The sequence below is a fragment of the Salvia miltiorrhiza genome, chromosome 2 (assembly GCF_028751815.1).
Source record: "Salvia miltiorrhiza cultivar Shanhuang (shh) chromosome 2, IMPLAD_Smil_shh, whole genome shotgun sequence".
NCBI classification, from domain to species: Eukaryota; Viridiplantae; Streptophyta; class Magnoliopsida; order Lamiales; family Lamiaceae; genus Salvia; species Salvia miltiorrhiza.
The window spans coordinates 45,666,436-45,738,524 of record NC_080388.1 but is presented as its reverse complement, the minus strand read 5'-3'; the positions used below and the strand labels follow the sequence as shown (position 1 = coordinate 45,738,524).

At 34.4% G+C, this 72,089-nt stretch overlaps 4 protein-coding genes and 2 non-coding genes across 15 annotated transcripts; 5 read left to right on the top strand and 1 right to left on the bottom strand.

Annotated features, from left to right (window-relative positions):
• The first annotated feature begins 15,516 nt into the window (after positions 1-15,516).
• LOC131011678 (probable mediator of RNA polymerase II transcription subunit 26c) lies at positions 15,517-17,296 on the top strand. Of its 7 annotated transcripts, none has more exons than XM_057939465.1 (8): positions 15,517-15,973; positions 16,050-16,118; positions 16,208-16,290; positions 16,388-16,461; positions 16,558-16,616; positions 16,713-16,773; positions 16,859-16,958; positions 17,075-17,296. In XM_057939465.1, coding segments are annotated over exons 1-8 (735 nt in total). In that variant the 5' UTR covers positions 15,517-15,685; the 3' UTR covers positions 17,076-17,296. The 7 variants fall into 7 exon arrangements, 4 of the variants coding, with proteins under 4 accessions (XP_057795448.1, XP_057795447.1, XP_057795446.1 ...); XM_057939464.1 differs by having other exon boundaries at positions 16,859-16,978; XM_057939463.1 differs by having other exon boundaries at positions 16,531-16,616.
• Positions 17,297-28,364: 11,068 nt separating this feature from the next.
• LOC131011677 (G-box-binding factor 4-like) lies at positions 28,365-32,667 on the top strand. Of its 4 annotated transcripts, XM_057939458.1 has the most exons (4): positions 28,378-29,625; positions 29,710-29,781; positions 32,151-32,180; positions 32,352-32,667. In XM_057939458.1, exons 1-4 carry the CDS (start codon positions 28,909-28,911, stop codon positions 32,421-32,423), a joined length of 891 nt encoding a protein of 296 aa, XP_057795441.1. In that variant the 5' UTR covers positions 28,378-28,908; the 3' UTR covers positions 32,424-32,667. The 4 variants fall into 4 exon arrangements, with proteins under 4 accessions (XP_057795443.1, XP_057795442.1, XP_057795444.1 ...); XM_057939460.1 differs by lacking the exons at positions 32,151-32,180; positions 32,352-32,667 and adding an exon at positions 31,375-32,023 and having other exon boundaries at positions 28,365-29,625; XM_057939459.1 differs by lacking the exon at positions 32,352-32,667 and having other exon boundaries at positions 28,368-29,625; positions 32,067-32,155.
• A 3,555-nt stretch (positions 32,668-36,222) lies between these two features.
• On the top strand, positions 36,223-36,294 carry TRNAH-GUG (transfer RNA histidin (anticodon GUG)). The gene has a single exon. It is a non-coding gene; the product is annotated as a tRNA-His (tRNA).
• A 4,762-nt stretch (positions 36,295-41,056) lies between these two features.
• On the top strand, positions 41,057-41,128 carry TRNAH-GUG (transfer RNA histidin (anticodon GUG)). Its single transcript has one exon. It is a non-coding gene; the product is annotated as a tRNA-His (tRNA).
• Positions 41,129-49,501: 8,373 nt separating this feature from the next.
• On the top strand, positions 49,502-51,567 carry LOC131009603 (protein FAR1-RELATED SEQUENCE 5-like). Its single transcript, XM_057937018.1, has 2 exons — positions 49,502-50,250; positions 50,346-51,567. Exons 1-2 carry the CDS (start codon positions 49,502-49,504, stop codon positions 51,565-51,567), a joined length of 1,971 nt encoding a protein of 656 aa, XP_057793001.1.
• Positions 51,568-52,803: 1,236 nt separating this feature from the next.
• LOC131009602 (uncharacterized) lies at positions 52,804-54,364 on the bottom strand. The gene is made up of 6 exons (XM_057937017.1): positions 54,259-54,364; positions 54,113-54,168; positions 53,948-54,007; positions 53,801-53,860; positions 53,320-53,379; positions 52,804-53,091 (listed from the first exon to the last, which is right to left on the bottom strand). The coding sequence occupies exons 1-6, from the start codon at positions 54,362-54,364 to the stop codon at positions 52,945-52,947; spliced, it is 489 nt and encodes a 162-aa protein (XP_057793000.1). The 3' UTR covers positions 52,804-52,944.
• Positions 54,365-72,089: the final 17,725 nt, after the last annotated feature.

Below are 72,089 nucleotides of genomic sequence, written 5' to 3'. Positions count from 1 at the left end.
AACTTCAGCAACTGGAGTTCCCCCTTGACTATTGCCATCTGTATTGGCTCCAGTTTGAACTTCAGACCGTTGGTTGATCTTCTGATACTGAATCATCTCAGTATCTTCATCCTTGCCAGGTCCCCATACCAAGACAGTAGAGGGCTCGTCAGTATGGATTTCAGCTTTGGAACCTTCAGTGATCTGAACATTCTTTTCAGCATCTTGTTCCCTGAAACCATCTGTAGACTCATCAAAGATCACATGAGGTGTTTCTTCTACACATAGAGTTTGAGTATTGAACACTCGATAGGCTTTGCTTGAACGTTCTGTTCTGGGGTATCCAAGGAAGACTCCTGGATCAGCCTTGTAATCGAAGGTGTTCAACCTCTTCTTATCGTTGTTGTGTATGAAACACTTAGAACCGAAAGCATGAAAATGGGCAATCGATGGCTTTCTGTTCTTCCATAACTCGTATGGAGTTCTTCCATGTCTCTGAGTGAGGAAGGAGCGATTCTGCGTGTAGCATGCGTTGTTGACTGCTTCGGCCCAAAACTTCAAGGGGAGTTTTGACTCGGCTAGCATCGTCCTTGCTGCTTCCTTTAGAGACCGGTTTCTTCTCTCTGCTGTGGAGTTCTTGCTGCAGAAGTTTGATGACTGATTCCTTGTTCATCACAATACTCACGAATGACAGTATTGAGGAACTCAGTCCCACGATCTGATCTAATGCTGATGATGTTGACTTCCTTTTCAACGCTCAGTCTCTTCAACAGCTTTGGCAGTTCCTCCAGTGTCTCCTTCTTTTTGAAAAGAAAGATAACCCAGGTATATCGTGAATAATCATCCACAACTACCAAGGTGTACTTCCTACCGTTGTAGCTTCTTGGAGTGATCGGGCCAAACAGATCCATGTGAAGTAGATGCGGAATCCTTTCAGAGGAGTGTCCTGTCTTTGACTTGAATGATGTCCGCGTCTGCTTTCCTCTGAGGCATGCTTCACATTCTTGCTTCTTCTGGAATACAATAGAAGGGAGTCCTTCTACCAGTTGATGTTTAGCAAGTTTGTTGATCGTCTTGAAGTTGAGATGGTTGAGTCTCTTGTGCCATAGCCAATTGAGCTCTGAGCTGCTTTTACTGATGAGGCACGTTTCTGGTGGGCTGTCTTCCCAAGAAACGACGTAGAGACTTCCTTGTCTGAATCCCTTCAGAACCACCTTTTTCTGATTGTTTCTAACAGTGAATTCATCCTTTTTGATTTTCACTGTGAAACCACTGTCACAAAATTGACTCACAGACAACAGATTATGTTTAAGACCAGAAACAAAGCTAACATTACTGATACTGGCGTTACCCATGTTGAGCACACCATAACCTTTTGTTTCTCCAATCGAGTTGTCTCCGAATGCAACTTTGGATCCAGCTTTCTCAACATACTGGGTTAGATATTCTTTGTAGCCCGTCATATGCTTCGAGCAGCCACTGTCCAGATACCACGTTCTGATTGAAGCTTTGGCCTCTTCCTTCTTTTTATGTTTCCTGACATTGACCTGCAAGAAAGAGTTGCTTCAGGCACCCAATCAAGCTTTGGGTCCTTCAATGTTAGTTCGAGTTCCCTTTGGAACCCAAATCTGCTTCAGAATTGGTCTGGCTGATTTCTTGCGCATTGTTGGATGTCTGATCGATGTCGTTGGCGCTTCAGGTGGCATAAGAGCATTTTTCCGTTGAGAAATCTTTTTGAAGACCTCACTCTTGTAGCAGTTCTGTCTGGTGAGTGGTTGAGGTCTTCTTTGCTCGCCGAAGTATCTTCCGTGAGATACTTTAGTCTTTGCAGACTTATGGAGATTTGTCTGACGTCCAGTGGCTTGTCGTCGAGGAAGTGGCATGGCTCGACTGGACTCAGCATTGCTTGATCTCCATGGATGTTGTTCTTTCTGAAACTGAACTGAGGATGTCAGTTTCTGACTGATGTGGCCTATCTTCCTCCTGGGTTGATGAGAAAGATTCTTCTTGGCTCCTGATGTTCCTTCCCGGATCTTTGACTGAAATCTGCTTTCCAGCCTTTTCAATATGATGATCTGGTTGGGAGCCTCCTTAGCTCGTCTGTAGCTTCGTGGAGGTGGAACATTTGATCTGGCCATCAGTCTGCGCTTGTGAACTTCATCCATATCATGATCTCTTGATTCTTCTGAGGTTGTGATTTCAGAAGGATCATTCTTAGAGATGATCATGATATCCTTTCCTTTGGCAGCTGCAACCTTTCCTCCGATGCTGTTGACCAGTCCTTTCGATGGAAAGTTGCTCATCATGGGAGACTGCATCATGCAGTTCTTGACTGTTTCTTCCAGCTTGTGATTAAGCCTTTTGATTTCATGAGAAGCTCTTTCACATTCTGAGTTGGAGATTCTGAGCTCTTCTTCCAGTCGGTTGTTCTCCATGATTAGCTGATCAAGACATGTTTCATCCGGAAAGTAGATGATTGTCTGATGTTTAGCTCGTTCATCATCAATCTCCTTGTCCTTTTTCTGATTCTGCTTGAGGAGATCTTCGAACATTTTCCTCAGCTGACAGTGATCAGTCAGGAGCTGATTAAACTCGTCAGTTTCAACGAATGAGCTATCTCCAGATTCTGAGTAGTCTCCTGAAAGCATCAGGATGTTATCAGTATATGGAGTTTTCGTGAGAGATTTTACCTCTGGGCCATTCATTCCATTGTCGTAGCTGTTGTCAGCTACACTTTCTGATTCGTTGGCCATCAGGGCTCGGCTCTCATCATCTGAGCTGGAACTGTCGAAGTCGGATGATTCTGATGTGTCGTTGGAAGAGTCAGCATCATCAGCAACCATCGCTTTCTTCTTCAAAGATCTGCGATCTTTCTTTGCTTTCAGTTCCCTGCGCTCAGCTGGAGTCAGATCAGGACATTCATGCTTAAAGTGTCCTTTCTTTCTACATTCATAACATTCCAATTCTTTGATGTCGTAAGCGGCTGACTTCCTTTCTCCGCTTCGATCTGTGGAATGTCTGGAGTCCCTTTCTCTTTCTTTTCCCTTGTAGTGCTGCTTGTGGAACCTTTTGTACTTCCGGAACTTGGACTCCATCTTGTTGAATCTGTCAGTCAACAAGGCATATTGACTGAAGAAGTCCTCAGGGTTGAGTTCCGTTGGCTCCTTGATCTGCTTCTTGCCTTCTCTGGTTGAGGCCTTCAGTGCAACTCCTCTTGAGGTTGATGGACTATCTTCGTCTGATCCTCCAGCCTTCTTGTTACCAAGATTTCTCAGAAGATCGAACTCATTTGCCATGAGATCGGAGAAAAGCTTGTTTGTCGGGAGCTGACTGAATCCTGGCTTATGCTGATGAGCGACTGAGTAGATCTGCCATTCTCCTCGTGGCAGTGCTCGAAGAATCTTCAAGTTGATTTCTCGTTGAGTGTATTTGTCTTTGGAAATGGATTGAACTTCATTCAATATGAGATTGAATCTTTGTTCCATTTCCTCGACAGATTCATTCTTGAGCATGAGGAAGGAGTCGAATTTCTGACAAGCTATGGAAAGCTTATTCTCCTTGATCTCATCAGAACCTACGCACATTCTTTCCAGAATATCCCACATCTCCTTTGCTGTCCTGCACTTGATGATCTTCATGACATACTTGTCAGGAACGGTGCCGGAGATGATGCTTTTGGCGAGGTTGTCTAGCTCATCTTGCTTCCTTTCTTCTGTGGTGAAGTCTGCCTTTGACTTGGGCTGGTCCTCATCGTAAGGTTCCTGACGGATGTCAGTAGGAACCCTTTTTACAGTTTCGGTGATAATGATTGGACCGCTGGTGATGACTTCCCACATTCTACAATGTTGGGCAATGAGGAAGCTTTCAAGCCGAAACTTCCATATGTCGTATTTTTCAATACAAAACATAGGTAGAGAAGATAATCTGCTGTGGTTAGTCTCCATCAAAAAAGAGAGAACAGGTAACAGCAGATAAAGCAAGTAGCAAGCACAAAACAATAAGAAAGAGTAAAACTTTTTCGAGACCTTTAATAAGGATCTAGTTCAAGTAGAACTAGTCAGAGACAGATAGTTCTTGCGAACAACCTGCTCTGATACCAATTGTTAGGTCCGGGGGGTCTCGAATAGGTGTATGGGGGGGGGAATACACCTATAGGCTATTTTTGTGACTATCTACAAACCTCAATCAGAGGGATCTCAGTCAGAGATAGAAGCGAAACTTTACAAGCAAACAAGACACCTGTTTAACCGAAATAAGTATTGACCAACAGGGTTGACGACTGATACTGAAAGCTCTTCAGTAAAGAGTTATCAGTTAAGTCACTGGAACTTAACTGATCCACGTAAGGGCTTCAGTCGTGTTTGCAAAGATGAAGATGATATCTCTCTTCCTTACTATCAGAGGATAGTGAGTCAGATTGATATCATACGCAGCGGAAATTAAACTTAGTTTCGAATAGCCTCGGTGGAGCAGATAGTTGGATTAAGGTTTCTCTTTTCAGTTAGTCAGCATTCAGTTTTATCAATTGAAATAACACAGTTATAAATGTAAAACTGAAAGCTGTAAATAACACAGAGACTTTTACGTGGTTCGGAAAAACTCTTTCCTACATCCACGGCTGGTTGATCAGACCAACAATCCACTCCGCAAGTGCTTCCCTGGTGCACTGCAAACCGTGAACTGAAGATAAACTCTCTCTTCAGCACCTACACACCTCGCGTAGGGTTTCCCTACCTACACACCTCGCGCAGGATTTCAGCACCTACACAGCTCGCGCAGGATTTCCTTGCTAAGCACACCTCGTGCTCAGACTTCCCTATCAGAGTTCAGAACACCTTCTGAAACTCCGAGTCACTCAAACACTCTTATGGGGGAGAGGTTTAAACGAGTGCCAACTATACTTACAAAGAACGAGTTCTTTGAAGCAAGTTTGACCTTTGGCTTCTGGGTACACAGAATATATGCCTAGGGTCTAAGAGAATGTATGTAATCAGCAGTGACTGATTTTAGCTTTGGAATTCTCTTCTTCGATTCAAGCTTTGGGCGGTTTAAGCTTTAGGCTGAGTAGCTATTTCGGCAGAGCTTCAGCTTATGTCGTTGAATCGGTGAAGGTTGAAGTGATCCTCGAGCGCTATTTGTAGGAGAACTCTTGAATAGATCCGTTGGCGTAAATCGTCCTCAAGATTTCTTCCGTTGGAGAGCAATTCGAATTTGGGCTGAGGCTTCAATCTTCGAGGTTCCTTGTCTGTGTGGAAACGGCTCTCTTTGATGGACAGGAGATGTGACATCTCTGAAAAGTAACCACCAGATAGGAATGACCTCTGCAGAGATAAGATATTGAGATATCTCTGCATTTAATGCGGCTGTACTTGAGCGTACGTGGCTTCCTCTGAACGTTGGAAGATCAGTCCTAGGAGGAATGTTCAACTGATACTTGACTTTAGTATCAGTCCATGGCGCGCATTAAATAATCAGTCTTCAACTGATACTTCAGTTGGTAACTGCAGTCTTCAGTCTTCAGTCTTCGTTCTTCAGTCTTCAGTCTTCAGTCTTTGACACCGCAACTAAACTAGAAACGAACTCTAACACTTGAGTTCAAAAACGATTCTAGTCTATTACATTTAAGTCCTATGAATTTTGGTATCATCAAAATAAGGGTTAGGATATTCCACAAGGTTCCCAACATCTAAGGGCTGAAAATCATTTATATTTTATACACTTAAGAGTGTTTTTATTCTAGCCCTCCCCTATATATATATATATATATATATATATATATATATATAATAGTGCCAAAAGTACCAATTTACTTGGATTTTTTTTCGGTTGATACTTTTGGCACTAATAGTGCCATATGTGCCTAATTTGCACGCAAACCCGAATCCGATCCACCCTAATTAAGGGCAAAACAGTCCTAACTAGGGGTGTAAATTTGGGTTGCGGGTATCGGGTATACCCTCACCCGCCCCGATACCCGTAAAATCAAGCAAGAGGGTCAGGTGCGGGTATTGTTTTCTCAAAAACTGCGGGTATCGGGTACCCTCGGGGTACCCGCATGTAATTTTTAATTAAATAAATAATTTTTATAATTATTAATTAATTTTTAGGAAATATGAAAATAACTCCCTAAACCCTAGTCAATTCACTACTTACTACAGAGAGACAGTCGGGATTCGAAAATTAAACGAGAGTTTTGTTGAAAATACCCACGGGTAAAGAGGGTACCCGCACATTGCGGGACAAGAATACCCTCCGGCAGGACAAAATGCCCTCCAACGGGACAAAAAAACCCGCAAAATTAAAAACAATTAAGAACTTGCGGGAAATGAGGGTACCCTTATACCCGCAGCGGATACCTGCTGTGGGTATTTGAGTACCCGCAGCATGTAGGCGGGACGGGTGAGGGTGGGGATTTCGGACAATTTTGTTGATGAATAAATTCCTTATCTTTTAAAATTTTCATTACAATGAGATTACAAATTGAAGGAGATGGGAATTACAAGTAGGGGTGTGCATTCGGATTTCGGATCGGATTTTTACCTGATCCGATCCGATCCGATCCGATCCGAAAATCCGAAATTTCACTAAAATGTAATCCGATCCGAACCGTATTATCCGAAAATCCGAAATATTTCGGATTAAATCCGATCCGAACCTAAATATCTGAAATTCAAAAAAAATATGAAAATCCACACATGACACACCTGTTAATCCGAAAAAGGTAAAACAAAACCTGAAATATTTAGTAATCTAACAAATTAAACAAATCATTAGAATAAGCCAACATGCATCCATTCCAAACAAAAAAAAGCATCAAGAAGTCCATCAAATCATCACCAAATAACAAATTGTTCCAGAATGGGTGTTAGTGTTACTTACCGGCGGAGGGGCGTGGGGCGTCGGGCAGAAGGATACTGATCGGCGGCAGACTGAAAGGCAACGGCGAAGGGGCGTGGGGCTGCGCTGTGGAGTTGAGTGTGGACCGTGGAGAATGGATTGAATCAGGAGAATAGATGAAAATTGAGAGGCGGCCGATGAGTAGGGGACCGCGCCGGCAGGCTACTGACGACGGAGAGGCATGGGGCGGTCGGCGACGCTGTGGAGTTGAGGGTGGAGTAGAGTTGAAAAATTGAAAATGAGATTGAGAAATGGAGCAGACGGCGCGGGTGTAGGATTGTAGGGTTTTTGGAACTACAAAAACTAAGTTAATATAATATATATATATATATATATATATATATATATATATATATATATATATATATATGGAGAGGTTCAGGAAATAACCATAAATAAAAGAAGACCGGAGAACCATTTTCAGCCATTCGATCATCAAGATCTACGGTGGATGCATCATCTTGTTGGATGAATGCAGATCCTGGGTTCGAATCCTGAAGGGAGCATTTTTTTTTTATTTTTTTGAGTGCATTAATTTTAACAGCGGATGCATTAATTTTTACAGTGAATGCATTAGATTTGATGGTTCTCCCGTTCTCACAAATAATGTAGTTCTCTCTAGAACCACACCCTATATATATATATGTTATTTTTATTTATATTATATATATATTTCGGATTTCGGATTTTTTCGGATATTTAATATACTGATCCGATCCGATCCGATGCGAAAAACCGAAAAATACTTAAAAATCAATCCGAACCGATCCGAAAATCCGAACCAAATTTAAAATTTCGATTTGATTCGAATCGGATATTCGGATTTCGGTTATTTTGCTCACCCCTAATTACAAGTGGGGATTCTTATATTTGAAATTTTAGATGGAAAAGAGTATTTATGCAATTAAATTGGAAGAATTTGCAGAGTTGGAATCTTTTCTTTGCAATTACAAAATGAACACATTGGAGTCTTATTGCGTTATTTGGAAAAAAACTCTATTGACCGGAGCTTCTCAACAAGATCAATGTACAATGCTATTTTCAAGGAGGGTATCTATGATAGATGAGGCTGATATGTTGTTGAATAAATTGTTGTTATCTTCTTTCCTTTGGAAGACACTATGTAATAGAGCTCCTACAAGAGGTAATTTGGTGAAAATGAGGATTGTTTTTTATGAACATGAAAAAACCTGCATTTTGTGTTCCCATCCTTTGGAAAATATTGATTATCTTATGTGTTCTTGTAACTTCTCTTATGAAATATGGAGAAAGTGTAATGGATGGCTTGGGATTTAGATGTTCGGTGTTAATAATTTTAGGAGCCATTTTCTGCAATTTTTGTATCTTTCAAGAGGTTTTGAATATTATTTGGCAATTTGTTTGTTAAAGCATATGAAAAACCAAAAATGTTGTTATTTTTTAAGAGCTCACACCTGTTGTGAATAATATTGTGGATGACTTCAAAGTTCATTCTTGAAAGTGGATTATGCCTTCTTTCTTTTCTTCGTTCACTTACTCAATTCATGATTAATGCTCTTTTTTGATGGCATGTATCCCGTTTATCTTCAAATGAGATGACTTTATTGGTTGAATCGTTGTGTAAGGGTTCGGGTACCCTTTATACTTGTTTTATCAATAATTTTTTTGACTATGAAAAAAAAAAAAACTCAAATCAATCTAATAGTGATAGATATACACAAAATAGTTTTTTTTTTTGTCGCAAAAATTTGTATACAAATCCAGAAGCAAAATATTCTCCTTTCAAAAAAGATAGAAGAAGAAATTTTTTGTATCCGGTTGATTTACAATTGGAGCTAATCTCATCTATCTTGATTGAACGTATAAGTTAATTTTATAGTGATTCATTATTCCAACGTAAGATTCATACTTTGCTAACTCGATTATTATGTTTTGACCCATAAACCTTCAATTGAACCTCTACACATTTTTTTATTTTTCATTGCCCTTTTAATTTCCATGGCATGTCAATAATGGCAAAACGGATAAGTAAAAACTTTAGAATAGAATAATCATCTTTGTTCCGGAAAAAATGAGCATGAATTCCCGATGTTTAGAGTCAACAATCACTTTATTGGAACTACAATAAGTAATTAAGACTAAACTTTGAAATTTCAAATCAAAGTGTTGAATCTATTTCCAAAATATGATTACAACGGTATTGTCTAACTAAATCCAAGTAAATCCGAATTAATTAAGTAAACAAAACATCTATCTTATGGATTAGTAGTGTTTTATGTCCCGAACTTTCAACATTTTTTATAAGAGTAAAATTTTGGCGTTGCCAAAATGAAGCATTAAACACAATTTATGGCCACACATTGAAAAAACATAAAATTTGGCCATCTATATATTATATAAAAGAGCAGTTCAACGGCTATTTTTTACCGCCAAAATTTGAAAACCAAATTCAGTTTTTTTTTTTTTTGAATTCATGTTCCTATATTTTCGGCCAACTCAATGCTACAAAGAAAGAAGCCCCCAAGCATATCTTAATGTATCCGTTTTTCATGCTAATTTTTTTTTTATATATACCTTTTTTCTATTTCTTTTTTGTTATTTTCATTTCTTCTTCTTTTTCTAAAATTTATATATTTTAATTAATAATAAAATCTTCAATATACATATCAAATTAAAAGAGAATGACAAAATTTAATATATATCTATAGTAATATATAAAAGAGGAATGTTTTTCCTCCAATTTCTCCCTCTCTTTTTTCTCTCTCTTCTCCCACTAATCTTTTCACTATTTTTTTTATGTATTTTAATTCTTTTCTAAACATTGTTACATTTGATTCATGAAAAAAATATTCAATATGCATTTTAAATTTAATATAGTATCAAAATCATGAAAAATGAATTTAAAAAAAAGATATGAAAAAGATTAAAATGTAAAATATTTTATTTTCTCTCTTTATTAAAGTTTTACAACTTTTTATTTATGTTTGTGTATGAAAATATTTATTTATTTATTATAACGTGTAATACTCTATAATGATAATAATGCGTAATGCTAATTTTTATCATCGATTTTGTTAAAAGTTTATTTAATAACTTTAATTATCATTACGCTTTATACAAAGTTAAAATTTATATATTCAAATTCAGGATTTCATTGAGTAATTGACATGGATTATTTTATTTTATTTTTAAAATATATTTTATATTTATTTATATTATAATTTTACTTAATATTTATATTTATTTATTTAAATTATTGTTTAATTTCGATGTTCGTCGTGCATCGCACGAATGGCCGTACTAGTTTTTATTGATTTGGACGTTTTTACCCTCAAAGAGGCGGACCGGGTAGGATCAGACACGCGGGTCGCGTGCCGGGTCGGGTTATGCACTTATGGCACTAGTAGTGCCATAAGTGCCAAGATTTTACTTTGGTTTCATTTTGGCACTTATGACACTAATATTGCCATAAGTGTCATACGTGCAACAGAAACAACAATAATAGAATCAAGAAATTATAAATGGATAATCTAAACCCTAAATGGAACATCTAAACACTAAATGGATAATCTAAACTCTAAATGGAACATCTAAACCCTACGAGGAAGTGTTTAAAATGGTCCTTTTGGCACTATTAGGCATACCATCTTAATTAATGACCATATTTTGATGTTTTAAGATTAGGGGCGAAAAATTGATTTTCAATCTTCATTATGGCCATTTGACTACATTGTTTCTTTTTATAAAATGTCTCGAACTTTCATATTCTCCTAAAAAATTCCGAACATTCAGTTTTTTTCATAAAATATCCCGCTATATAAAATTTGATGACGAAAAGATGACTTATCTCGCCGAATAAAATATTTTGGGGACCATCATTGTTGGAAAATCATATTAGAAACCACAATTGTTGGAAAACGTTGAAAGTTCGGAATTTTTTGTCATCTTTTCGTCATTGAATTTTGTATATCGGGACATTTTATGGAAAAAATTGAAAGTTCGGAATTTTTTAGGAGAAAATGAAAGCTCGGGACATTTTATGAAAAACGCTGAAAATTCGGGAAATAAAACACTATTAACCCATCTATTAATTATATAAAATAAAATGTGTTGAATGCCCCACATTCATTTCTCGGGCGGACATGGGGTAGCGTTTGAGGCTGAGCTTTTAGCAATTATTATTGCTATTGAAACTGCACACCGTGCCAAATGGGAGAGAGTTTGGTTTGAGTCGGACTCCTCTTACGTAGTACAGCTTCTTCAGTCGTTTTCTGGGACGATTCCTTGGAGATTCAAGGCTCGGTGGCAGCTTGCTCTCTCCAAACTTCACACTTTCACGTGGCGTATTTCTCACATCTTTCGCGAATTTGCATCGCATGTAAAATAACATTACATGTGAATCACTATTTTGTAATTACGTTTTTATTATATAAATATTAAATTAATGTACTATTTTTTAAATATGTTCAAGTAATTCAACTTATTTTTCACATATTTTATGTTTTTGGATACATTAATAATTAAAGTTAATGGTTATGTCACAAATATACAATTTTATCTCGATTAGTGAATACAAATAAAATCAATATTAACAAGAAAAATGGGCAAAATATTGATTTGACTTTTATTTAAGTGAGTTAAAATTGTACATATATTTATCACGAAACTATAACTTTAATTATTAATATACCTAAAATAGAAAATACGAGAAAATAAGTTGAATTACTACGTACAACACATAAATTTCATAATTAAAAATAATATATTTAAATTTATATAATAAAAAAGAAATTATAAAAATATCAATGGTTCAATTAAATCATAAATGAATTTTATGAATTTTCCATTTTTATTCATTAAAACCCTTGGGTTCCACATTAAACTTTTAGTACACTTAATCGTTTAGATAAGATACACAAAGGGACAATAAGATCCAACTTTGATTTTACAAGAGAGTATATTTGTTTGACATACTTTACAGTATAAATTGTAATTTTTATAAAATCTAGAGAGAAAAAAAAAATCAAAGAATGGGGAAAAAATTTACAAGAAGTAGAATTTTCTATCTAAAATTATTAATATTTGCATTTGAGATTTTGTAGCACTAATGTTAGTTGATATTTCTTTATAGTTTTTTTTAAATCTTTTATCATTTATACATTTATTATTAATTATTATTTTGTATTATTCTAATTTTGGTTGAGATGGATAATCAACAAGGTAACAAATAATATTTGATTATTTAGATATTTTATAAATTTAAATAAGTTCAAGTTATAGTGGGTATTACTATAAATTGGTATGACATTAAAAAAATTAGATATGATCTTTCAAGCTCCAGATAATAATTTGATCTTAAATTAAAGGTTCAGAAGAGATCATGCTCAGATGACACATATGGTCTTCAATTATTTTTATCTATCCACTTAAAAAATTTGTCAAAAATAATAATAAATCATGTAATAATAAATGTGACGTATCAATCATCCATCATATTATACATCAAATTTATATACTCAATCCGTCTCAATTCAACCTTTTATAAAATTTCATCACATAAAAATTTATGTAAATGATACTAATTTCTATTATCTCAACAAAAAATTATGTTTAATTAATGAAAGTGGTTGAATTGAATTAATATAATTTGAAATGTAAAGTTAATTTAATTAATCAAAATAAAATAAATCAAAAATATAATTTATGTAAAAAATATTTAACATTTTTAATCATAAAAAAATAACATAAAATAATTATAAATCACAATGCTAAGTTATTCTCCGCTAAAATTTGACGGGTAACAAACTATTACTCCTCCATCCCAATTTAACAAACTATTACTCCTCCATCCCAATTTAATAGGCCACAAGGCTTAGGAACATATGTTTAAAAATAAATAATTTATAATAAAATATGAAAAAGGAAAATATTTTTTTTAAGAATATATTTGTCCAAAAAGTAGAAGAGATAAATGAAGATATTATATTTTAAATAAAAGAAAAATAATTATGTGTGGACTATAATAATATTTAATATAAATAATGAGTTATATGAAAATATTTATTATATATTAATTTTTTATTTTAAAATAATTTATTGAAATATGATATTTAAATAAAAAAACATGACTTATGGAATTGGTATATGACTTATTGCTAAAATTGAAAGTTTATTGAAAAAAGAAAAGCTGAAAACCCTTGAAAGCACAGGCGCAGACAAAGGAGTGAGCCTCAGGAAAGAGAACTCAAAAAGAAACAAAAAACCCTAAGTCTTCATCCAAAGAGTCTTCATCGTCCAACATGTCTCCCCATTTTTTCTTAGGCCGAACAGTGTCAGGAGGAGAATGAGACATTACACCTCCAGCCACAGCCGACATAGCTCGAGTTGCATTAGACTGAGAGTGAACCACAAAATTCTGCATAATTCTGCCTTCAGATTGAGCATGTTGCACTTTGTTCAAGAACTCAGTCGGCACGGTTCCCTGCAACACGGCACCCGCAGCAAGGCCAGCTGCTTCTTGAAAATCCGAAGACATACCATTCTTGATTATACGCCGGAGCCGGTGCTTGATAGAGGAATCTGAAACTTTCCCCTTCTTGGTAGCCCCCTTTGGACGCCCTCGGCCTCGATTCTCCACCAACGTCTCTGGCGTCACAATCTTAGCCATATCTGGGCAGACAGTATCAATCTGTGTAACTGAAACAGTATTCGTAACCATCGGTTGTGGGGAAGGAGAAACAACCTCTGTTATAGAACCCATGGCAACCGTGGATGTTGCTGGAACCGCCGTGGGAGTTGCCCGTTCAGGCGAAGGATCACCGCCTGACATAGCAGCAGTAGGCTGGTCATCCTCCCCATAATTAAATAGGCGATCATAAACCGAGTTGTGCACCGGCTGCATGAGGGATGCTAGAATATCCGGACCAGACGTGTTTTGAGCAGCATCGCAAGTAACGTGTTGAGGCTGCGTCTGCGGAAAGGCGGTCGAAGAAGCAGGCTCCGAATGAGCAGTAGCAACAGCGTGCCCGCCAGGTATTTGAGGAAAAGTGCCAAAACCGAGAGGAACTCCTTCCTTGCTCCCAGAAACTCGCCCCATTTCATGAATAGCCTGCGAAGTGTCCTTTTCATCATCTCTATCCATTGCAATAGGGTTGCTGCTCTTTCCAGAATTTCGCCACTGTGGCTGCTTGTGATTTTTCTTGTGAGTTACCATAGTGAAACCATCATTTTTCCGTCCACCGCTATCTCCTCCTTTATCCGAGTCAGGAGGAGCATCCTCTGTTGGAGCAGATTTTGGCCGCCGCCGGCAGTGCGTGACCGAATGACCAATCATATGACAAAAACCACAGAAGTGAGGAAGATTCTCATAACTAAATTCGATATCAAAACAATCTGAGCCTCGGCTGACCGGTATGGTGTAAATGAGCTCCTTCGAGATATCAATCTCAATCAAGATTCGAGCAAAATGACCCACATCGCCGTTGTAGGTAGGACCGTCAATTTTGATAGGTGTGCCGATCGCACGAGCAATTCCAGTGAGAAACTCAGGGTGCCAATTATCATGAGGCAGATAGTAAATTCGAGTCCATACTTGTAAAAGAGAAGAATTCTGCTTATAAGGATCGAATTTTGGTGACCAATCTTTGATAATAAGTAAACCATTACGAAGTTTCAACGAAGGATGTAACTTAGCTTTAGCGTAGTCATCCATGGACGAGAGAATGAGAGAGAAAAACCCGCGACCTAAAGGGATGACACGGATCGGTAGAGAGGGCTGCCAAATGCTAACGAGCTCGTCATGAATGTCTGCTGCAAATCGAGGTAAATCTCCCTTGCGAAGAATCAGTCTGGCATGAAGAGCAAAAGTATAAGTTTGCATACGTTCCTGATAAAGACATTCCGGCATCTCAACAGAGCGATGGCCGTTGATCATCGTGGGATGAACCGCGTTGAGCCCGTGGACGAAAACCTCCGGAGGTTTAGGGCTGCGGTTGCCCAGCATCGCTGCCTTGAAGCTTCGGGATTTAGGGTTAGCTTGAGAACTCTTCTCCTTAGTGTAAGGATTAGGGTTAGGGTGTGAAACCCTATTTGGCGGCGGCTCAAAAACAGGAGGAGCCTCTTTAACCCCCGAAGGTGATTCAGCGGCTGGAATTATCGAGCCGCCAACAGAAGGAGGGTGGGAGTCTTTCTTGGATTGACGAACTGCCAAGGCGGAAGCCCCACCGCCGGCGCAAGAGTGGGGATTATCAAAGTTAGAAGATACTTTCGGGAAATCTTTAGAACTCGAAATAAGAGATGAGCCGCCATGAGAGGAAGAGGTCATGGCGCCGGAGAAGACACCGGCGAAGTCAGCGAGGTATCGGACCTAGGGTTTTCGTGACAGAGAGCATTTTCTATTTCACGAACTGAATGATTTTCTGGTATATGACTTATTGAATCGGTACGTGAGAAGTATTTATCGAAATAACTAAAGACTCCAAAAACACCCGTAGTTGTCGAGCGTGGAAAGTCGAATAAAACAAGAAATTTGAAGGCATGGGCTTTTATGTCATTTCTCACTAAATAACATGGCACCACACACTAATTAAGAAGCAGTGGGGCCCCACAAAAAATGAGAATGAAACTGCCACTGCTATTTCTTTCTACTAAGAACTTAATATAATAAATAAATAAAAATTGAAATAAAACACTGTTAATTCCAACTTCATTCATTCCGAAATGAACAGGATTCTACCAACACATTTTTGGGATTTGTTCCTTTATCTCTTCTCCTCCAGCTAAAATTAACTTGAGATAAAATTTTGAAAAATCAGTTGCAGGAATTTGGTTTATGGATTTGAACGAGTTTCGCTCCGTCATGTCGGATTCCGGCATTGATGTCTGGACTTGGATCGATATGGCGATATCCGTGGCGTCTGCTGATCATGAAATCGAGCTCCGGAATCGCAGAGATGGAATTGTTCAGAAGCTCTTTGCATCGCCATGTGAGAATTGTGTGAAGAGGAATGAGAGTGATCAGCAAAATCATCAAGGAATCCAACCAGATAAAAATGTGGAACACGATGATGAGCACAGGAAGATTCTACAAATCAAGAACCTTCTAGACGATCATAGCCAGGTTTCTTGCTTCTGTTTCTTTGATTCCGACAGTGCTTTATGTTTTGTTATGTTTTCACCGAATTGGAATTTTGTAGAATGAGAAATCTATGATTGAGCTTCTTCAGAGGCTTTTGGACATGAATACTACTTTTACAACTCTCAAGGTGACATTTTCTTCCCCATTCAAATTTACACTTTTTTTTTCCTTTTTAATTTTTGCTGTTACAATTTTGTTGGTTTTATGTGTTTTAAGGAAACTGAAATAGGAAAACATGTAACTAAACTGCGAAAGCATTCATCAAATGAAGTGCGGAGACTGGTGAAAGTTCTTGTAAGGTTAGTGCAAAATCAAAAAAAAAATCATCAAGATTTTCAGAAATAATATATTTTTTTAATTCGGATCATATTCTTGAAATTGCATTTCTGGTTGCAGAAAATGGAGGGATACTGTTGATGAATGGGTGAGGCAGAATACGCCTATAGAAGAAGAAGCCACTGAATTCAATGGTATTTTATTTTATTTGCAAAGTTGTATGTATGAAGATCTTATAGTTTATTTGTGGAATTCTTAATTAGATCAAGCATCCTATTTATTTGCTAAAGATGATGCAAGAATTCACAACAGTGTGAAAGATGTTTCCTGTCATTCAACTCCACCAAAGGTCAGCATTTTCAGACTCTGAAAACAATTTTGTTTTTCATTTTATTTGCCTTAATTTTCTATCGATAATTTTGATTGGCTGATGGATTAAAAGCAGAGGAAAGCAAAGGATAATGGGATTATATTGAATGATGAAGATTATCAAGAATCTCAATATGGTTTGGCTTAAATCACAATCAAACAGTGGTGTCTTTGTACTGCTAAAAACAAAGTCAGATTTATGATGTGATGTTTGTTATGTAGCCAAGAAACAAAGAAGGCCACAACCACAAGTAATGGATATCCCAAAATTCAAGAATTCGATTGTTCCCAACAATGGAGGCAGTGTCCCTATAAAATACTGGTGAACAATTGCATATTAGCGTAACAACTCCTCTCTTCAATGGTTATTCACTTTCTTAGTTCTTGATTTCATTCCATTTCATTTTATTTTGTTTTTGTTTTTGTATGTTTGTGCAGATGATGTAGAAAAATGCAGTGATTCTTGAAAGGCGACTGAAAAAGGGTTGGAGAGAGATAGTCAGCCCCATGTGATTTTGTTTGGTGATTGAATGTGGTTGAGTAGATGCATTGATTTTGGATTGTGAAGAACTACTTGCATAGCATAGCTCTACATAATTGCAACTGTACATTAAATAATTATACTTTTGTTCTATTTATATTATCATGAATATCGTATTATATGCTCTATTTCATTAAAACATTAGAAATTTGCGTTTAAATTTATGTCTAATTTTAATTTTGTACATGAACTAAAAATATCACCTTCGAATTCATATGTGTAGAGACAATATTTTGAAGTCTATATATGCAAAACGAAAATTGAATTAAAATTCGTATTTATAAGGGTAATTATTGATGCATTTTTTTTATATAATTTATACAAGTAAATAAAGAAATTTAAACCAGGACCCCAGGCCTTGGATGTTAACCATATATTGTTAGGCTAATACATGCACACTCTTTTTTCTTTGTCTTTTTTATATACAGAGGATCAACTTTTTTTTTATCAAGAAAAGATTCATTAAAATTGAGCTGGTATCAGAGATACCACAAAATAGTTCATAATTTAGATCATATCATTCGAACACCATATACAGGATCAATTATGTGTAAATAAGATTAAACAAATTTAATGTGGCAGAAAATGTTGATGGAAAGTGGTCCTAACATGTTGCATAAAAGAATTTGGTAAGAGGAAGATTGGTTCAATTTGGTTACAGATGGAGACAGGAGAAGGAAAGAATGTTTTGAGTTAATATTCTTTTTAGTTTGTTTTGTTTATAATTTCAGTGAGAAAATCAAATACAGATAATTTTAGAGATCAAATATATAATAAATCAAAACATCGTTAATTCTTCCAACAAATTTTATACGACAAATTTGGTTGAAATAATAACCACATCTATAGTAAACATATATCAAGTATTATTATTGGAGAGTGATTTTTGAACACCAGGCGTCTTAGACATCTTTATAAAAAATCGGTTTTTGCTTAATATTTAATTTGACCGATTTTTTGTTATTTAGTGATTTGTCTAAAATATCATTTTCAAAAATATATTCAACCGATTTTGTTATTATTTTCGGTTTTTATATATCTTTATTATAAAAAAAAATAGTGAACTTGGAAAAAAAATATAAAAAAAATATAAAAATAAAAATAATAACAAAATCGGTTGAATATATTTTTGAAAATGATATTTTAGACAAATCACTAAATAGCAAAAAATAGGTCAAATTAAATATGAAGCAAAAATCGATTTTTTATGAAGGTGTGTGAGACACTTGGTATCCAAAAATCTTTTCCCATTATTATTAGCGACTTTGTTAAAATCTACATTTAGAGAAAATGAAATAAGCGGGCAGTCAAAAACAAATACTCTCACCAAATAACTTGTTCTATATATGGATCAATTTTTCCTATTTTTCCCCGTTCAAACATTAGCATTTTTTTTTAGAGGAACATTAGCATATTACTTTTGAAATTTTCATATTTTGCAAAATAATGTCATTTTAAGCCTTTTCCTGTCCTAATTCCATTATTACTTTTTGCCAAAAATAAATTTCTTTAATTTTTGTGCATGACTGGCTAGGCACATATTTTAAATAGAGAGGACTAAAAAGATACTTCTAATTCACTCAATTTTGGCATTAACGGTAAGAAGAAGAAAAAAATATATAAGATTCACATCCTGCAGTCGATCAATGGTGAGGTGCAGCTTTTTTTGATAAGTGGTCACAATCTATTTTTTAAAAAATAAAATCATGTGTGAGATGTCTAACGAATCAAGGTCCGTCAAAATTTGAATTAACATAACAAACGATATTAAATACAAAAATGATAGTTAAACAAATTTTCAACTGAAGCAAAAAAGTCACAAGTTATTAAAATAAAGATATGTCACACAATCTCATACATTTTCTTTTTGTGATTTAGAAATGAACAAGAATATATGATAAGCATTGGGTAGTGTTATGGTCAAAGAATAGTATTAGAAGCTATGAAGTAAAGGACAACGTAGGCATCATAATAATTTTACAAGAAGACAATAATAATTGATTGAGTTAATGACTTAGAATTGCAAGTTTAGTGGATGGGGTGTGGAGATCCCTTTCTTTGTGGACCTTTTCCCATAAACATCGCCACATGCCAATTGCATTGTGTTTCCTTCTCATTGGATATATATATCACGTCTCTCCTAAACTTTAAATCAAACATATATTTTGTATAAATATCCCAACTTGTATAGGATATGATGGGTGTGCACATACCACTTAATCGAATGTGTATAGATAATAGATTTTGCTTTTAATCTAACACAAAAATTTGTATGATACATTTTCTTATCTACTCCCCTTTGCGTCACACCTTGACCTCCCCTTCCCCATTGTGGAGACTTGGCGATGGCCCTTCCCTTTCTCCTTCGCCGTTGCACAGTGCCCCACCACCATGTAGCCCCGAGGCGCGATGTGCCCCGTTGTCGTGTAATCGTTGCACAAGATGCACGGCGTGAATTGCATGATGATGTCATCGTGCAGTTGCACAGTGCCATTTGGTGCCCGTAATTTTTATGGATTTTTTTATAAACGAAGAAATTAGAAAGAAGAACGATGCCTCCTCTTTTTCCCATTTCAGTTGATTTAATTTTTTTTCGATACGATTATTTAGAAAAGTGAGATTGTAGTGTAAAAATGTGTATGCTTAATATAGTGTAAAATAATTGCTCAAAAAGAAAATAGGCCAAGCAAATGGGACAACTCAAAATGAAATACAGATCAAGTCAAATGGGATGAATGAAGTATTTTTTTTCAACAATCTAGATAGTTTTTGCATGGTTTAAGAGAAGTGGGATGTTTAATTTTGGCAAAACACATCGCTAGATTTCTATGTTATAAATTTTGTTTCAATACTATACTATATGTATTTCTTTGTTTTCATAAGTCTTTATACTTTCATATATATTTTCATCTCAATAGGTCTTTTGCTAAACGGATTTGTCTAAGGGTGCGTTCTCTTTGGTTGTAAATTTATCATGGGAAAATGAAGGATAAATAAAATTTCACCCTTTAAATCATTGCTTTCTTTTCCCACATTTTCTATTTGACCATTACTCATTCCTCATTTACACTACAAAGGAGGGATAATAGTATCATACAATTTTTGGAGGGATAATATTATCCCTCCTTTGTAGTGTAAATGAGGAATGAGTAAGGGTCAATAGGGCTGGGAATTTCGGGTTCGGGTAATCGGGTACCCGATACCCGACCCGAAAAAATCGGGTATCGGGTACCCTATACCCGATTTTTTCGGGATCGGGTACGGGTTCGGGTAGTTCGGGGACAAAATAATCGGGTATCGGGTATACCCGATCGGGTATCGGGTATACCCGAATTACCCGATTATTTTTAATTAATAAATTTAAAATTATTTAATTAAATTAATTATTAAATAAAAATATGAAACTAAAAGTGAGTTGTGCTGTACTGTTAGTCACTTTAAATTGAATTCGACTCCCAGGCTCCCAGCCCTAGGTCTCCGCCGCGCCGCCCCTCTCAATCCAGAAATCCGGCGACCCTCGCCCGTCGTCGCCGTTCTGCTCGCCTCGCCCGCCCGCCATCGCCGTTCTCCTCGCCTCGTCCGCCCGCCCGCAGTCGCTCACTTGCTCCCAGCCCCCGCAGTTCCACCGCGACCCTCGCCCTCGCCCAATCGCCCTGTCGTTCCCGTCGTTCCGCCGCCGCCGAGCTTGTCGCCCTGCAGCAGCCGTGGCGCCTCCGAGCTCCAACAACGTCACACCAGTTCTTCTTCTTCTTCTTCGTCTTCTTCTTCTTCTTCTTTAATACAAATTTCCTATGTCAATGTTGAATAATTGAATTTGTTGCTTTGAATAATTGAATTTGGTCCTTGAATTTCACTATAACAGTGTTGAATTTCGGCTGAATTTGTTGATTTGAATTTGCTGCGTTTGAATTTGTTGCCATGGCCGCTGCTTCATTTCCTCTTTGTTATTCGGGTAATTTAGGGTACCCGATTACCCGACTTGGGTACCCGAGTCGGGTATTAGGGTACCCGATTTTAGAATCGGGTTCGGGGTCGGGTAGGGATTTTGGATGAATTTCGGGTTCGGGTACCCGATTTTTTCGGTAGGGTACCCGAACCCGACCCGATTCCCACCCCTAAGGGTCAAGTAGGAAATGTGGGAAAAGAAATGAAGGATTTAAAGGGTGAAATTTTGTTTATCCTTCATTTTCCCATGATATATATATTTACAACCAAAGAGAATGCACCATAAATCAATAACATTGTCGCATGGGAAAAAAAAGGACCTATTGAAACACGAACTAAAAGTGAAAGGAATTACTATATATTAGACAAAGGTTATAATTTTATTCTAGTGTTAACCTGGAAATCATAAGCCACTATAACACTTGAATATATTTTATTTCGAAATGAAAGAAACGTCGTAATGCTCCTATTTCAGTGAGTAGTTAGAGCATCCACAGTGATTTACTTAATGGACCTTATTCGAATAAGCTGCCCATCGCGTAAGCCGATGTGGGTGAGGGATGACTCGAGTCTTACTCATTTAAATGAGTAAAACTCATTCGGCCTTAAATCAAGCGCGTGCATCGCACGCTCGAAATTATAAATAAATAAATAAATAAAATAAAAAATTCGAATAAATAAATCATTCGACTGTTGCTACTTTTTGATTTTTTTTTCTTTTCCTTCTTTTTTCCTATTTGACCATTTGAAATTATCTATTTGACCGTTGCTTTTTTTTTTTTTTCTTCTATAAATATGTAGTTCCTCCACCATTCATTCACAAAGGGATCCAAACAATTCTGACTACTACTCCCCAAATTGGACTATGGGTGAGCAGATTTTCAAAAAAATCGAAGATCGAACCGAACCGAAAATATTTCTGTTAAAATGGTTCGGATAGTTCGGTTTTTTTGGACTATTCGATTTTCTGGGAACAAATTTCAAAAATTCGGTTTTCGGTCGGTTTGGTTTTTTTAAAATCGAACCGACCAAAAAACCGAAATATATTTATATATTACATATTATTTATATTTTAACACCACACTTATTCATTTAATGGGAACATTCCATAATCAAAATTTCAAAACCCATTCCATTCGTGCCCTAACCCTAAGTACATCAACGTCGCAGCCAACCTTTCTGTTTCTCCATTCCTCCAATTCAATTTCAACCCTAGTCTTAGCCGCCGCGGCGCCGCCAAGTCGCCGACCATCTCCGGTCTCCTCCACCACAACCCCACACGGCTGACGGCTCTCTCCACTCTTCAGTTCTGCATCCGCCGTCGGCCTTATCACTTCTCTCACTTTCGTTAACTACTTCGACCATAAATCGACAAGGTACCGAGCCTTATCTTATTTCTCTCTAATTAATTGGTTCGACGATAGCCCACACTATCTCTTCTTCTCTTTCATCATAGATTCTTCGACAGCTAGTTGCAGTGTAAGTTCTTAGATTGTTATATGTAAATTTAATTGTTTAATTGTAGATGATACAATTCAGGAGATATTTAATTTTTGCAGATGTCTCAAGCAAATGAAAAATCAGGAGATGATACTACTCAAGCTGCACCTCCAATTGAAAATCCCTTTCCGGCCGGTAAAACTAAGAAACGAAGAGCTATGGTAAAAAGGTCAGAATGTTGGGATCATTTTCAACCTTTTGTTGATCCAGATGATAATAGTACGAAAGCTAGGTGCATACATTGTACTAGGGTTTTTTGTAGTGATTCGAGTAAAAATGGTACTGCTTCACTTAACAATCACATGAAAAATTGCAAAAAAATGCTTGCAAGTAATGATCTTAAACAGAAGCTATTGAATTTTCAGTCGGGTCTGTCAGATTCAAGCACAACACTTGGTACTTGAAAGTTTGATCAGGTAACTATTAGAAAGGCTTTAGCTCACATGGTTATTGTTGATGAGTTGCCTTTTAAATTTGTTGAAAATGAAGGGTTTCAGCACTTTGTTTCAGTAGCTTGCCCTAGGTTTAGGATTCCATCAAGGTGGACTGTTTCACGTGATTGTTTTCAATTGTATATGGATGAAAAGAGTTTGCTAAAGGCATTATTAAAATCCACCAAACAAATAGTCTGTCTCACCACAGATACATGGTCTTCTTTACAAAGAATGAATTACATGTGTCTCACTGCCCATTATATTGACAATGACTGGATTTTGCATAAAAAGATAATCAATTTTTGTACAATTTCTAGTCATAGAGGCAAAGACATTGGTTGAGAAATTGAGAAATGCTTGCATGAATGGGGGATTGAGAGAGTGTTCACTATCACTGTAGATAATGCTTCTTCTAATGATACTGCAATTTCTTATTTGAAAGATCAAATGTGTCAATGGGGGACTAGCATTAGAAATTGTGAGCATATTCATATGAGATGCATTGCTCATGTAATAAATTTGGTGGTGCGGGATGGGCTGAAAGAGATTGGTAAATCTGTTGATAAGATTAGAACTGATGTGCGTTTTGTTAGACAATCACCTGCTAGGTTGAAGATGTTTAAGGAATGTTGTGAGCATGAAAAAATCTCAACCAAACGTTTGTTGTGCTTGGATGTTTCTACTAGATGGAACTCGACATATTTAATGTTGGATGCTGCCCTTAAATTTGAGAAATCATTTTCTAGGTTTGATTTACAAGATCCAATGTCTAGAAATGATCTGGAAAGTGATGAAGGGGTTCCTGGTAAGACGGATTGGCAGAAAGCAAATAGAATGTTGAGCTTTTTGAAAGTGTTTTATGAGATAACTTGCAAAATTTCTGGATCTTTATATGTGACATCGAATATCTTTCTTCATGAGATTCATAAGATGCATTGTATGTTGGATGCTTGGACAAAAGATATAGATCTAGAATTGAGCAAGATGTCACTTAATATGAAAGCTAAATTTGATAAATACTGGGGAGATCCAAGGAAGATGAATAAAGTGATATTCATTGCTTTATTCTTGATCCTCGGTACAAATTAACATGGGTGCAATATGCTTTATGTGTTATGTATGGTGATGATTTGGGTATATCCTTGGCAAAAGAGTTGGAAAATGAAATAGTTGCCATGTGTAATGTCTACAAGCCACCAAATGTCTTGGAGATAAATAGTGGCCAACAAGATCAAGATGTGTTGATGTCAACTAATCTGGACAATCAAGATCGGACTGCACAAGTGTTGAGTAGGATAGATGCTCAATACAAAAGCTTCCATAAGAAGGGTGGTAATGATTTGGATAAGTATCTTAAAGAAGATATTGAGGAAGATGTGGTTGCCTTTGATATTTTAGGTTGGTGGAGATTGTATGCATCTAGGTATCCAGTTCTTTCGCAGGTTGCTCGTGATGTTTTAGCAGTACCCATCTCTACTGTAGCTTCGGAGTCTACATTTAGCACAAGTGGACGAGTACTTGATGCTTTTAGGAGTTCATTAACTCCTAAAGTTGTCGAATATCTCATTTGTGGTCAAGATTGGCTTCGAAAATCCAAGACTCCAATTAATGTTGAAGAACTTCTTGAAGATGTTGATAGATTTGAAGAATGTATTAACATCTTTTGTGTGCGTTAGTGCATTATATTTTTTAAAATTTGAATTTATTTGGAACTTATATAACTTGTATTTTATTTTGTAGGTTTACGAACTTTAGCAAAAGAAACTTCAACAGACTGAATCATTTTTATGTCCTAGTTGAATTGAAGTTGCTGTCAATTCCATAGTAAGTGTTGTGTTCTTGTTCTATGTTAACTTATATAACTTGTATTTTATTTTGAAGTTGCTGTCAATTACATAGCAAGTTGCTGTCAAGTTGTAGGTTTTTAAAGTTTTGTTGTTGTTGCTGTTCAGATTTTGATGTTGTTCTTGTTGCTGATGTTCAGATTTTGCTGCTATCTTGTTGCTGTTGTTCAGATTTTGCTGCTGTCTTGTTGCTGCTGTTCAGATTTTGCTATTGTTTTTCCTGCTGTTTTTTTGTTGCTGTTGTTGTTCAAATTTTGCTGTTCAGATTTTGCTGTTGTTCTTGTTGCTTGGAAATTGGAATAGCTCGTTCCTACAAGAATTTATTTATCCTAAATTGCTGTGAACAATTGAAGCACTTTTGTCTATTTCTATGTTTAGTGATCATTAACAATTTCCTGAAGATTGGATTGTCTATGTTTATATGAAACTGATTCAGTTTATTTCTACTGATTTTTTTATTTATATCGGTTTTTCTGCGAAATTTATTTTATGTAAATTGATTAGGAATAACAGATTAGTGGTTAGTTTTTGAAACATATATTTTGGATTGAATTTTAAAAAAAAATCGGAAAACCGTAAAAATCGAATTAACAAATTGGTTATTTCGGATTTTTCGATTTTCGGTTTTAACGGTAAATCGGTTTGGTTCGGTTGAAATTTAATATTTTTGGTTATTTCGGTTCAGTTTTTTTCCAAGTCAAAACGGACCGAAAAAACCGAATACTCACTCCTAAATTGGACCCCCGATCTATCGGGATTCAACTTTGGGGAGGAGCCCTGAACCGGCGACGAGCCACCGGCGGCAGAGAGTGACTCGAAGGTGCCGAAGAAAGGCGGGCGGCGAGAGCGACGAAGGGGAAAGGTGTCGCAAAGCTCGGAGCCTCCTCCCGAATGCAAGGAATACATGGCGAAGTCCAACACCAAGCTCGAACGAATGATGGAGCCTGTACGACACAAAGAATGCCCTCAAGAGCGAGATCTACAACGATCGGATCATCTTTATGAAGACCTCCGACATGACTCCAGAGCAACTACAATAGCACAAGGAACGGGTGGCGGCGATTCTAGCTTGGAAAGGGGTGGTGGAAACTAGATAGTTTTTTATTATGTAATTTTTAGGTTTTTTAAATTAATGAAATTTTAATTTGAAGTAATTATGTTATTTAAATTGATGCAATTAAAGTTCAATGAAAAATATAAAAATCAAAACTAAAGAGAATGAGTCATCTCACTATGGGCTACTTACTCATAAGTGGTCCCCCACTCTATTGAGTAAGGAGCTTACTCAATCACTGTGGATGCTCTTATTGGTTATAGTAATTTTCTTTTTTACACTTCTTATATTATGCTAATATTGTTTAAAAATTATATATGTCCCCATAAGATTAAATTAGCTCGAAACTACTCAAAATTGAATTAGCATGAAAATTTTCCGAGATTAAATTGATCCATGAATATATTTAAGATTAATTTTGTCACGAGGAGGTCAAAACTCGTAAGGCAATATTAATCTTATGTGGCACTGTTCTAAACAATTAAGTATGGAGTCATGTCCATCAAAGCAAATATTTTATTTTAAGACTAATTCTAGTATTTAATTTTATTTAGGGAAAAGGTGCAGATTGGCCCCCGAAGTAGTAGCCCCTATAGCGTATAACCCCTCTTACTCACTGTGTGTGTAACTAAACCCCTGAACTCCAAGAAAAGGGTGCAAATTCCCCCCTCTGACCTAACGCCGTTAAGTGTCCATTAACGTTTGGGTTTAATTGCACCCTCTACTTCAAGGGTGGATCTGCACCTTAATTTTTTTTTTTTTTTTTTTTTATAATTTCAGCAACCCACCTCCGGCATCAACTTAACCGCCCCCGTACTCATCGATTCTGACTTGCACCTTGTCAGCTCGCACGCGCCCAATCTCTTGGTTGTCGACTGCCCACCGCTTACATGCAGCAACGCCACCAGCTTCTTCACCGGCCCGCACAACAGCATCTCCTCCAACACCTTAATCTTTTAGGCTTATCTTATGATATTAATTGTGTATATATTTATCTATATAATATATATTTAAATTTTATTTATTTATTTTTAAATAATTATTAAAACTCTAGATAATAATTATGATTTTATTTTTGGTTAATTTAATATTTGTAAATTTATTTTAAAAGAGAAAAAAGAATGGATCCGGGTCAGGACTCGAGACCCTGTGAATTTAATGGATCTGGACATGAATCTCGTTTTTTTGACCTAATGGATTTGGACCGAATCCTGACCTAAGTAAAAAAAATACGGATATGGATTTGGACCAAGTAGGATTCGATCAAGGTCCACATCTGGAGTTGGTGATGCTACTGCATGTCGGCGGTAAGCAGTCGACGATCAAGAGATTGAGTGCGTGCGAGCTGACAAAGTGTAAGTTGGAGCCGATGAGTACGGGTGGCGGTTAAATTGATGCCGGAGGTGTGTTGCTGAAATTATAAAAAAATAATAAAAAATTAAGGTGCAGATCCACCCCTGAAGTAGAGGGTGCAATTAAACCCAAACGTTAACGGACACTTAACGGCGTTAGGTCAGATGAGGGAATTTGCACCCTTTTCTCGAAGTTCAGGGGTTTAGTTGCACACACAGTGAGTAAGAAGAGTTATACGTTATAGGGACTACTATTTCGGGGGTCAATATGCACCTTTTCCCTTTTATTTAATCCATCCGACCGAACCCTACCTAAATGCACAATCTTTCAATAATTTTTAAGAAACTTTTTCTTCTTTCTTTATTGGCTCAAAAAAGAAACTTTTTCATTATCAGTAAAAAAAAACTAGTATTTCCTTATTAAATTACGTCACCATAAGAAAGTGACAATTAAGGCGAAACCCCTTACCCCACTGCCGCAAATATTGAGAAAGGAAAAAGGAAAAGCTACTGAGGCGATATGCCAATTGCTAGAGGACATCTATTTTATTTATGTCAAGATGCATAATTATACAAAAATATTTGATTAAATCCACGAGCACTTGTCCTATAAATATATATTTGGGACCAGCCAGCCAGATTTTTGGCCAGGTGGTCATATTTATTTCATTTTCCTATTCTTTTCGACCTTTTTTGGGGAATTTTTGTAGGGTATTGGGTATGCACAATAATATGCATGCATGCTGGTAAACACTTGGTTTTATTTTAGCCATGCAATATAGTTGCTTTTTTTGAAGGAAAATAATTTATTGTAGATCCAACATTACCGTATTGAGGATCCCATGTGGGTTTCAAATATTGTATAATTAGGTAGCTAAACATGAGAGAAATTCAAAACCACATATTTATTCAAGTGCGTGTAGAAACCAATCCCAGTTCCCAACCAACATTGCATCTAATTATCTCCACAAAACCAATTCTCAATTACAAAATAAATACTATAATTTTTATTCAAAATACAATCTACGTGTACCACCCACATATATCCGCTGTCAGTACAAAACATATATTACTACAATTTTACAATTCTCCACACACTTTTAACATTTTAATTAATTTGTAAAGTAAAAAAAGAATGAATATGAATATCGGGATTGGATGATACTAATTTATTCACATAAAAGTCGCTTTTAGTATAAAACTGGACCGACTTTTGCATCTACTTCACCACTATTTCCAGTCAAACCAGAACCCTCTTTCCCCTCCGGTATTGTTCCTGCGTTTTCGTCCGGTTCCAACAAGAATCGTGTAACTTAAAAAAGATTTCAGTTTACAGTTTGTAGAATTTCTGGCCAATTAGAAGCGAACACGTAAATATCCCAAACTGCAAATCCAAGATTTGCAAAACCCTAGGTAGCTGTCGATCTTCTGCGCGCGCGCGCACACACTAACATCACGTAGACAAGTATGTGTAAATTTGTTATGTGTATGCGCTGATACATACACATTTTGTGAGAGAGAGGGAAATTCGCATGCGAAAGGGAAATGATTGGGATGATCAAGCTCGACGTGCGTTGAATTGATTGGCGGTCTCATTGTTTAATGGCGTCGTCGAAGATCATGGCTTCTTCGACATCGCGCGATTCGGATCTCAAGCGCAAGCTCTCGGCGTGTACTTCCACCTCCTCGACTGCAGATTTTCTCAGGATTGATAGCGGCAGCAATGCTCGCGGTGATTTGGCCTCCGGTTCTGCGGTGCTGGGCGGATTTTTGAGTAATGCTTGTGTGGCAAGGAATTCGGCTCCGGATCAGGTTCATCGGGCGGCTGTTGAGGCGGAGAGTAGCTCGAGTACGCTGTTGAATGCAGAGATCACGCTTCTAGACGCGGCTGGGGCGGTTACTCCGATTAGCGATGGAGAGAGGGAGCCGCCGAGGATGGCTAGGAAAACGGTGGATGATGTGTGGAGGGAGATTGTGGCGGGGAAGAAAAGTGAGAAGCAGCCGAAGGAGGAGATGATGACTCTGGAGGATTTTTTGGCCAAGGCTGGCGCGGAGGAGGAGGACGAGGAGGTGGAGGCGACGAGGACAAGTGTGGAGGTGAAGGAGGAGGGTTTAAGTGGGAGGTTTTACAGTTTGGAGAGTGGCTCTGGTGCGATTGGAGCGGCACTGAGTGGGGGGTTGGATGTTGGGGGTTTGAGTGGAGGGAGAGGGAGGAGAAGTTTGAGTTTGTTGGAACCCATGGATAAGGCTGCGCAGCAAAGACAGAGAAGGATGATTAAGAACAGGGAATCTGCAGCGAGGTCTAGAGAGCGTAAGCAGGTGGGAATTATATGTTTTCTGGATAGTTTCTAGTGGATGAGCCTTTGCCTTCTCTTTGATGATGTGTGTTTATGATTTTATTAGGCGTATCAGGTGGAACTGGAGTCAATGGCGGTGAGACTGGAGGAAGAAAATGAGCAGCTATTAAAAGAGAAGGTAATTTCTTTTTGCATGTGTTGGTTATGGAATTTTTGTTTTCCTGTTTTATGCAAATATCTTGGATTGGTTTTAGCGCCATCTATTGCCTGTGTTTGAGATCAATTAAGAGCGAGAGAATTCTAGTATAGTTCTGTTATTTAAATCAGAGCTCGATCAAAGTCAGCAACGTTTTCATATTTTTGGCTTGGTTATTCTCATGTTTTTTTACATAATAGCAGTTTTTTAGTAAGGATAATTAATTTGGATTTTAAGGACTTAGCATTTCCTGATGTTGTTTTTGTATCTGTAACTATCGAATCATCATGATGGCCCCATTGTCTTTAATTGTTTGGTATTTCCTTTTTTCACTTCGACAAATATTTTGCTATTTATATTTTGGCTGCAGCAGAACTTTTTGAGCTGCAAACCAGTATGGTTATTCCATGTGTGGCCCCTGATCTTTTAGCCCGACCATTGTAGTATTTATGAGGCAATGGATATATAACATGCTCTTAGTAAGTAAGGTTATTGGTGAGTGCATGGAGTCATCCCTGTGATTAATTCTTCCACTGCGGTGTTTTACGCATCATCTGTTACAATTTTGTACGCGTGACTCTGTCAAATTAAATATTTATGCTGCTTAGCAGTGTCCAAATATTAGTACTTGGCATGATTCTGTCAGAAACAAATAGTTATGATAGCAGTGTAAGAAAATAATTTGTTATCTGTTATTCTTTTGTGAAAAAGGGTGTATGATAGGTACTAGGTAGAGAGAGCTAAAGAAGGTGTGCTGAGTATCTTGTTCCTTTAATTTGGCTAGGATGGATTTTTGGATTATTTCCTGTCTTTACTTAGAATGGGTTATTTCCTTATGGAATTGAAGTTGGGAAAGACACCCAGGCTGTTGTGGCTGTCAATCCCATTTAGGCATTTCTCTCAAGAACAAAGCCTGCCTATCTTGCTAGTGCAAATCAAAGTCTTACCTGGCAAAGAAAGATCTTGTCAAAGATGTATTGTAACATACTTTTGTTTTTTCCTTCATCTTCAAAATTAACAATCTTTTAATCTGGATGAGTAAATAAGGGTATAATATATTAGGAAATTGTATGTTCTTTCACTTTTCTAATTATGTTAAACGCATTTCCTTTATTTGTGTGAATGGGGAATAGGGGGAGTACTACATAAAATAAAAGAATGCTAATTAAAATTTGCATAGTATGTGTGTGCTGTTCTCTAGTTAGCAACATGTCCAATTCTTCAGTAAAATGTATATCCAACTCTCTCTCTCTCTCTCTCTCTCTCTCTCTCAACTGATCTTCTGAATATAAATGTACTTTAGGAAATTGGTAATGACTTTAGCGTTGTTTACAAATCCAGACTAGACTTGATACTTCTACTAGTTTAACTGAACTGGACCGTGGTTCGTTATCCGGGTCAGTAGCGCCAAATAACCGTTCTGCAGTGCAATCAGGAAAAATCAGTTTGAATTGCTCAAAACTGGAAGATCAGTTCTTGTAATTTTTGGAGAAAAAAAAAAACATTGTTCTTGTAGAGAAATTTAATGCCTATGCTTCTCTTACTGGTTTCTCTGATTTTCTTCTCGAATTGAAGTTTCCGATCCAAGCCTTGAATTTCAAGTTAAATTGGAGATTCCTATAGCCACAAATTTATCAACAATGGTAATTCTTGATTCATACATTTTCTTTTAATTTGGAAACTAATTTGTGGTAGGAGAAGAATAGGATTTTTTGTTCTTAGAAACATAGCTTCGCTCTTTATATTTTTGATTGGTTTGAGAATGCCATGATAATTTTGGGAGGAAGTGCAAATTTGTTTAAAGTAGAGTGGTGGAAAAAGTGCATTATTTTATAAGAGGCAGAATGACGTTATGGTGATGAAATCTAGGCTTTTTATCTAAATGAGGAAAAGAACTTGACCTGAGCCATTTTAGATTTATGCAAATCATTATGAGCATCTGAGTGGTTATTGGAAATCCAAATTGTCTGAATACTAATTTTATCGAATAAACGCCGCAAATTTCTGTGTCTTGTATCCAAATCTTGTTTTTTCTGTGTGAAAGTGTTTTTCCGAGTGCTTATGATCAGGCTTCGAGCTGTTACTCTAGGTTTACTTTGATATTGGAGTAGTCTATGCTTCACCAATTCGTAGTTTTCTGTCCCTGATTGATGGCAATCTACTTTTGAGAAGCTATTATTGTTCTATATGTATTCTGTCTATCAGCATATCTTGATCTACTGTGATGCAGCCACACGGTCTAAGAAATTGATGTATGCCATTTGTAGTTGTTTGGTCTGGAGATTGTCCATCTTATATTTTTACGACTTTCCTAGTCTCACAAATAGAATTCATGCCATTTCGAATTACAGGCAGAGTGGACGAAGAAGAGGCTTAAGCAGGTATGCACTTTCATCTATATATGAGCGATCACTTTTACATTTTCAGCATTAAAAAATATAAGTTTGATCTCCCATAATGTGAATCTAACGTTGAGATTTTGTTACTCTCTGTATCTAAGTTTGTAGAAAAAGCTCAAGAGATGACCTCTGAAAAGTGGTATGTTTTTGCAGCTTATGGAGAATGTAATTCCTGTAGTGGAGAAGCGAAAGCCACGACGGCTGCAGAAAGTTCGGTCGATCTAACTGGAAAGCGTTGTTGTGACGATGCTGTGAAATGGTAAATGTAGAGAGTTAGAAATACAAAACAAATATCCTCTTAAGATTTATCCTAACACTGAGTTCCAGGTAAAACTAAATAGATAGCTACTACCTGTACCTCTTCTCTTCTGGTTATATTAATTGTACCATGTAAATTATCTACGAGGGCAAATAAGAAATATTACACCATCACCCAAAACAAAACAAAACTCATGTTACCTTTGTTTCATATCACTATTGTCACTTGCTTCTAATTATGCATTTTCAGACCGACCTCTTTCATGAAAAGGAATATATACGATTAAGCCTAACTCTTGTCAACTCTTCTACTTCGAGCAAATCACACGACAAGACGAGATATTTTCATTGTGCTTGAAAAAAAGATGAAGATAATAATATAAGAGCAATTAGTGAAAGGGGTATCGTTTGTTTGTGACAGTGGACTTTAAGACATAATTTTACTGACTCGTTGTGAATTGAAGAAAAAGTTTATTATTGTGAAATTTTATTTCCTTTATTTATGAAAATAATTATTTTATCTCGTATTTTGCATATTTAATTTTGAGTGAAAATTTAAAATACACACATCAAGTCCATATGAAAAATACCTATTTTTATAAACATATTCAAATAGACTAAAGGAGGTGTATTCAATTAAGAATTTAAAAATTTTTGACAGACGTTTTATCATATGTAGATTCGGCTAATTCCATAAATTATTTTAATTCTATGTAGAGTATAGCAGATTCTGTCGGATTGATTTATCTCTATTTTCATAGACTTTATAGTCTATAGATTGTTATAATAAAAATTATCTATGAAAAGCATATGATATAAAAATTGAAATAAGAAGACCTTACGCAATAACATGTATATGCAACATGTTTGTAAATAAAAATAGTTATTCATACTCTCTAATTCATACTCCCTCCGTCCGTCAAAGGAGGACCACTTTGACTGGGCATGAGATTTAATAAAATTGGTGATGATTTTGATGTAGTGGAGAAAGGGTCCCACCACTTTATGAGATGTGTGGTTGAGATTGAATTTGGGGTGATTTTTTTGTAAATAAGGAGTGTTTGTAAGGATAAAAGATTAAAGTGGATGGTGGGACCATTTCTATAAAAGGAAAGTGATATACTCTTTACGCACGCCCAATATAGTAAAAGTGGTACACTTTTAGCGGACAGAGTGAATATTACATTTTCTAAAACAACAATGAAAAATGCAAAACACAATGAATACTAAAATTATGAATGTAATTAAAAAAATACATTAAAATATTACATTTTTATTTGGTGTTAAGCAAGTCAAAAGCCTTGATACGAAGATCTTCATCCAAATTTAAGATCTCCTTAATAGCATCCCAAATTTGGAATCTCCTTAATACTCAATATACTAAAAAATGCCACGTAACAATTTCAATGTATCAACTATCAAAAGCATATACCAAATTCTAAGTATAAACATGTGAGAATTGACCTTCTTAGCCAAAGTGAGATAGTTTATGACTTATATAGCCAACTATATAAAAGCATGATTTTGGGGGGTCAAAAGCCATTGAAAAGACAAAATAACCTGACTAATTAATGAATAAAAATAAAAGAAAAATGAAATTGAAACAAAACCTAACAACAACAGCCTGTTCTTTCCCTCTCTCTTCAAATTGACACTCTCTCTTACTTCGAATGACTGCTTCTTCCTCATAAATGAAGCTATCTTCCTCAGCCAACACATGAAGGTTTGGTCGCAGGTTAAGGATTCACCGTACAAGTAATTAATGTGATAGTAAATGCAAAAGTAAGGTAGGTTGGTGAAGAAATGCATGAATATTGGGGTGTTTGTTCATTCTTCATCTTATTTTTTTTCTATCGACGAAACCCACGAAAACTCTGAAAAAAATTAGTGATTTTTTTATGAAAAAGCTTTGATCGGACGAAATTCTTTGGGTATTCTGATTGTATTTAGGTATGTATTATAAATTCATAGCAAATGTATCAATTATATGTTTTATTTTCTGATTTTGGTGAGAAAATTACAGTACACAGTAGTCTCTGCGTAAATGACACAATTAAGACTACATTGGCATCAAAATCAAGATTTGTTGTTTTGTAATGATAAAATTTAGTTTTTTCACGTCTAAGACCACATTGAATATGAAAAATATAAAATAAATGCTTGATTGGGAGGACACAGTTGGGAGCTATGAATGTGTTCTTAACTACATAGTTGTGTTGACAATGACACAGTGAACATAAACATCCGTGCACAATTGAGCTCAATTGTGTACTTAAAAACACAGTTGTATCCACACACTACAGTTATAAAACATCAACCGTGTACAAAGTCAATCAACTGTGTACATATTGTGAACAATTAATCTTGGCAGTGCACAATTTGCTTCTCTACGTACAGTCGTACACAGTTGATTAAGTTTATACACAGTTGACATATTATATACTCCCTCCGTCCCGCTCTAAATGTCCCCTTACTTTTGGGCACGGAGATTAAGAAATGTATAAAGTAGATAAAGTGGGTATAAAGTAGATAAAGTGAGTTGATGAAAATTATTTAAATATTAAGTATAGAGAGAGTGTGTATTGCCAAAAAAGGTATGAGACATTTGGAGTGGGACAACCCATTATGGAAAGTGGGACATTTGGAGTGGGACGGAGGGAGTATGAATTAGATTAATTATCATTTGTATAATAATCAAATCAATTAATTAATTAATTAATTATTATTGAATTCATTAATATATTTATACAGTTGTATAATTAAATGTTGTGCACACTTGAATTATATACACGGTTGACATATGGGATGTGCCGAATTCAGTATCGGGCTACACTATTCGACCACCAGTGATTGATCGACAATCTGGATGATCGAAAGAAAGCAGAGTTCGATCACATCTTGAGAAATCGTCGTCCACCACACCTCAACAAATTTGTGATAGTTGTAAAGGCCATAGGCATAATAGGAGATCATGCACAACATCTCTTTCTACCGATGACGTGGACCCTGAACCACAGAAGAGACGACAAAAGAAGAAGTGCAGTATATGTAAGAGTACGGATCATACGAAGAAAAAATGTCCGAAAAAATAATAAAATGAATTAATATTAATAAACTTAATTAAATTGGGCTCAACTTTATAGAATTAAATCATGAGAATTAAGTCCGTATTTAATATTATGTATATGAAATTATTGCTCTTAACATAATCTTTAATTTAATATATATTCAGTATTATTATTAGTCAAACTATAAATAATTAAATGAAAATAAATCATATTACGAATATGGATAATGACAAATAATGCAATATTTATTCTTTAATAAAAAAATTAATATTAATAAACTTAATTAAATTATGTTTAACTTAATAGAATTAAGTCCATTGATAGAAAAAGGAGGCGCATGGTAAATAGGCAAACTCGCAGTTGAAAAGAAAAAGGCAAACTTGCAAATAGGAAGAAAATGAAGAAGATAATAACTACACGATTTAATAATACTGAATTTGCGGTCGAATTGAGCGGAAAAATAGACAAACTTGAAATTATTATTATTATTATTTTTTTTTCAAATTTATCGGAAAGATATAGCTTTCCAAAGCTGTATTTTAATACCACTCAAACCAAAAAAAAAAATTGTTTTAATATATACATATACATATATATATATATATATATATAATATTAAATTTCAATTCTATAGAAGGTTCTCGGACATGATAACTTAAATAATACTTATATATTTAGTGAACAACATTCACAATAATGTGGCTGTAGTTTAGTGGTAAGAATTCCACGTTGTGGCCGTGGAGACCTGGGCTCGAATCCCAGCAGCCACAAATCAGTTTTTCTATCTTTTTAAATAACTTTTGTTTATTAATTATAACTAGTGGTGTAATGACAATTATAATTATTAAATAATTTAAGTGTTTTACATATAATATTAAGATAAATACTATCAAGTAAAAAAAATATATTTAATTGTAAAAAAAAAGTGACATTTAAGTATTGGGGTTAATTATAGTTTGTAAACTAAACTTTTAACAAATTTTAGTTTATAGTCTCAACTTTAATTTATTTTTTGTATAGTCTGATCTTTAAGAAATTATTTAATTATAGTCATAATTGCACCAAATTTACTATTCTTTATCGTACTTACAGTTAAAATGATGAGAAATTGTTATGAAACTAGAGTCTAATGTAATCTACACGAAAAGATATTTTCAACGGTTGGTAGCACATCGTCATCAGAACACTGGTGTAGTCGGAACCGCGCCAAAAAGTTAGTGAAATGATGCCAACTTGCAGACGCAATTCCGACTTCACCGGTGGTCCAAAGACGATGGGCTACCTATCGTTAAAAATCTCATTTAGTGTAGAATACATTAAGATCTAATTTCGTGACAATTAGTCATCGTTTCACATGTAATTTCGATAAAGAAAAGTTAATGTCATAATTTTTATATGATTGTGACTATAATTAAATAATTTCTCAAAGTTCACGCTATATAAAAAATAAATCAAAGTTGAGGCTATAAATTGAAATTTGCTGAAAGTTAAGGCTATAAACTATAATTTATAACCCTAAATATTGTACATATTTAAGATAAACATATTGAATTGTTAGGTTATGAGTATATGAATTATGAATGATGTAGATTTGTTCTTATGTGCCGCATTTTTAGTGTCACATGGACAAAATGTATGGTCCAAATTTAACACTACATACTATCGAAGGATACGACACTACCAGAACTCGATCCTAGTGCTACTTGAAAAGGGTGGTTCTAGTGTGCGAGGGGGCGGGGGCGGGAGCGATACGATTCGGGTACGGGAATACGGATTTTCAAAAATTATAGGGTGCGATTCGTGAAGGATACGTCTGTTATATATATATATATATATATATATATATATATGGATCCATACAGAATTATCATATATTATAGAATAGAGAATAAATCTTGATCGTGTGATTAACTGGATCTAGCGGTTCCAATTAATTCACATCACCAATATTTTAATCGAATAACATTACTAAAAAACCATTAAAAAATAAGAAAGGGGTAAATGAGAGATTTACCCATAAGGTAAATCTGGAAAGATCCGAAGGAAACCGAAAATCACTCCCATTCGGAAGAAATTGAACCGAATTAGCAACTCTTGATTTTTTCTGTTTCTCTCTCTCTCAGATCTGTTTCTCAGATCTGTTTCTCTCTCTCTCTCTCATTCGGAAGATCTGTTTCTCTCTCTCACTCCCATTCGGAAGAAATTGAACCGAAAAATATGCATACATAATAACCTCAGATCTGTTTCTCTCTCTCTCTGTTCACGCACCCACGCCTGCAATCCGACACCTCCTCCTTCAAGCAAGTCGTCCAAATGCTCACCGGCTCCACTGACGCCGCCGCCGCCGCCCGCCCCGAACCCTTCAGAAGCCCGATTCCGCCTCCCTCTCTCTCTCCCACGCGTTTTTGACAGCAGACGGCCAAGAAGGGCCGCCGTTGCTACTGCTCTTCGGCCCCGCTCAGCGGCGCCTGCCCTTCGGCCCCGCCGCCCTGCTCAACCGTCTCGGATCATGCCGCCTCGCCTCCTGCCAGCCAACAACTCCCGATTCGCGAATCCGATTTTTTTTTTTGGGGGGGGATTCGCCAGGTGTGCGAATCGCGCCCGCACCCGCCCCCCGCGCGAATCGGATACTGCACGGGGTTGATTTTCGGCGAATCCGTGCATTATAGGTGATAGCTTTATTTTCGCGATAGCCATTATAATTAATGCATCCTTTGTAAAAAATAATAAATTTATATTCATTCAATAAAATAATGCATCCACATTGATCTTAATGATAAAATAACTGAAAATGATTCTTTATTCCTATTTAATTTAGTGGTTTTTACTTAAACCTCACCGTATATATATTTACAATCATGGTTGTTTGTACCTTTAGCTGGTTTTATGATTCTCTTTTGGTTTGATTGGGGATGGATAGTATAGTGTCAACCCTAAATGATGTAGTGGATGTTTCATTGGCCTTCAATTATGACCGTGCGTTCTTTCTTAAGACTTGAGTTATTTATTTCTCTTGCTGGCTGTATTTATTATTGTTTTTAGTATTATTTTGAACCTTTGTTTAGGACAAGACTATTTATTGAATTTGGTAGTTTAATTTGTGGGCAGTTCTGGAATAGTTTTTTTTTTTTTTTTTTTCCCCTTTTTCTGAAAGGTTTCTGGAATAAATGTTACACTATACTGTTGTCATTATGCTTGTGCCTCGTCACTAAATTGCACCCTTTATAAAAGTGAAAAAATGCAACAATATCACTTTGTTATGTTCCATAGTTTCATAGTTAAAGTTTTCAATTAGAAAATTAATTAACTAGTATATATGCTTTAATCTCCCTCATCAAAGTACATGTGTGATCACGGTTTCTAACTTTTCTCTAGATATTAATTTGGTGCGTATGGTTCATGAATATCTATTTTCAAAATAATAAACTTTCTTTTTACAAAGTACAACTTTAAAAGTCGATACAAATTGCGATGATGGACTTGTAGTACTATACAACAAATGATTTCAATTGTCTTAAAATACTAATAAATTAATGATTAATACATGCAATCATAAAATGTCCAACTACACATCCCTTCCTTTCCCACCCCAAAATGGCAAAATTGGAAGTTAAAAAGATCAAATAATTAATAACCCTTAAACGAAACTTGCGTCTAAAACTACTAACTTTAAATTATTTTCTAGTTCATTGGTTATAGTAAAATGATTTATGTCGTAAAACATACAGTATTCTATCTACCACTTGGAGTTGGACGTCTGGTAATCATCATGAAACTATTGTTTTGAGAAATTAAGTAATTAACTAATTGAAGTGAAGTCCATTAATTCAATATTTGCGTCTTAATTCTTTGTTAAAATTGTAATGGGGGGAGTTGGTAGTGATTTTTATTGCGCCTTAATTCTTTGTTAAAATTGTACTAAGAAATAATGGATTTTGATGATACCACAATCATTGGGCCTATGGAAAGCCCATGTGTAATAACACTCAGGGTCCATCACATAATAAATGCATGAGTTTTAGATCAATTAGTAATTATAATATCTAACATTTTGATTCGTTGCAATTAGCATTAAATCTAATCGAGTTGTCAAACTTTTAATTTCAAATTATCAAATCAAATTTTGTCGTTTGAGCCTTTAATTTGATAAATTAGAAGTTCAGAATTTGATGGCTTCAAGAGAATAACATTTTCACATACAATAAATCTATGCAGCCACATTGTGGCCACCCACAATTTAATTTAATAGAGAAAATTTCAATTTTTTTAATTTATGTTTTAAAATAAAAATAGGATTTAATATTGTATTCTCTATATTATAGTTATTTTTTTGCAACTTTTATTTTTAATTTATTTTTTAATAAAAATAAAAAGTTACAAAAAAAATATAAAAAATAACTAGACTATAAAGAATACAATAAAATAATTAAATCTTATTTTTATTTTAAAAAATAATTTAAATAATTTTTTTTCTATTTAAGTGAATTGTGGGTGGCCACAATGTGGCTATTTAGCATTACTCTTTCACATAACTTGGCACTAATTCTAACTAACTGAGGTAAATTTCACGAAATCTGCAAATATTATTTGTCTTTGTTGCCTAAGATGGTGGGACTTCAGCTAAAATTCGTAGTGATTAGCAAGTACTCCCTCCGTTTTTTATTAAGTGTCACCAACCGTTAAAATACGCATACCAATAAAATAAGATATTTTACATTTGTAACCTTAGTAATTGTCATAATAAATGCATATATACAACTAATTATTACATTCATACAAATATTAAATAAGGATAAAATAGGTAAATGTCATAAATATACTCTCAAATTTTAAAATAGAAACTTGTTGAGAAACAAAAAAATGAGCTAAATGGGACACTTATAAAAAAACGGACACTTATAAAAAAACGGAGGGAGTAACAATTAAGTCATATGCTAAAATAGTCCACTTGTGGAGCTCGTCAAAATTCAACCTTTGATTCTTTGAAATAAAGGTTCGGACAATAAAAATTTATTTAAAATTGAAAATTTAATAAAATGGACAAAATTGGAGATGATCCTAATTGTAACAAAATCAAAAGATTAAATTATTTTGCCAAAATTTGAATATATATAGTGTTGCAATTGCAATTTAGCATTTAAATGCAATTGAACATTAGAAAAGTTTACATGTGTTCATTTAACTTTATTACTACTATTTAATTTCTTTTTATGGGTATTACCATAGACAACAGTGTTTGTGGTGGTTATGAAACAGTTACCAAGAACTGATCTTTGTTTTCATGTATTATCATTGCAAGTTACCTTAATTTTCGAGATATGAAAAGTCGGTGATTAAAGAAACACGTTAAGGAATTCAGTGTGAAGCAGCCTTTTCATGCTCACGTTAAATTTCCGCATTTCAATTTAACCAACACCATTAACAATGCTTTCTCGGAATTAGCACCTTTTTTCTTGGTTATAGCAACTTAATTAGTAATTAAAAAGTAACTATGATCTAATTATAAGGTTATTATCAAATGTTTAATCAAAAGTGGCTGTAGTTTAGTGGTGAGAATTCCACGTTGTGGCCGTGGAGACCTGGGCTCGAATCCCAGCAGCCACATATGTTTTCTATATTTTTTGTAATTAAATGTTTTATACGAGTGAAATTTTTATATATAATGTTTGAGTTTTTTTCGCAATGGTAATCAAACCTATGTGCAGTGAATCTGTATATATTTATTCTCATTGTTGTTAATACTTTGTAAGATTTGGGTATCCCATAACAATATGAGATTCATCTTCAAAAAGATATACGATAAATCGTGATCAAGCTTATGTGAAATTATATATATGTTCTCATTGTTGTTAATAATTTGTGATATTTGAGTATCCACAATATTATGAGATGAGTCATTTTTTGTGTGCTTTATCTCGTCTCGTACAATATATCATTAGAAAAAAATTTAGATTGTCACCCATCATGAAATTTCTTCAAGCTATACATGTTTAATTTTGAAGTTTCTTTTAAATGGTCATACATCTTGTTAATATAACTAGTGTCTATCCAATTATTTAAGCTCTTCATTAATATGTAGTCTCATTATCATATACTCTTGAAATCTCTCTCTTTCTTTCAAGCTATAAATGTTTCACTTTGAAGTTTCTTTTAAGTGGTCATTACCCATCAAATTATTTAAGCTCTACATTAATATGCAGTCTCATTCTCATATACTCTTGAAATCTCTCTCTCTCTCTCTCTCTATCTCTCTCTCTCTTTGAGGGGTCTCTCTTTCTTTCAAGCTATACATGTTTAACTTTGAAGTTTCTTTTAAGTGGTCATGAACAAATAAATACATCTTGTTAATATAACTAGTAGCTATCAAATTATTTAAGCTCTTCGTTAATATGCAGTCTCATTCTCATATACTCTTGAAATTTCTTCAAGCTATACATGTTTAACTTTGAAGTTTTTTTAAGTGGTCATTAACAAATAAATACATCTTGTTAATATAACTAGTACCTATCAAATTATTTAAGCTCTTCATTAATATGCGGTCTCATTCTCATATACTCTTGAAATTTCTTCAAGCTATACATGTTTAACTTTGAAGTTTTTTTTAAGTGGTCATTAACAAATAAATACATCTTGTTAATATAAGTACCTATCAAATTATTTAAACTCTTCATTAATATGCAGTCTCATTCTCATATACTCTTGAAATTTCTTCAAGCTATACATGTTTAACTTTGAAGTTTCTTTTAAGTGGCCATTAACAAATAAATACATCTTGTTAATATAACTAGTACCTATCAAATTATTTAAGCTTCATTAATATGCAGTCTCATTCTCATATACTCTTTAAATTTCTTCAAGCTATACATGTTTAACTTTGAAGTTTCTTTTAAGTGGTCATTAACAAATAAATACATCTTGTTAATATAACTAGTACCTATCAAATTACTTAAGCTCTTCATTAATATGCAGTCTCATTCAGTCATTCTCATATACTCTTGCAATTTCTTCAAGCTATACATGTTTAACTTTGAAGTTTCTTTTAAGTGGTCATTAACAAATAAATACATCTTGTTAATATAACTAGTACCTATCAAATTATTTAAGCTCTTCATTAATATGCAGTCTCATTCTCATATACTCTTGAAATCTCTCTCTTTCAAGTGTGTTTCAATTCGTTCATGTTCCCCTCCGTTTGGCAGCATTAATAGGAGCCGCTCCTCGAGCATCACCTTACAATAAAAATGCCTTACAAAAACTAACAATTAGGAGGAAAATTTAGTAAGAAAATAAGGCACTTTCACACTACACCTAATTTTTTTTAATACTAATCAATAATGAGAAAATTTAAAATTGATGAGAGCGTATAACATATTTTTTCTTTTAAAAAAATATAATATTACTTTTCCATATTTTTTGAAAATTTTGATTTTATTGGATGTCCCTACCATGAACACAAGAAAATCACAAGGCTTTGAGATCAATCGGGTCAATTCACTTGATTTCGAAATAATGATATTGACTTACATGTTATTTGACTCAGGCCAATTAGGCTAAGAGGGTGTTTGAGTAAGCTTATTAAGCTCTTTAAAACAACTTATAAGTTGTTTAGGAGCTTATAAACTTATTCAAAATGTTTGGTAAAATAAGCTTCTATAGAGCTTATAATGTGACGCCCAGGGCAGAAGTAAGGAGTGATCACTAGTGCACAACAAACAAAAGAACGGCTTCTATAAGTGCTTCAAAGCGGAGGGGTACATGAACGAACCGAAACACACCTAAAAGAGAGGGGTTCCAAGAATATGCAGGTATGAGACTGCATATTCGATGAGAGCTTAAATGATTTAATAGGTGCTACTCATATCAACAAGATGCATCTTCTTTTATGGTGACCACATGGAAAAAAAAAACTCCAAGGTTAACCGTGATTGGCTTGGAGCAATTCTAGGATGGGTGACCCCTAGTAAAAATCTCTGGAAACGTGCAAGTGAGGACAAAACACGCTAGAAAAGACTCGTGTTGGTCTGTGGGTAGGCCTGTGCATTGGTCGTTTCGGCTAACCGACCAAAAAACCATAAACCGACTGACCTACGGTTTGGAATGTTCATGGGCCGAACCGACCAAAATTTGAAGACCCAGCCGACCGCACACCGACCCGTCAAAATAGTCGGTTTTCAATCAACCGAATCGAGCCGAACTAATGGAGGTCAAAGGCGGCGGCGCGCTCGGAGAGAAGATTGAGAAGAAGGCCCGCGGTTACAGGAAGGTGGCGAGGCTATTGCAGGAGGGCAGCGCGATTGTAGGAGGGGTGGTTAGGGGCGAGGTCTGTTGAAGGAAGGAGGGAGGCGCAGCCTGTTGCTTCAATTGAAGGCGGCAATAGCCGCGGGGTGCATAGAGGAGGAGCAAATTCTGACAACTAGAGGGATGGTGGTCTGGACAGGGCGGCGTAGTAGCAGGGCGTTTGCTGGCGCAGCGGCGGCGTCAGCTGCTGCGACTCTGGACGGGGTGTGGCCGGTCGAAGGTTGTTTGGACAGTGAGGTCAGTTGAGTGGAGGGAAGGATCAAAGGCGACGACGAGAAATGGAAGGAGGAGGCGTCTTTCACTTTAGATTTGGGAATAGAGAAAACTCGGTGGCTGACATTAGTTTAGGGTTAGGGTTAGAAAAAAAATACTAATAATAAATATATTCGGTTGGTTCGGTTTTCGACCGATTAAATTTGAAAAAATCCAACCAGCTGATTAAACCGAATTTTCTGTGAAAAATGGGCCGAATCGACCGAACTCATATAAGAAAATTGACGGAAAACCGATCAGTTCCATCATTTGTCGGTCGTTTCGAATTCTGCTCCCCCTATCTGTGGCCTGTGGGGACAACTATCAAGTTTGGAGTCAGGCTGTTACATATAAGCTCTAAGAGCTTATAAGAAATAAGTTTATCTACCCCAACTTATTTTCTCATTATTACAAAAATAATTCAATTATGATTTTTTATTTTCATCATATATCATTCTAATTTAATTTTTATTCCATTTTTTTTCTCTAATAAAGATTTTCTCTCACATACTAAAAATTATCTTTCTAACTTATAAACTCAATTAGCCAAATACTTTAATAACTTATAAGCTTTTAAAAAACTACATATTATAAGCTTTTTAAAATAAGTTTAACCAAACACCCTCTAAGTTTTGTTAGGACTAAAAATGTTTAGTTTAACCCTATTTTTATTTATTTAATCGGCCAACTCGACCTTTTTAGATTACTACTATTTCTTTTGAGATAAAACCGTGTGAACTATTGTTAATCAGATTACGAATTTACAAAAACTGGTAGAAAACCAGTAAAAATTGAAGTAGAACGATTTGCAAAAGTAAATATAATGAACTTATCAGCAAGGACATTTCCTTCTATACTCAACGTGGTCTAACTCATTTGTGTCTTCCTAGTCTCATATACCACAACTTTATAACACTTGTAATATAATAAATGAATTTGTAAAATGAAATATAACATTTAACATCATGGTAATTATTATAATGGAAATTCGAAATTCTGATCGTGCATTTACGGTAGGATCGTGTTGGTGCAGCGATAACAACATGCATTTCTAACTGTTCTGACATAATTTCAGAATATTAAAACATTTCTCATCTTCCCCTCACTCTTCTGGCCCAGATAACATTAAATTTTATTTACTACTGGAAAATTATTGAATTAAAGAAACCTACAATTGTAAATTAATTGTTATTTAATATACACATAAGTGACTGACCTGCTGTTGACTATTCAGTTTCATAAGATTGTTATCCAAATTAAACTTATTTAAAGTCCAAAACTTGAGAATTTGAGACTAAATATGACACAGTAAAACTACTTTTAATTAAATACTGGTATTTATGTACTCAGTTATATTTTTAACTGTTATTTTTATTAATAAACTTATATTTATATTGGTTATTTATAACATGATGGTATTTATAATAATACTCCTATTTTGCTCTAAAAATAGAAAGTAAAATCTGATTTATTAAATACTCCCTCCGTCCACCAATTCAAGGCCTAGGGCAAGTGTAATTTACACTTGCCCTAGGCCTTGAATTGGTGGACGGAGGGAGTAGTTCCTAATCAATAGTGGGCATATATATGAAGCAATTAATTAAATGACAATAGGCCTTGAATTGGTGGACGGAGGGAGTAGTTCCTAATCAATAGTGGGCATATATATGAAGCAATTAATTAAATGACAATAAAATTAAAAAAATATATAATCCATAACATAATTATATTATTAAAAAAAAGAAGAAGATTGTCAACCACGTGAGTGAAGTGAGTGTCGGCAGAGGAAATTCTTCCATATTCACAAGCTGTAACCCCAAATTTTGGCCTAAGTCAAATCTATTAATTATAAATTATTGTCTGATTATGTATTTGGTGAAGATTGACCCGGTTCCAATTATTTCCCCAAATCATGATCTATACCAAAATAAAAGGCAACAGTTTTCTTCAATTAATATAGAAGATGACGTTGGCTGTTAGCTTTGATACGTAGACAAATTTGATTTAGCACATCACACCATAGTTCTTCATTATTTGATGATTTAATTAATCGTATCAAAGTCAAATTGATTTCAATCGGAATTAAATCGACCAATTTGACGCTTCTAAATTTGTGTTTAACTTGTGAATAGTGAACTTCAAGCTTTCTTAAACTTAAATAATAGGGGGTTTGGCAAAAAAAAATATCAGATGATGATTGAATTCACCACACTTCAATTAATATAATATTTTCGAAGTGTGACGAATTAAATCATCATCTTTTCAATTTTTCTAATTTCGTCCCCTCAATTATTTCCGATTGTCGAATTATTTAATTGGAGCTTACGTCGATTGATTTGCCATGTAATATTCACGTTATAGAGTCATTTGCAATAAAATTGTTGAATATTATAAAGTATGTGCAGATACATGATACAATCCCTTTATAATAAGTGAAATTTTTTAATTGAATTGTACGAACGACATTATTTAAACTTAACAAAATTCGCGTTATTTTTACCAATTCAAGTAAATTCCAACTCAACACTCCAACAACCGAAAGAATTTGAGGGGATAAAATTACAAAAATTGATAAGATGATGATTGAATTCACCACACTTCAACTAATATAATATTAATATTGTAAATTTGAAACAATCTGATATTTTATTTGACAAAACCACTAGATAATGCTTGCATTGTTTCATTTGGATAAAGACTTTATATTATAATTAAATATAGTTCCGCATATATTCATACTATAAGGGGAGGGTTACCGTGAGAGCCTTTTAAAATAAGAAATAAGAATTAAAAAAAAATGTATGACTTTTATGTAGAACACGTATGAATTTGCTGTATAAAGGTATGAATTGCGAAAAATAAATTTTTGCTATCTTTGGGATACGAACTCAGGACCATGAGTTCATCCAACAGGATGATGAATCAATCGTAGATCTTGATGATCTAAGGGTTGAAAATGATTCTTATTTTATATATTAAGACGTGTACTTATTTTAGCCCTCCCCCATACTATAATTTATTCTTTTAAATAATTGTGCTTAAAAATAGATCAAGTAAAATGAGACGAAAGAAAGTAGACGGTAGAAATGATTAGGGATGTCAAAAAAAGTCCGAAATCGACGGGTCGATCCAAATACACTAATAAAAAATAAGGGTTAGGGCTGAAAATTTTAGCCCGAAAAAAATTATCCCGAATGGTCCAAACCGAAAATTGCCCGATCCTGACAGGGTTTGCCTGAAAATTGAGTGGGTTGGCCCGATTAACCAAACACTTTCTTAATAGATTTTTAAACTTTAATACTTTATTTTTTAATTCAATAATAACATTTTGATGCTTGTAGAATATGTTTTGATTTTTTTCAACATTAATAACAAACATTTATGATATAAAAGTCAAAGAAAGATAGTCATTTATGTTAAGTCTATTTGCATTTTTTTTTTATCGGAAATGAAGTTATAGTTGAATATTATGTAAACTTACGTTAAAATAACACTAATTTTTGTATCTAAACCAAGGCGAAATGTCTTGATTTTAAAAAACACGACATATTTTTATTACAAGAATATGATTATCTAATAAAAAAATTAAGCATACAAATAAATCGTAAACTTGCGGGCCCAAATGGGCTAGCTTGAAATCAAGCGGGTTAGGGTTAGGGTCGAAAAATTTTAGCCTGGAAAATAAAAAAATCGACTAGCCCGAACCAAAAATAACCTAAAACCGAATGGGCTGGCCCGAAACCAAGTAGGCTGGCTCGATTGACATCCCTAAAAATAATGATGGATCAATTGAAAATCATACCGTTCAATTTGATACTCTATCCATTATGCACTATTAGAAAAATAACTATACAGAAATATCATAAACATGAAAACATAAAAATATTTTAGTTTGGATGCCTAATTTAAATGGCAAAGTTGAGGCACTCAAAGACTCTTCTTTATAAGAGGTCTTGCGTGCAGTGTAATTTTTCAACTTTTGTATGAATAATTTTTCCACCTTTATGTGGGTGGTGGTTCCGCCTATTTACAGTTATTTTTACATCTTTATATGATTTAGAGATCCCGTCTGCGTGCGAGTTGTTTATTTGATTATATTTATATATATATATATATAAATATAGGGTGTGGTTCCAGAGAGAACTACATTATTTGTGAGAACGGGAGAACCATCAAATCTAATACATTCACTGTAAAAATTAATGCATTCGCTGTTAAAATTAATGCACTAAAAAAATTTAAAAAAATGCTCCCTTCAGGATTCGAACTCAGGTTCTATATTCATCCAACAAGATGATGCATCCACTGTAGATCTTGATGATCGAATGGCTGAAAATGGTTCTCCGTTCTTTTTTTATTTATGGTTCTTTCTTGAACCTCTCCCTATATATATATATATATATATATATATATATATATATATATATAGATATATATATATAGGGGTTGGCTATAATAAAACCTAAGATTAAGCTATAAAATAAGACTCATCGTGGACCATTGGATATTTTCAATCCCACGGTCAGTTTTTCACTTCCATTTCAGTTGCTAAATGACGTTATAATAGGTATTAGGGTAGTTGGGTAATTACATAATTATAATAACTATCTAATCCGTTAATTAAGGGATCACAATCAAATTTGCAGTGGCACTTCAAAATAAAAAACCTTTTCATAGAATAATTCTCGTACAACTAGCTGATTAATAAAAAAAACCCTACTAACAAAATTCAAGAACAAGTCCAGAAATCCATGGAGGAAACTGGTACGCAAATTCATTTTTCACGGTCTATAGGTATAACTTATACTCTTATTTCTCTACGTCCACATATTTTATGAAGATGTATGGTAATATTTATTTTTCAGAAATACATTATTCATGTAATATGAATGTAACGTTTTTGTTGTTTGGGAATTTGGCATCTGTGTTTATTCATACTCATGCGTTTATTCGCATTGTTTTAATTTAGAATATTCGCATTGTTTGAATTGTTCATTTGCGTTCATACTCTTTCATGCGTTTATTCGCATTATTTATTTGTTTGAATTTACTCTTAGATATTCATACTATTTCATGAGTTTATTCGTATTGTTTTAATTTAAAATTCATATGCATAAATGTGTTTCAAAATGTTCATAGATATATACCCAGATTTCATGCAGTTAATCTAAACCACATTCGTCAATATATAGGTGGTATTTTCACATAGTTAAAGTTTGTAGTTCAATTTTAATATTTTAAATGTCTGAAATTCTTATGTACATGGTTAGATACAGACAACTTCTTGTTCCGTAATCTAAAACCTATATATCAACTTCATGAACTTTATTCTACAGTTAAATTAATCTATTAATTAATTATTTAATCACTTGTATAATTATAGGATATCAAAATCATGAAGGCTATGACGATGGTGTCCAGTTATTTATGCCAATTTGTGATGATAATGAGAAGCCATATGTCGGTAAGACATTCAAATCCATTGAGGAGCCGTGGAAATTTTATAAAGATTACGGCTATGCTTCTGGTTTCGATGTTCGGAAAGGATCCAGCAAAAAAGGGAAATCCGGTCAGATTATTTATCGCCACTTTGTGTGCATAAGGGAAGGCATTCATCATGGGGTAAATGATGAGTCATCAGGAATGCAATCAAAGACCAAAAAGAGACGTCGAAAGCCATCTTCCAGGAATGGTTGCAAAGCACGAATGATTGTTACCGTGCACAACGAAAGTGAATACATCGTTAGTAGTTTCACTAAAGCTCATAACCACAAGTTAATATCTCTGGAATGCCGACATTTGATGAAATACAATCGGAATGTTGATGCCTCACATCAAATGATAATGTTAAAATGTGCTAAGGCCAACATTGGACCAATGAGAGCATTCAGAGTTTTTAAAGAGCTGGTGGGTAGTTACGAAGATATTGGATGTACGAGTAATTACTTCAAAAATTTATCGTATCAAATGAATTCGTACCCCGATGGCTCCGATGCACAACTGTTGTTGGACAGGCTTATCACTAAACGTGATCTTGAAGATGGGTTTAGATGTGAATACTTGCTTGACGACTGCCAGAAGGTGAAGAGCATATTCTGGAGCGATGGCATCGGACTTCAGAATTTCAGCATATTTGGTGAAGGCGTTTCTTTTGATGCGACTTACACCATGAACAAGTAAGATAAACACGCATACTATAACATATACTTAATACTTTAATCATCTATGCGTATGAATCATTTATATGTCTAACAAAAATCTGAAAATGTAGGTATAACATGATTTTTGCACCATTTACTAGAAAGGATAACCATGGTGGATGTGTTACATTTGCAGTTGGGTTACTGAGTAGGGAAGATGTTAGTTCTTATTCTTGGATACTTAAGCAATTTGTGGAATGCATGGGTCGCAACCCTACTATGTTGATAACTGACCAAGACCCCGCATTGAAAATCGCCGTGGAAAAAGTCATGCCGAATACCAGACATAGGTTTTGCATGTGGCATATAATGATGAAGGTCGCTCAGAAACTTCCAATTTCCCTACGAGATAATGCCGAACTGACAAGTGGGTTATACGAGGTGGCATGGTTAGAATTTGACGAGCCTGCTGATTTTGAGGAGAAGTGGTTCGAGGTTATAAACGATTATGGCCTGGACGATCATTCGTGGTTCTCAGACATGTTCTCATTGCGGAAATATTGGATTCCAGCCTTCTTCCGTGATTTACCAATGAGTGGTTTGTTTAGAACGACGTCAATGTCCGAAAGCGAGAATAGTTTCTTCCATAAGTTTCTGAATCACAATTCCAACTTGGCTTCCTTCTACATTCACTTTGAAAGCGCTATGCAGGCTCAAAGACACTCTTATAAACAATTGTGCATGGCTGACCAAACTACCACACCACATATCGAGACTCACGCTCCCATAGAGCAGCATGCTTCTCGTATCTATACCAAGAAGATTTTCTTGGAAGTACAGGTGGAGATCAAAGAAGCATTTGATCGTTGCCGCATTAAGTCAATGGATACAGGAGATGAAGTACATAAGTATGTTGTTGATGATCGTTCAAATGGTATATTTTTTGTCACTCATAACATGTTAGAGGATACCATTATTTGTTCTTGCAAAAAGTTCGTGAAGATTGGTTTGGTATGTAGGCATATGTTTGTTGTAATGCGTAACGTTGGTCTGAAAGCTATTCCACAGAAGTACATCGTTGATAGATGGTTGAAGGACGCAGGTGCAAGTGCGATATCATCTGGCGGAACAAAGGCACACAACAGGCCGTTATTCTCAGAGGCATTTAGATGTATTTCAATCGCTGAAGGGAATGAGGCTTTAACCGCATCCCTTCTGTCTGAACTGAAAAGATGGGCAGATGCAAATGAGACGCCGACCATGACGCCTGCAACTGCTAAGGAAAGAATGTTTGAGACGTTCTATGGATCTAAACTACCAACTGAAATAACAGTACACCCCCTGACCCGGTAAAAACAAAAGGCAGTGGTAAGCGTCTCAAGTCCACTTTTGAGAAGGAGATTCAGAAGGCCAAAAAACCCAGGAGGCGATGTAGGAAATGCGGACGTATGGTACGCCATGATTCACGAAATTGCGGCAAAGTTGTTGAGGAGGAAACCGATGATGAATAATCTAACCTTTTTCATGCTGTTAAAGCATTTTTTTTTAATTGCTAGCATTGTGTTTCATAGACTTTATTGTGTTTCCAAACAAATTCGGTGTTTTATCTATAGTCGAGATTATGAATTTTCCTGCCAAATAATTCTTTTATAGCTGCTAGCATTGAATGTCATATTAGTTTTGATGGTGTGTTGTTTGGTATGCATTTGAAAGATATCCTGTATGGCTTGTGATTGGCAGTACATGAATATGATTTATTCAAGAAGTACATCGTTTTGATTTTATGATGCTACGATATACATGTCCTCTGCTGTTTTTGTTTGTTCTTCCAAAATAAAGAGTATTATATCTCCAAGGTACAATGACAACCTAGTTCATCTTACATGAGCAGCCTCGACGCTGAGGGGACGGCGCTTAGAATTTGGGAGCTATTGGAGATCCCTTGTTGGCTGCTGGTGGCTCCGTCTTCTCTCCTCCCATTCCCTTCGTCATCTTTTCTCTACTTCTATTGCGATGAAGATTGCCTGTCGCCTGAGCTTGCCGATGATGGATCAGCGGGCTCTTCCCTTCAAAATCGACTGATTTTCTTTTCATTTATTTATTTTAGTTTGCATTTCTATTATCCGACTTTCCTTCTTCTGCATTTTTGTATGCTTTGGTATTTATAGATTTTTTTATTTCTTTTTTCCATTTAAATGACTCGCATGAATTAACCATCAGTCATTTTATTTAAATTGAGATTGTATTTTATTAAATTGCCATTAAACATCACTCATTTTTTACTAATAATATGACTAAATCATTTGCAATAATCATGTGAATATTTATTATTTTCCATACGAATTATTTGTAGTTGTATACGAATCTGACTTTATACGTAGAAAACAAGCACTTATATTATGTTTGCACAAACCACAGTAAAAAATCTATGAAATACACAATGATTTATAATAACAGCTTCAAACAATAATCAAATCTGTAAAAAAGATAAAAAAAAAAAACACAATTTACTCTAGTAAAGTAATGATTTATACCCACATATTTCCAAAATAAAACAATGAAAATTAGTCAAAAAGCCATTAAAATTTATTAGTCCAGAAATTCATTAGAGTAGCCATACATACACTATCTACGAGTGGTTGCAATACGGTACGCTGCTGTGTTTTTGCCCCAACGCACACACCCAAAACCTGATTAAGACATAATATATTACAACCATATCGAATATAGTCAAAATCTACCACTACGAAACCTCTTTACCACTTTGTTGGGATTTTCATAAACGAAATTTTCTTTTCCACGCCCTGCTATGTTTGTCATCACAGTACAACGGGAAACCAGTCCATTCCCTTTACGCACTTCTGCTTCGAACCCAATCTATATGTGTGTTCAAAAAAAGAAAATGGAGTATTATTCACACTGCAAGCATCATGATGAACCCAATCTATATGTGTGTTCAAAAAAAGAAAATGGAGTATTATTCACACTGCAAGCATCATGATTCATGTACAAAACGGGTAAGATTCATATCGAAATGTATAATATTCAATCCAATACAAAAGGAATACATGTTTATTTTTAATTCAGCCATATAACTTTACACACCTCAACATGCGATTGTTGTCCACCATCAGCAATCTTTGAGATACCAATACACATAGCAGGCTGTTCAGGGAAATTAAAACATTCATATACATGTCAATCACAATTCATGTGCATAAAGAACAAGGTTAATCTCAGATTGCATTATATTTATTCAAATAGCAAATATTCTGCATGCTATCGTCTAATCGATTCACCAGTAGCCTTTGAGATATCACTCCCCATAACAGGCTGTATAGGGCAAGTTAAAATTGAAAAAAAAAAATCAGCTTCAATTCATATGTGTATTCAAATTTAATTTTCTGATATATATCCAATTTTCTGAAGAAAAAAAATCAGCTTCAATTCAAATTTAATTTACATCCACCTCAGAAAAATTCAAATACTTTGTAAATACCAATATCAGAAGTCATTAATTCACTTTTTTAACTAATATGAAACCACCTCAGAAAAATTCAAATACTTTGTAAACTAACACACTTACATCATTCCCAATTGGTAATTGAACTTCATTTTCGCCACTGGCTGGTCCAATGCAATGCTCCTGAAAATCATGAGATTTCTCACACACCAGTAAAACATTTTTACTTTCAAACTAACCATGTCAAGAATTCAAATAAAAAAACCATACTTCAGCAACCATAGCTCCAACAGTTACACCAACTTCAGTACTTTCACCAGTAAGGGCAGCCTGCTTCAATCAATAATAACATTTTTAACTTAAATATTTGTCCTACATATTATGTCACACTATGATACTATACAACAAAACAAAAGAATCAGTTTAAAAACACACCCTAGTGCTTGTAGCTAGCACTGGATTTCCATCCGTCCTGCTGTCTTTCTCACCCACTTCATTAGTTCCAGACTCAACAACAATCAAGTACACCAATGGCAAAATAAAAAATACATCGAATTATTTAATTGCCAAAACATAATTACCTTCGTCTCTGTTACTTCCAGAATCTAGCGGAACCTTTGAATTCGTCCCTTTCGTGCCACCAACAACACCCCCTTTATTGGCTGCATTAGATATGTAAATCAACATTTCAATTTGCAAACGAGGTTCAATATTTATATCAAGAAAACCCCTACAAAAATAAAAAAATGTAAATTCATACACACACTCACATATTTTAAAATATTCACACTAAACATAATGGAGATTAAAGGAGAAATGAGGTCAACATTTTTGTCACTCTAACCCCACTACCGATTCTAAATGTAACACACAAATAGGGACCACAATTTGTATGCTACACATATGGAACAATCATCAACACCACCACTTTTTAACAACCATTTACGGCACATAAACATTTTTTTTAGTTCAAACGAAAATAGGAGAAAATTCATGAACAATTCATGACATTTTTTTATCGCCACTCACCGGGTGGATTTGATTTAATATGAGCCATGGAAATCGATGTTCAGAAGCCTTCGTTTGTGAACCGACTGACAATTTCGCCTCGCCGAGAAGACTTAGTTCGCCGCCTTAGTTACCCTCCTCAAATTTTCACCGAACGAAAATGGTTCAGTTCATAGGATTAGGTTTTTTAATATACTCATTAATTGCTCATCTTGAATGGCGTGAATTTTTACTTAATAGATTTGTTTGAAGAATCCTTCCAATTCATGTATTTTCTCCTTCAGCAACAGACCCACGGTTGTCAATCAAATCAGATTTGAATTCCATAATTATGATGCGCAAGAATCGGAACAGATCAAATTGATATATTGAATATCGAAGGACATTTCCAATTATACCCTTGAACGAGTGACTTTCTGAATCAAAACCAAAATTTCGCTGAACTAAAGAGACGCCACTCATTTAAATCACAGCCGTCAATTTCATCAAGATCTATGGTTTGGATTTGGTCTTATTTTATATACTAAGGAGGGTTTTCTATATAGCCCTCCCCTATATATATATATATATATATAGGTTAAAGTTCAATGAAGAAGGCCTAAATGTAAGAAAGAAGAAAGAAGTAATCTAATCCGTTGATCTTATCTAATCTAACGGACATGATTTATTCACGCCATGTTCAACGGATTTTTTCGTTGAACATATGGGGGTTCGAAACCCAGAACCCCCAAAAATATTGTATATATTCACGAATGTTCAACGAAAAAATCCGTTGAACATGGCGTGAATAAATCATGTCCGTTAGATTAGATAAGATCAACGGATTAGATTACTTCTTTATTCTTTCTTACATTTAGGCCTTCTTCATTGAACCTAACCCTATATATATATATATATATATAGGGAGAGGTTCAAGAAAGAACCATAAATAAAGGAAGACCGGAGAACCATTTTCAGCCATTCGATCATCAAGATCTACGGTGGATGCATCATCTTGTTGGATGAATGCAGATCTTGGGTTCGAATCCTGAAGGGAGCATTTTTTTTTATTTTTTTAGTGCATTAATTTTAACAGCGAATGCATTAATTTTTACAGTGGATGCATTAGATTTGATGGTTCTCCCGTTCTCACAAATAATGTAGTTCTCTCTAGAACCACACCATATATATATATATATATATATATATATATATATATATATATATATATATGGGAGGGGTTAAAATAAGTACACTTCTTAAGATATAAAATAAGAATCATTTTCAGCCCTTAGATCATCAAGATCTACGGTAGATTCATCATCCTGTTGGATGAATTCACGGTCATGAGTTCGAATCCCAAAGGTAGAAAAAATTTATTTTTCACAATTCATATATTTATACAGCGAATTCATACGTGTTCTACTTAAAATTCATACATTTTTTCTAGTTTTTATTTCTTATTTTAAGAGGGTGCTCTTATATAGGGGAGGGCTATGCCGTAAACACTTTTTAACATATAAAATACAAACTACCTAAATTTGTATCGTTTTCAAATTTCGCCGCCGTTGTTTTTTTTTTTTTTTTTTAATTTGACGAGATGAACAGCCGACGGAGTTTCCGATAATGTTGAACAACCCTTGGTTTTTTGGCGCTTTCTGGCGAAGCGTCGATAATATATAATCATATTTGATTTTCTGTTGGATTTTAGATAATGTATGTGTTGGATTTTTATTCCCTATAAAATGTGAAACCATTGGACAAGACTTGGTTTTCCGGCGGTTTCCGGCAAGGGTCGAGACTCTATGAACATATTTCATTTTCCGTTGGATTTTCGATAATGTAAGTGTTGGATTTTTTCTCCCTAAAAATAGATGGTATTCAAGATTCTGAGTCGTTATTCATATGTTTTGCTCACGACTTCTGTATCTATTGTTCATAAGTTATAAAAGGGTTGTCTGGATGACGTCTTACTCATATGGATTGAGTTGTTTATTTGTGTTTTTCTTTTAGGTGTAACTCTGAGGATATTATTGAATTGAAGAGTTGATGGAGTTATACCACAAAATTAAGAATATATTCACATCGTATCCACGTTGTTCAACTTCATATAGATGAATGCATGTTATGGAGATGTTATTCATGTGTGTGTGGCGTTATTCATGACCTTTGTTCACGAATTTTGCTATCTTGTTCATAATTGATGAATCTTGTTCATGTGTTCTGATTTATTCATGATTTTTGTTATATTGTTCAAGGGTTGTGAATCATATTTGATCTGGTGTTATTCATGTGATTAATGCGTTTGTTCGTGTTTGTGGGGGATTTCTAATATGTTGGTTTCAAAATGAAAAATGTTCATGTTTGCTCATTTAGGTGAGGCCGACTACGCCACTCTCTGCTGGGACGAGTTACGCATGTGCCATTATTGAAAAGAACTAGACACATGTGCGTTGCGCTGGAATTATCAATAACGACTACAATGAAGTGAGAGAATATGTTATGAGTTGTGCATCGAAGCATTATTATCTCAGCTTGTGCATGGATACTATGTTCAACGCAAGCTTTGTTTTGCTTGGATGAGAGTGCAGGAACATACTGTGATTATTGCTTTGATTTTTATTATTTCTCTGAATATTTGTTGTGGTTTTTATTATCAGAAATAATGATACTATCAGAAATACAATATTTCTTTAAATTAGGTACCGTTTTTGGTCATGTGCAATAATGAAATCTCATTATCTAATTAGTAAGCTCTCATTATTTGATATATGTTTATGTTCATAAGTACTGAATAAGTGAACAACATGAATCAACAAGGACAATACACGAAAAAAAAATAACGAACATACAATACGTGCCCGTGAATATATCAATGATCACTATGAACATATCAATGATATTTATGCATTTTGCTTTTTATTATCATAGATAATGAACATACAATACATGTCCGTGAACATATTAATGATAAATCTATATTGATACATTGGGATAACAATATACTCATGAAATAGGACGCGTACTAATGCATTATTCAATCATACAATGACATTAATCAATGAACACTATTTTTAAGACGCACATTTAGCATTTGTATTAATAAATACAAAAGCAAATTAAACACAAGAACTCAACGCATTATTCAAACATGCCAAAGAACATGATAGGTCTGTCCGTGAACATGTATGATGATTGTCGAATATTGGATATGAAATTCAAGCAACTATGAATTCGATCAAACTTAAGTAAATAATACACCACATAAAAGAATACATACAAATCAAATATGTGATCGTGTGGTAGTGGAGAGAGCAAGATATGGTTGAAATCCAAGATACCATAAATATGAAATATGTATTGCATGTAAAATAGGAATGTATCGGTTACATTATATTACTAAATGGCCGAAAAATCCATAAGTGACGAAAATAAAGCCTGATTATCAATTTATATATTAGTCGTTAGATTGTAGGGACGAAGGGGAAGAGCTATGATTAGTTCTTAGTTCTCACAAAATATTGGAGTTCTCACAGGATCCTCTCCTTATATATATATATATATATATATATATATATATATATATATATATATATATAGGGTTAGGTTCAATGAAAAATGCCTAAATGTAAGAAAGAAGAGAGAAGTAATCCCATCCGTTGATCTTATCTAATCTAACGGACATGATTTGTTCACGCCATGTTCAACGGATTTTTTCGTTGAACATTCGTGAACATATACAATATTTTTGGGGGTTATGAGTTTCGACCCCCCATATGTTCAACGAAAAAATCCGTTGAACATGGCGTGAACAAATCATGTCCGTTAGATTAGATAAGATCAACGGATGAGATTACTTCTCTCTTCTTTCTTACATTTAGGCCTTCTTCATTGAACCTTGGCCTATATATATATATATATGTAGGGAAAGGCTACAGTAAAAACAGCCCTTAAAATAAAAACTACAAACCAACAAAAATATAAGAATTTTATGTAGAAAGCGTATAAATTCACTGTATAAAGGTATGAATTGCAAAAAATAATATTTTTGCTATCTATAAGATTCGAACTCAGGACCATGAATTCATCCAACATGCTGATGAATCAACCGTAGATCTTGATGATCTAAGGGCTGAAAATGATTCATATTTTATACAATAAAATGTGTTTTTATTATAGCCCTCCCCTTATTTTAGCCCTCCTATATATATATATATATATATATATATATATATAGGGGAAGGCTAAAATAAAAATCAAAGTTAGACTATAAAATAGGAACCATTTTCAGCCCTTGGATCATCAAGATCTACGGTTAATTCATCACCTTGTTAGAATAATTCATGGTCCTGAGTTCGAATTCCATAGGTAGCAAAAAATTTAATTTTCATAATTCATACATTTACACAGCGGATTCATGGGTGTTCTACATATAATTCATACAGTTTAATTAGTTTATAGTTTATAGTCTAAGAGGAGTTTTCTGAATAGCCCTCCCCTATATATATATATATATATATATATATATATATATATATATATATATATATAGGAAGAGGTTCTGGAAAGAACCATAAATAAAAAAAGAACGGAGAACCATTTTCAGCCATTCGATCATCAAGATCTACGGTGGATACATCATCTTGTTGGATGAATGCAGATCCTGGGTTCGAATCCTGAAGGGAGCAATTTTTTTTATTTTTTTGAGTGCATTAATTTTAACAGCGAATGCATTAATTTTTACAGTGAATGCATTAGATTTGATGGTTCTCCCGTTCTTACAAATAATATAGTTCTCTCTAGAACCACACCCTATATATATATATATATATATATATATATATATATATATCATGTAGTATCCAATGCTTATAATAGATCCGTAGATCCAAATCTAGACCACACATTTATGACATGTGGCGCATCAAGATGCATAAAGGCATTTCAAGGCAAAATATGGAGAGGGGTAAAATTGGAATGTAATTTTCGGATTTAATAATTAAAAAAATATATATATTTTTTTTATTTTATCAAAATAGATATATTTTATATGCATATAGTTTCACACAAAGATGCATAAAGTTTTCACATGAAATGCATGACTTTGAACAGAAAAATGCATTTAATTTTTACAGTTTTGGTATTTTCACCACCCCACCCCGCACCACCCCCCAACCCACCCCACACCACCCCCCAACCCTCCCCATTACCACCCCCCAAAATAGTCATGTTTCACATGCATATAAAATCAAACAAAAGTGAATAAAGATTTTACATAAAAATGCATTAAATTATACAAAAAATGCATTTCATTTTAATAAATCTGGTATTTTCGCCACCCCACCCTTGCCCCACCCCTCACCCCCACCCCCACCCCCACCCCCACCCCACCCCCCACCCAATTTTTTTTTTTTAAACTGATTTTCTGACCACCCCCCACCCCCCCCCCCCCCGTTTTTTTTTCAAAACTGATTTTCTGATTGTTGAGTCGCTGACCCACCCACTCCCCCCCCCCCTTTTTTTTTTAAAAAAAACTGATTTTCTGACCGTTAACCCCCCCACCCTCCAGCCCAAAAAAATTATATTCTTTCAAAAAATGTAATGCATTTTTGTTTGAAAGTATTTGCATTTTTGTGTGAAAGTATATGCATTTCTGTGCGAAAGTATATGCATGTAAAACATGTAATTTTTTTATGCATGTAAAAATCAGTTTTTCAAAAAAAAAAAAAAATTTGGGGGGTGGGGGGGTCAGTGGTCAGAAAATCAGTTTTTAAGAAAATAAAAAAATAAAAAAAAATGGGGGGGGGGGGTGGGTGGGTGGGTGGGGGGTGGGGGGTAGGGGTGGGTCAGTGGTCAGAAAATCAGTTTTTAAAAAAAGAAAAAAAATTATTTGGGGGGAGGGTGGGGGGTGGGTGAGGGTGGGTGAGGGGTGGGGGGTAGGGGGTGGGTGGGGGTGGGGTTCAGGGGTAGGGTGGGGTTCAAGGGTGTGGGGGGTGGGGTTGGGGTGGGGTGAAATCTTATGCATTTTTATATGAAACTTTATGCATTTTTATACGAAAGTTCATGCATTCTCGTATGAAACTTTATGCATCTAAAATATACATATTTTGAGAAAATCTATTTTTTTTTTAATTTCGAAAATTACATTCCAATTTTACCCCTCTCCAGATTTTGCCTTGAAATGCCTTGCCACGTGTCACCATCTTGATGCGCCACATGTCATAAATGTGTGGTATAGATTTGGATCTACGGATCTATTATAAGCTTGGATACTACCGAAACCCAACCCTATATATATATATATATATATATATATATATATATATATATATATATATATGATCACTAATTTCTTAGCAACAAAAACTGCAACTACACAGTGTAATTATAGCATAGAATTAGCAAGCCAAGTATCGTATCCACAGAGACTATAATAGCGAAATTACTCTAGCTATTCACTAAACAGACTCTAACAGTAAACAGGTAAACAAGACTGAGGATGAAACACGAACTAAAATAAATCAACTTAAACTAAAGAGCATATAAAAACGATTACTAAATCAAATAAGATAAAAACTCTGACCCTAGGGATGTATTTTCACTAATCAACTATATGTATTCAACCTATTGATTCAATTACCAATTTTAATCCAACCCTGATGAAAGATCACTATAGTGTTCACAAGCGTCTCTAACGACCACCTATAAACGTAGATTAATCTACCCCTTTTCGCATTCAAGACTCCAAGGAATAAACTAACTCCCAATAGCACATAAAGAATAGCTTCCTATAGCTTCACCTATCGCATTCAAGACTCAAGGCTAACACTATATCATGCATTCCTGAATCGGCTGAACAATTATCGCATTCAAGACTCAAACTGAACAGCTAAACATGTAAATCATTGATCAGATAATTCACAAGATAAATAAGCACCAGGAATCATAAATCATAAGTTGGAGGGCAAATTGATATCAATAAATCAAAAACACATAATTAATTAGCTATGTACAAACCCTAGGTTCAGATTAAAAGACTAGCCAGACATCACAAAATTAAACATGAACATAATTAAATAGAAAGCAATTATAAAAACTAAATTGTATAAAACCAAATTAAAACGAGAGTAGCGGCTTGAATCTTCAATCTTGATCCAAGCCTTGAACAATAGAAAGCAAAAGTATTCTCAAGCTATAAAACTGAAATATGAAAGTTGGGAACTGAAAAACTAAAGCTGGGGACCCCCTAGATAGGTCAAAAGAGGACCTATTTATAGTTTTAGGGTGAAAAACAAAGTTCAAAACCGAAAACACCTCGAAAAACGTAAAAAACGCGGAAGAAACGAAACACGCGCCCCGTTCGGCGACCCGTTCGGCGATCGCCGTCTGGGTCGCCGAAAATCAGCCTTTTTACTCTAAGATTCGGCGATCGCCGAATTTTCCACCGGAGGCCAAAATTGAAACAGGGAATTCGGCGACCTGGCCGGCGGTCGCCGTTTGGGTCGCCGTTTTTCTTCTTTAAAATGCCAAAATTCGGCGGTCGCCGTTTAGGTCGCCGAATTTTGACTGCTGCGCGCGACGTTTTTGTTTCGGCCATAACTTTCTCGTCCGAACTCCGATTTATGATCCGTTTGCGCTCACGAACTCGTATCGAGACGATCTACAACTTCTATTTCAGCACAGTTCTCCAAATTCGAACTCAATAAATCTGAAAATTCCTTCAAAGTTCGAGTAAGAATCATGTTTCACAAGATAAAGCAAATTAAGCACAAAACAATCATCCAACACTCAATTTCCTATAAAATTAACATCATATGAACATTAAAAACCATGGAAATATGAGTGTTATCAATATATATAGGGAGAGGTTCAAATAAGAACCACTAAATAAAATTAGAACAGAGAACCATTTTAAACCATTCGATCATCAAGATCTACGGTGGATGCATCATCTTGGTGGATGAATGCAGATCCTGGGTTCGAATCCTGAAGGGAGCAAAAAATTTATTATTTTCGGATGCATTAAATTTAATAGCGAATGCATTAATTTATATAGTAGATGCATTGATTTTAATGGTTCTTATGTTCTCACGATAAGTGTAGTTCTCACTATAACCGCACCCTATATATATATATATAGGGTGTAGTTCTAGAGAGAACTACATTATTTGTGAAAACGTGAGAACCATCAAATCTAATGCATTCATTGTAAAAATTAATGCATTCGTTGTTAAAGTTAATGCACTCAAAAAAAATAAAAAAAAATTGCTCCCTTCGGGATTCGAACCCATGATCTGCATTCATCCAACAAGATGATGCATCCACCGTAGATCTTGATAATCGAATGGCTGAAAATGGTTCTCCGTTATTCTTTTATTTAGTGGTTCTTTCTTGAACCTCTCCCTATATATGAGCATTTTTTTTTTATTAGGGTGTGGTTCTAGAGAGAACTACATTATTTGTGAGAACGTGAGAACCATCAAATCTAATGCATTACTTTATATATTCTCTCTCTGTCTCTTCTCATTTATTTTATCTTTCTCTTACTTTTTCACCATTCTCTCTCTTTCCTTATTTACTTTATCTATATTTTCTTAATTTGCGTGCCCCATTTTTTCAGAACCTTATTATTGGAATGGATGGAGTATTTGTTTCTTAATATCCGTGTCTAACGTATGTAGCCTATTGAATTAAGATGAAGAGAGTATTATTTTAAGTATTTTAGTGTGCAATTATAAAATAATTTGACCATGTAGTGAATGTGCGACAATATTCACACATTTATACGGCTATACGCAATTAATTTTAAAAAAAAAATCGCCTATAATCTTATGATTTTTATGCGCTATTTATGAAATAATACTGGGTTATTCTTAAATTATAGCTCGATATTTGACTTCATAGTGACTTTTTAACCTAAACTTAAAAATATATGACATATATAGTTTATATATACTTAAATATATTCATTGTTCACTTAATAACTAAAGTTAAAAAATTTCGATAAACTAAGTTGATCTATCTTCGAGAAACATGCATCTAAATAAGTGATTATGCCTACAAACAACTTAAAATATTGGCGCGATTGATATGCTTGAAGCCATTATGGTACACGTTCAGACGGTTACTGAGGGTCTTGTTGAGATAGAGGAGAACTCAGAGGATTGTGAAGATAATAATATTGGACAAGAGCCTAATAATACGGAGACTGTGCTGAGAAAATGCTATGAAAGTGTAGAGGCTGGAACAGAATCTGGAGAACTCTATCAAGGTTCAACGTGTTGCCAACATAGTGAACACTCAAGTTAAAGAGGTTAATCCTTCTGCCAAAGCGAAAGGAATTATGGAAGAGATTCCCTCTGCGACGGATAAACTTAAAATTGCTAATCGCATTAGCAAGCTGGAGGCACATGTTAGTCAGGGAATGCAACTTTTAGTTGAAACGTCGCAGGCACCACTGAAGCAAGGACGGGATCGTCCACCAAAGGGGATGGAACGTGCGGGCGGGGTCGTGCAACATGCTTCCGGTCTTGTGCCAGAAGATAACATAAAATGTCGCCTCAGGAAAGCGATGGAGGAGGGTCATAAGCCGAGGGATTATGTAGTTGATCACAACAACAACGATAGTCTTCATGCAATGAATAATATCGCCAACATACGATGATCGGACGAGGTGGAGTTAGATGACACCCACACCGCAATTGATAATCTTTATTGGTAGGTGTGGCTAGGGATCTTTATCACGTTTTTGGCGTACTAGATTTTTCTCGTTTATTCACTACAAAAAAATCGGTAATTACCGACGGCAAAATGCCGTCGCTAAAAAAAGACGGCCGTCGGTAAATAGTGTTACCGGCGGCAAGCTGCCGCCGCTAATCGACTCGTCGGTAACGACAATACTGGCGGCGATCGGCCGCCGTCGGCAATTAACGGCGGCGTTGCCGCCGGAATGTCCGCCGTTAAACGGCGGAGCAATGCCGGAGAATTAGCGGCGGTGGTTGCCCTCGGTAATTGTTTTAATTTTATTTTATTTTTTTATTTTATTTTATTTTATTTATTTATTTTATTGTATATCCACAATTTATTTCCGTATTTATACGGTATTGCATACTTTAGACGAACTTCCTAGTTGGTGGCCCGACTTCCCAGTGGGTCACCCATCTTGCTTGTGCTCTGTGTCAAGCACGCTTAACTTTGAAATTCTTTTCGAGTGGTCACCAGTACAGAACACTCGTATTATTGATATATCTACATCTATTAATTCATTTAAATGCTATATACTCACTCATATATTTATAATCTTTGAATATGTGGAGATAATACCTGAAATATGTTGTTAATTAGTGATCGAGTTCATTTCCGTCCTTATTTTTATCGTCGGTAAAATATTTAATTAAATATTTAATTTTTTTTTTTTAACATTAATACACCAAAAGTGTTTTAATTTGGTTATTATAATGTGATTTGAATTTATTTGTTTATGTTAAATTCAATCATCATCATCATTGCCATAAATATATAAAACATATATAGTTTTAATAATTAAAGCACTTGAAATATATAGAAGAATAAAACATAAATTTGAAAAGAAAGTGCAAATGTAATTTTGTTTGAAAACATAAATATAAGTCTAGCATGGTAATAAAAGACGAAAAGTCCTAAGCATCATCATCATCATCATCGGCATCAGGGGGTGGAGGTGGCTGAGCATTATACATCCTCATAAACGCCTCCAATTGAGCCATGCGGTCCTGCATCTCTTGGCGTGCTGCTTGCTCTGCCGCCAATCGCTCCTCCAGCGTGGAGATCCGTGTCTCATAAAGCTGCTGAGACACCGCAGAAGTGCCCGTTCTGCGGATAGACCCCCTACTAGCCTGACTCTGCCCGGCACTCCCGACGCCGTAGATCCGTGACCTACATCTTGATATTTGGCGAGTTGAGCGTTCCTGCCATCGAAGTCTTCGGTAACCTTCACGAAGCCTAACCCCTCGATTTGATTCAAGATTTGTATTCCTGATCTTTGTTCTGGTGGACCAACATTGCATGTCTTATTCCTCAATAATGAAGTTTTGTTTCTCCTAAACACATGGTTAGGAGGTAAGAACTTCCGATGATTATCAAACCACAATTGTTTTCCACTCATCGGCAAAGTGAATGCTTCTGTATTCTCCATGCAATGTGGACATGCCAATTTCCCAGTTGTACCCCACCCAGACAACATAGCGTAGTACGCTGGAAAATCATTGATAGTCCATATCAGAGCTGCTCGCATCTGGAAATTTTGCTTCAACGATATGTCGTAAGTGTTCACACCAACCTCCCACAGAGATTTTAACTCTTGTATCAGTGGCTGTAAGAAAACGTCCAACTTCATATTTGGGTTTGATGGGCCAGGCACGAGGACTGTGAGGAACATGAATCGTTCTTTCATGCACAACCACGGAGGCAAGTTATACGGCGTGACAATAACTGGCCAAGAAGAATATTGACGCCCTGATTGTGCAAATGGGGCGAAACCATCTGTAGAGAGGCCCAATCTCACATTTCTGATCTCCTAGGCGAATCCAGGAAAGACTGAATTCAAATGTTTTCATGCCGGAGAGTCGGCCGGGTGGCGCATTATCCCATCGTCTGTGGAGGTCGCATGCCACCGCATATGTTCAGCAGTTGCAGGAGATGCAAACAATCTCTGCAATCGGGGCGTCAAGGGAAAATAGTGCATCTGTTTGGCGGGCACTTGTTTCTTTCGGCGACTCCCAGATGCACGCAAGCTGTCCTTATATCGTGATTGGTCACAGAACATACAACTATGTAGCTCACTAGTTTCCCCCCAATACAACATGCAGTTATTAACACAGCAATCGATCTTCTCTACTAGCAAACCCAAACCACGTAGATTTCTTTTCGTACTATAGAAGTCTTCTGGACAGTTGTTACCCTCTGGTAAAGCAGCTTTCATCATCGAAGACATCTGATTGTAAGTCCTCTCTGACATGTGGCTTTCAGTATTTATGCTCATGAATTGAGTCATCCAGCTTAATTGTATGTACGTGTCACATCCTGCGTACAATGGAGTATCCGCTGCATCCAACATGTTATAAATCTGTTGAGCGTCATTATTGGGCGGCTGCTCCAGATTTGGAGGATCTTCATAATTACGAGGTCCAGCATGGTCATGCACCATCATTTCATAGTTATTGTATAATCCATCATCCTCATTCATTATAGCATGTTCTCTCGACATATACAGCGGTGCTTCCCCGTGAGAAACCCAAACTTTGTAATTCAGGACAAATCCACGCATACTAACATGTTTTCTGACCGTAGGTACATCTAAATACGCTTGATTCTTGCACTTCTTACACGGGCACCTAATGTTACCTTGTCCATCTGTGTACGCCGTTTGATTTCTCGCCCACTCAAGGAAAAACTCAAGCCCCGTTTCAAATGCAGTACGATCATTGTATCTCGCGTACATCCACATACGATTATCACTCATTCTTGCAAATTCTAATTGAAAAAAACAAATAAAATATAATAAATTACTTGAAATATAACAAAATTTCGACAGCATAACCCCACTATCCTAACTACCAAGTGCTCGACTCTACCAACAACTATAGTGACCATAGTGGTCCTAATTTACTAAGCCTATACTAGGTCTACCCGGCCCCCCAATGTCGAAGCAATAATACAATACAAATAAAAGCAATAAAAATCAGGGTAATTAAATTAAAAACAATCATTTGTTGGGAGAAGATCCTTAAGAAATAATCAATTTCTATCCCAAAGGGAGAAGATCCTTAAGAAATTGATTAAATCTATCCCACAATATATATAATAACATAACATTTCATAAACACATAGCACATAACATTTAATTTAACAAAATTATCCAACATATATAAATTATTCTAACAATCAACTTAAACTAATTGATTAAAATTAATATAATTTAAAATTAATCATGCTTCATAATTTAAAATTAAACTAACAACATATATTAATTGATTAATATAATTTAAAATTAATCATGCTTCATATAATTTAGTTATAAACAAAGTCAATTATAAATTAATTAACTATATATAACAAATAAATCTATTTAATTAATATATAATTAAATACATAAATAAATTTATAATTAAATAATTAAATAAATAAATAAATAAGAGAAGCGTACGGTGGTGGTTTCCGGCGGGCGTCGTGAAGAAGGCGGTGAAACGAGGTCGTCGAACTACAATAAAGAATATAAGTGAAAATTAAATAATTTTATATATATAATTAAAATTAATGAGATATATATATAGATCTAGAGAGAGAGAGAGTTACGTACCTAGGCGGCGGCGGTCGGACCGGATGCAGCAGCAGTGGCAGCAGGGGAAGGGGGGGGGGTTTCTGTTCGTGCGGCGCAAAACTGAAAAAAGAAGGGAACACGCTGACCTATATTTTAACAATTACCGACGGCAATTGCCGCCGCTAATTAGCGGCGGCCTTATCGCCGTCGGTAATTGTGTAAAAAAAACCATTTAATACGAATTAATAAATTACCGGCGGCGTCGCCGCCGCTAATTACCGGCGGCGATTTTGCCGTCGGTAATTGGACGGTGATTTCGAATTTGCGGGTCACCTGAAATGCCGCCGCCGTGCCGCCGGTAATTACTGACGGCAAAATCGCCGCCGGTAATTTGCGCCGCTAATTTCGCGTTTTTTTGTAGTGATTTGAGTATGTCTTGTGGTACTCTTGGCGGTGCTAGGTAGCTTTGTTGCTTCTTTTATTTTTGAGCTCTTTTTTTTTAGGCTCAGACTTTTAGTCTGCTCTCTTGTGCTTTCAAGGGATTTTTGTTTTCCCTTTTTCTTTTATATAAAACTCAATTTAATTATATGTATTGTCTAAATTTATAATATTTTAAAGTTCGGTAAAAAAGTAACCTTGAGTTCAAAGTTTAAGCTATAATTTAATAATAACAATAGAGTAGTGATTTTCGGACACTGCAGTGTCCGGACACTGCATGAAAAACCGGTTTTTTTAAGGTTTTTTGATTGAGCTGGTTTTTTGCTAATTTATGGTTTTACTAAAATATCATTTCCATAAATTTCTCAACTACTTTTAATCTTTTCCTAAATATATTTTATTTACATTTTTATTTTCTGTAAATTTCGTTTTTTTTATTGCCATTTTTTTTCGAAAAATATTTTTTATTTTTAAATTGTTTTTTTAATTTTTTTATCATTTTTTTATTTTTCTTTTAAAATATTCTTTCCTTAAATTTCTCAACTACTTTTAATCTTTTCCTAAATATATTTTATTTACATTTTTATTTTCTGTAAATTTCGATTTTTTATTGCCATTTTTTTTCGAAAAATATTTTTATTTTTAAATTGTTTTATTATTTTTTTATCATTTTTTATTTTTCTTTTAAAATATTCTTTCCTTAAATTTCTCAACTACTTTTAAAATTTATATTTTTTTTCGAAATTAATATTTTAGTTGTTTTAAGAGTAAATTTTTATTTTTTTCCCAAAATTATGTTTTATTAATTTGTTTCCAGATTTTTTTTATTATTATTATTATTTATTTTTCGAAATAAATATTTTTTTCGAATTTATTTTTTTCCGAAATTAATATTTTAATTGTTTTAAGAGTAAATTTGTTTTTTTTTCAAAATTATATTTTATTAATTTGTTTTCAGATTTTTTTTATTATTATTATTTATTTTCCGAAATTAAATATTTTTTCGAAATTTATTTTTTTTCCGAAATTAATATTTTAGTTGTTTTAAGAGTAAATTATTTTTTTTTTCCAAAATTATGTTTTATTAATTTTTTTTTCCAAATATTTAGGGATTCTCTTAAAAATAATCATAGATTTGTTTCCAGATATTTTTATTATTATTAATATTTATTTTTCGAAATTACATTTTTTTTTGGATTTTTTTTTTGAAATTAATATTTTAGTTGTGTTAAGAGTAAATTGTTTTTTTTTTTCAAAATTATGTTTTATTAATTTGTTTCCACATATTTGGAGATTATACTAAAATAATCCTAGATTTGATTCCACTAATTTAGAGATTTTCATTCTCCAAAGATTAATCCTATATTTGGAGATTATACTAAAATAATCCTAGATTTGATTCCAGTAATTTAGATATTCTCCTAAAATAATCCTAGATTATTTCCAAATATAATTTATTTTGCGAATGTTATGTTAATTTTTTTATTTTTACTAATTTAGAGATTCCTTTCAAAATAATTCTAAATTTGTTTTGATTTATATATTTTATTCGAATATTTTTTTAAAAATAACATATTGAAGATGATTTAAAAAAAAAAAGAAATACAATAACAAAAAAATAAAATTGGAAGAAGTTTTTTTTTTTTTTTTTAAACCGAAATAAAAGCAAAAGTTGCGAAATTTATGTTAATTATTTTTATTATTACTAATTTTAAAGACTCCTTCAAAATAATCCTATATTTGTTTTCATTATATATTGTTTTTTTTTTTTAAATAACATATGGAAGATTATTTTTTTTAAAAACGAAATATAATAAAAAAAAGAACATTTGGAAGAAGATTTAAAAAAAAAAACCGAAATAAAAAGAAAAAGGTGTGTTTGCGGGATTTTAACCTGAGACCTCAATAATATGTGAGTAATACTTTGCCACCTTGTCCAGTAGTGACAAACGCATTAGTTATGCGTTAGAAATAAACATAAAATGAATCATACTATGGGGCATCGATTGAAAAATTAAATAATATATATTTAGATTAAATATATTATAATAATTGGAATAATACGAATAAAGTTTACTTAATTAATTGAAATAAATTAATGAACTTGAAAAAAAGAAATTGTGAATACGTTGGGATATTGGTCGGAAAAGTATATAACATATCATTGAAGATAATGCATTGTAATATACTAGTAATGATGTCGATTTGATAATAAGATAATGAACTACTATAGTGTAAATAATGATGTCAAAATAATTATACTAAATGAAATAATGTTGAACTAATTGATTGAACGAAATTAGTGAAGTCAATAACTATATGACATATATATGAAGACAATGTATTATATTTTAGTATTAAACACGATATAATTATAAGAAATAATTATACTCAACGTTCATCAATTTGAATTTATTAATTCAAATAAATTAGTGAAGTTGATAAAAATAAAAACTAAAACAATTAATCATACGATGAGATTTTGATCGGAAAAGTATGTAACATATACTTTATTTGATTATATTATAATAAAGTATTGTAATAGATATCAATCACTATTGTGTGATTAATGAAGTCGAAATAAGTGTATTCAATGAAATAAAGTTGAATTATTTAGTGAATTTGAAAACAAAATGAAATAAATTGAATTGTATAAGATATATATGTAATGAAGGAAATTTTATTAAAAATGAAAGAATATATATGTTGGCCAATTAAATGAAGACATATATAATATTAAATATATTATAAATGAAGGAATACGTATGTGGGCAATATAAATGATGAAAATTATAAAATTAAATATTATATAAATGAAGGAATATTTATATTGTATAAACAATTGAAGTTGTTTTAGCCTAAAAAACATAAAATTGCATAAAATATATTATAAATGAATAAATATATTACTCAATGGAATTATGTTGTGTAATTAAAAATCTTACTTAAACAAAATGAATCATACGATGAGACATCGCTCGGGAAACTATATAATACATACTTGAAGAAAATGTATCATAATATAGTATTGATGTCAATCTGATAATAAGAAAATGAACTACTATACTTTAAATAATGATGTCGAAATAATTATACTCAATGAAATAAAGTTGAACTAATTGATTAAACTAAATTAGTTACATTTTTAAAAATAAAATGAATCATATGATGGGAAATAGATCGAAAAAATAAATAACATATACTTTATTAAAGGTGATGTAATAATAAGAAAATGAACTACTACTGTGTGAGTGACGATAAGAAAATTAAAATAAATGAATCAAACGAATGGATTTTGTTTGGAAAACTATATATGAATCAAACTTCATATACTTCGTGAAGTCGAAAAAATTATATTCAATGAAATAAAGTTAATAAATTATTTGAAATTAATTATTGAATTTGGAAATAAAATTAACATATAAAACTATTTAACATATACTTGAGGGAAATACAATGCTTTATTGAAAACAATTAAACGTGATATGCCAATAAGACAATGAACTGCTATACTATAGTTTAACGAAGTCGATATAACTATTTGTTATAAAATTATGAGTTATTAATTAATTTAAGTTAAATTTGTGAATATAATATATAAATAAATGAAATAAAGTGAAATGATTCATACAATTGGATTTCGGCCGCGACACTATTTAACATATTTTTGGATGAGAAAGAATGCATTAT

Coding starts and splice junctions, on each gene's coding strand:
- LOC131011678 (XM_057939462.1), top strand. CDS start 15,686: ATGGATTTGAACGAGTTTCGCTCCGTCATGTCGGATTCCGGCATTGAT. Junction 15,974..16,049: donor TTCTAGACGATCATAGCCAG/GTTTCTTGCTTC, acceptor GGAATTTTGTAG/AATGAGAAATCTATGATTGA. Junction 16,617..16,712: donor GTCATTCAACTCCACCAAAG/GTCAGCATTTTC, acceptor GATTAAAAGCAG/AGGAAAGCAAAGGATAATGG.
- LOC131011677 (XM_057939458.1), top strand. CDS start 28,909: ATGGCGTCGTCGAAGATCATGGCTTCTTCGACATCGCGCGATTCGGAT. Junction 29,626..29,709: donor GGTCTAGAGAGCGTAAGCAG/GTGGGAATTATA, acceptor TGATTTTATTAG/GCGTATCAGGTGGAACTGGA. Junction 29,782..32,150: donor AGCAGCTATTAAAAGAGAAG/GTAATTTCTTTT, acceptor TTCGAATTACAG/GCAGAGTGGACGAAGAAGAG.
- LOC131009603 (XM_057937018.1), top strand. CDS start 49,502: ATGCCAATTTGTGATGATAATGAGAAGCCATATGTCGGTAAGACATTC. Junction 50,251..50,345: donor GCGACTTACACCATGAACAA/GTAAGATAAACA, acceptor CTGAAAATGTAG/GTATAACATGATTTTTGCAC.
- LOC131009602 (XM_057937017.1), bottom strand. CDS start 54,364: ATGTTGATTTACATATCTAATGCAGCCAATAAAGGGGGTGTTGTTGGT. Junction 54,008..54,112: donor TGCTAGCTACAAGCACTAGG/GTGTGTTTTTAA, acceptor TGATTGAAGCAG/GCTGCCCTTACTGGTGAAAG. Junction 53,092..53,319: donor GACAACAATCGCATGTTGAG/GTGTGTAAAGTT, acceptor ACACACATATAG/ATTGGGTTCGAAGCAGAAGT.